The following is a 72,089-nucleotide window of genomic DNA, read 5'->3' as shown; positions in this document are numbered from 1 at the left end:
TTCTTGGTTCGTTGCTTATTTGTATAAGTGTTATATAAAAAGGTAGCAATGAATGAACATTGCATGGAGCATGACACTTAGGTTGTTTATAAGTGTTATGAATGCCTTGTATGTGTTTGTTTTGCGTTGTGAATGGTTTTGGTTGTTTCTGTTATAAGCGTTATATCAAAAATTAGAATTAAAATTAATAAGAAAGAGTTGCATGTGGACTTACGGTGAACTCATGTTTTAAAAGGGTTTTAAAATTGGATTGAGATAGACCTAAGTTCAAGGTTCTAATGGGATTAGCAACCTAGTTTAATCTTTTTTGGGTTTAATAGGATTAAATTGATTGGCATAAAAGATTAAAATTGTATTAAATCTATCTATAAGGGACCTTTTGTCTAAAGCGGGTCTGTCTAGGCTGGGATACTTAAGTTAACGGATACGGAACACCCTTACCTGGGAACCTACCTGGAAAGGTGAATTTGATAGATTTTTTGGAAACATACAATAGTTGGTTAAAGACTCCTTTAAAGAGTTTGATGGATGATGATCAATAGTTGTTTAACTATCCAAGGTAAAAGTTACTCTTAGGCAAACCTAAAAGTCACTTAGTTAAAATTCTTAGCCGTGTTTTTTCTAAGTAAACTAAACCTTAGGTTATAAAATGCTCAATGAGAGGAAGAGATGTATTTGATATGTCAATGATTCCACTCACATTTCTCCTTGAATGTTCATGCTGTGAGATTTATGCTTGACCTCGTGGTGCCCTGGGAGCATCCCCCTTCGAATGGTGTTTGCATGAGTCAATATCAAGGTGGACAGAGAGAGTGTTTATAGTAAGTGAGTGAAGGGTGTGTGTCAACATGTCCTATGGTCTCTATCATTGGTTCGCACCGTGAGATCATTTTGTACTCCCTCGTGGCGCCTTGGGAGCGTCCCCTTTCGGATAGGTTTTGTGCAGTTGGTCAAGATCAAAGTGAACTCCAGTAGTGGATAGAGTCGCTTTAGTTTTTGCCCCAATTGGATTTTTTCCCTTCAGATTGACTGCTTGAGGCGAAACTCTAGGGCCTAAAATGGTGGGTCACATTTACGAGAAATTGTTAAGTAAGTTAATGATTTCTTGACCAAATCAATGATGGCTAGTTGTTATAGGAGCAAGGTTATGTCACATCAACCTCAATAGAATCGAGCAATTGGTGAAAAAGTAGATTTCTAAAGAGTTTAGAAGAAAACTCCTTGTCGGTGTGTGAATCATGCCTCAAAGGCAAGATGGCCAAATGACCTTTTACTGGAAAAGGTTACAGAGCCAAGAAAGCCTGAGTTTGTACATTCAGACCTCTGTGGTCCGATGAGTGTTAGGGCTCAAGATGCGCATGAATTTTTCATCTCTTTCATAGATGAATATTCGAGGTACAAGTATCTCTACCTAATGCAATGAAAGTCTGAAGCCCTTGAAAAGTTCAAGGAGTATAAGGCTGAAGTTGAAAACTTGTTAGGTAAGAAGATAAAAACACTACGATCTGATCGTGGTGGAGAGTATGTAGACCTCCAATTCCAAAACTATATGATAGAACATGGGATTGCGTCTCAACTCTCAGTCCCAGGTGCACCTCAGTAGAATGGTAAAAAAGGAGAAATAGAACCTTGTTGGACATGGTTCAGTCTATGATGAGTTATGCTCATCTTCCAGACTCATTTTAAGGTTTTGCAATGGAGACTACTTGCTACATTCTGAACAACGTTCTCTCAAAAAGTGTTTCTAAAACAACTTTTGAGCTGTGAAGAGGCTGTAAAGGTAGTTTACGCCACTTCCAGATTTGGGGGTGTCTGGCACACGTGCTTGTGGCTAACCCGAAGAAGTTGGATAAGCATTCGAAAGTTTGCCCCTTTGTAGGCTACACCAAGGAAACGAGGAGTGGATACTTCTATGATCCGAGTGAGAACAAAGTGTTTGTTTCTACAAATGCTAACTTCTTGGAAGAAGACCACATCCGGGATCATAAACCACGAAGTAATTAGACTACCGAGGGATCAACAAGAGTTGTTGAATAGATTGACAAATCAACAAGAGTTGTTGAGGTTGATGCATCTAGTCAACCAGCTCAAGAGTTGAGACTACCTTGACATAGTGGGAGGGTTATGAACCCACCGGATTGCTACATGGGTTTAATTGAAGCCTAGAACATCATTTCTAATGATGGGGTCGAGGATCCATTATCTTTTAAGAAAGCAATGGAAGATGTTGACAAGGATGAATGGATTAAAGCCATGACCCAGGAGATGGAGTCTATGTAATTTAATCAAGTTTGGGAGCTGATAACGGACAGAAATGAACGTTATTACAATGCCAAGTTAAAAATAATGCAGGATTGCAATAGTAAAAATATACAATATTGCGTCCAAAAGTACTAAGTTCACAACATTGCGATCACATGCGTCCATCGCATTAAAACAAGTAACTTATGTATTTTATGCAGGAAAATGCATTGACGCAAGGCGAAAATGCGATCCAAAAAAATTATCGACCAAACGCATAAGAGATTGCGACCGCAAGGCTATGCAATCGTTTGCGCTCGGGGAAATATGCTCAAGATTGCGACCGCAAGGCTATACGATCGTTTGCGTTCGAAAATTTGCTCGAGAAGATGGCCACATAAAGTCGGCGCATCAAGGTGGGCGCATCTGGATGAAAGCTTAATAAATCATGATGGGACAGAAAGCTGATGACGGTCGATTCCGAATTAAGTTGACAAGCCGTTAACGACCTACTGTAGCAAATACACTCAACATTTCGGTGACAATTATTCGGCGCATCAAACAGAGAATTAATGCCATCTCATTAGTGCAATCATAAAAGAGAAGAAGCTTTTCACCCTGAAGCTCTATAAATACCGAAGGCCATCAGTTTATTCAGTTAGTTAGTTCGCCCAGTCTTAGAATTCTTGTTCTTAGTTTTCATATACTTAGAAGGTAGAAGCGAGAAAAGGGAAAAAACGTCGGAAGATCGTCCTGGTCAGCTTGAGAGAGAACCCAGGAGGCGTAGAAAAACAGAGAGAGGGCTGACTCTTGCGAGAGCAAGAATATCTTTTGAGTAGAGTAGAGAAGAACAGTGTAAAAGCCTTGGGAAGCAAGAAATTGCTACTAGGCTCTTTATTTTTATTCCGTATTGTCATTCTGTACTTCGATTTTATATATATAGAATGGAACTTGCTTTTCTACATCTGATCACTCTCTGTAAAATACGCATGAGTAGCTAAAATTTTCAATTGAGTTGAGAAGTACTTAGCTAACATGACCTAGGATCTTCATTGCATGCGATCATCTTGTCTTATGTTGCGCCCATCACCCTTTAGAGCTACTCGAGAGAGAGTCTAAAAAATAACCTAAGACTTGAGAGAGCTAGTTAGAATCTAGACTCATAAGAGCAAGATTAAACCTGCATAGGCAAGAGATAGGGACTTAGAGATAAGCTATGCTTGCCAACATGCATCGCATGCACCCTAGAGATAGGTTATGGTAATATGGGGTCACCTTGTATGTGTGTGTGTCATTCGTCATCGCATAGACAAGAATAGAGGCTTAGATATAAGTCCTATAGACATCATCGCATATATCGCATGCATTCTAAACTAGAAGTCGTAGCATTTGCATTGAGAGGTGATTTGCTATTATATGTGTATAGCATGATCGCATATCATGAACGCAATCCTAGGAAGTGTTAGCTAAACCCCTTCTTAACCCGTTCCCCCGCATATTCATCCCATCTCCTGTATTATTAACTCTTTTCTCAAATATGCCGTTTACGTTTTATACTGTAAACAATAAACCAACCAACTCTTTGATTTACTTGTTACCATAAAGTGATCTAAAAATTACCATTGCATAGTGTTTTCCTTAGTCCTTGAGTTCGACCCTGGGTTTACCGGGCAACTCAGTAGGATTTATACTTGGATCTTACTGAGAAAACTTGCATGCTCAATGAATTTTCGACCAACGCAATCCTACCATTATTTCATCGCATAAAATAACGCATTAAGTTTTTGGCGCCATTGTCGGGGACTTCGACAATACATTGTGCTAACGGTAATTTTCTGATTTTCTTTGCAGCTTTCAATCTCTGGCGAATTACGACCCAGAGATTGAAAGAACATTCTAACGAAGATTGAGAGATAGCCACCAACAACAACAAGAAGAGAAAGATAACATGGCGGAACAACCGGGAAATGGGGCACCAAATGAAAATAATGTCATGGCGATTCCCATCCTATTGGCGAACGACCGCAATAGGCCCATTCGGGACTATGCGTCGCCCAACCTCTACGATTTCTCCCCAGGAATCATGAGGCCCGCTCTTGATGGATCGAGATTCGAAATGAAGCCGATGATGCTGCAGAGGATCCAAACTGTTGGACAGTTTGGTGGAAGGCGTGGCGAGGACCCGCACGCCACCTCCGGAGTTTCATAGAGATCTGCTACACTTTGTGTTCCCTAATATCTCCACTGAGGAGGTTCGACTAACTTTGTTTCCATTTTCGTTGTGTGACCAGGCACAAAAATGGACTTATTCTCTCGAACCGAGGGAGATTACCTCATGGGAGCAAGTAGTAGAGAAGTTTATGAAGAAATACTTCCCTCCAATGGAGAATATCAGAAGAAGGAAGTTGATAACCAATTTTGAACAGGATATTGATGAATCACTCAACGATGTGTGGGTGAGGTTTAAGAGGCGGTAAGAGATTTCCTACATAACGGCTTACAGGTGGAGATTTTTTTATCATGGATTAAACCCTGCATCGTAGACCGCTGCCAATGCGGCAGTAGCTGGAGGTCTGCTGGATAAACTTATGATGAGGCCAAGAATATTCTTGATCGAATTTCTAAAAATCACGAGGACTGGAGAGAAAGCGATCAAAGATTGAGAATCAAAGACAGTGATGCGAATAATGGGGCCATCACATCCCTTCAAAGTCAAATGACTGCGATGATGAACTTGATACAGGGAATCGCAATCAATAGCCCATCAACGCATAGTGGGCAAGTGAACGCAATCAACCAGACGACCGCAAGTTGTGTTACTTGTGGTGAAGGACATCAAATGGAGGAATGCCTGCGAAACCCACAATCAGTCTATTTTATGAAGAATAATCCATTTTCTAACACGTACAACCCTGGGTGGAGAAACCACCCAAACTTCACGTGGAAAAATCAACAGCAAAATTTTCAATCAGTGGCATAAAAAGAAGGGCCACCCGGATTTTTCTCGCGAACCAACAGTCTTTCGAATAATTAAGCCAGCAGTTGACAAGTGCCCAATCTTCCACTTTGGAGAGTTTGTTGAAGCAATATATTGAAAAGAACGAAACAGTGCTTCAAAACCAAGCGATGTCTATCCGCAACCTGGAAATTCAGATAGGCCAGATTGCGGGTGAACTCAAGAACAAACCGCAAGGGGCCCTGTCAAGTTCAACAGAGCTCTCACGCAACCCAGGAGGTACGGGTAAAGAGCAATGTCAAGTGGTGACGTTGCGGAGCGGAAAAACTGCGGCAGGGGAAAAGAATAAGCCTAGCCAAACTGCTCCAATTGCGCTGAACCAAAGATTGTGTTAACTCGAGAAGAAATAGAAGAAAAAGAGGCGATAGAACCAAAGATTGTGTCCACCTCGGAGCCAAAAGAATAGGGGACCGTAAGAATACAGCTGCCACCATTCCCACGGAGACTCAAAAAGACGAAAAATGATGAGGTACAATATCAATGCTTCATGACTATGTTAAAAAAGTTGCATATTTATATTCCATTCACTGAAGCAATTGAGGAGATGCCCGCATATGCGAAGTTCCTAAAGAATATGGTGACAAAGAAGAGAGGCGCTGGTAAGTTTGCCACAGTGGCTTTGACACAGAGTTCAAAATCTATAATCCCACCAAAAATACGTGACCCTGGGAGTTTCATTATACCTTGCTCCATTGGAGGATTATACATTGAGCAAGTGTAACGCAATCTCGGGGCCAACATTAACTTGATTCCCCTGTCAATTTTCAAGCAGCTGAATGTGGGGCAACTTGCGCCCACGACGGTGACTTTCCAATTAGTGGATAGATCTCTTGTGCATTGATGACATGTAGAAGTGCATGTCATCTTAGGCCTTTTACTTAGAATTATGAAGGTTGTTAAGCAGAATATGCGGCAATTATGCTAGGAATTCATGAGAAATTGAGCTTGCGTCGTTTAGCATGATGAATCTCGATTAACCCGTTATTATGCGTTCAATGTTCTATATTTGTAACTAATACAGGAAGTGGACGCAAACGCGGAAATCGGACCACCACATAGACGACCGCATGCGAAGAAACACTCTATCGCAAAGGCGAACGCGTTCGATCAATGCATGGATGTTGCAGTAATCAGCCACAGGTATCCATCATATGAGTTGCGCTCGTCACGCGATTGCGGTCATCGTGTAGAGTTGTAGTATTAAATGAATGTGGACACCGAATGATTGCGGCTACACGATAACGCATGGTTAAGGGATCAACGCAAGGTTGGTGGAATGAATGCATCAACGCATCTACATCGAGAAAATCAAAAGATGATGTTGACATTTCACCTACCACGCTGTTGATAGCAAAGGTTCAGAAAAGGACTAATGCTCCGAATGTCAGACTCAGAGCAGTCCATTAATGCTGTTGATGATCCAAGCTCTATAAATAGAAGCCGATGAGCAGAAATTCAAGCCATCCAAGGTTTTCACCCAAGGTTCGAATCCAAGGTTTATGCTTGAGGTTCGCCTAGGTCGGATCCTTGTGATCCAGAAAAATACGTGGGAAGACGCTTGAGAGTTCTTCACCTCCTTTATCCATTTCGAGTGACGATCGGAGCCTTCAACTGGAGCTAGATCTCGAGAGAGTCAGCTCCACCGCCCATCCATGGCACCACCGGCATCCTTAACGCATATCTGCTGGAAAGCAAGTCTTTCTTTCGGCCGGTCATTTCATTTTTCCTTCTTTTTCTTATATTGTATTGTATGACATTTTGTGATTAAGGAATTAATACATTTTGTGCTCAATAAATTTCTACATTTCCTTCGACTCCATCTCCATCTTCTTTACTTAGCATCCTTAACTTTCATTGCAACACTTAGTGAGATTGCTAGTGTATCACATACTTAGTCATGTGGATTAGAGATATGAAACATGTAGCAAACCACCGGAAGGTATGCGTTGCGTGAGTATGTGAGAAAACCCTATTTGTTTAGTGTGAAGCTATAGCAACGCCTGCCGATAGGCTAACACAATGCTTGTCTATGAGTAAAGTCAGCAACAACTAACTGCCCGGGAGGGAAAGTGGTTGGACGCATGAAGCAATGTAAGCATTGTTCACTAGAGATAGGAATAATCTTATGTCAGCATAGTTTATGCAATTGTCTTGTATTATGTATGCTTCATTCGTCCATTAGGGATACTCGGGAGGCTAGTCTAAGGACAGAATCTAGGCGTGGAAAAGTCAGGTTAGAATCTAGGCTCGGGAGAGTCAGATTAGAATGCATAAAACAAGAGATAGGAGCTTAGGAATAAGTACTGTTTGCTATTAACGCATCGCATGCATCCTAGAGATAGGATACGATTGTGTGCGGTCACCTTGTCTTTATGTGCATCTTGCATCATCGCATAGGAAAAGAGTAAAGACTTAGGAATAAGCTCTATGGATATTTTTGCATTCAACACATGCGTCCTAGACTTAGAAGCACCGCATTTGCATTGGGAAATGATTTGCTATGCATGAGTGTAGCATGATCACATAGCTTGCGTTGACTAAGATTGCCCTTGTGATCACTGTTAAGAGTTGCAATGAAGGCATCTCGCATTTTATCTATTTTTCCATCCATTTGTTTCATGTCAAGAGTTGTTGTGACTTTACCTCTCATGCATATTCTCATTGCGTTGTCTGTTACTTAGGAGTAGGAGTAGGGTTAACTTAGCAACCTCCCTTCCATTCTTTTATTCAAACCACTGCATGCACATTATCGCATTCATTTTGTTACAAGTCTCTGAGTTCAACCTCGAATCACTCGAGAAACTTGCGTTTGCGTTATACTTGGCGTAAACGCAAGAAAACTTGTGACAGGATGCATGGTCATCGCATACATTTGTTAACACATAATCATTCCAACGCATGACCATCGACACATTTCAATCAATGCATAACTTTAGAAAACATGCCTCGCATATTGTGTCCAAGGGATCTTAGTTGTCGAGTAATTGACGTCTAATTTCCTATCACCATGCATCTAGAAGGGAAAGTGAAGGATGTTCTGGTTACAATCAACAAATTTATATTACCAGCAGACTTCATCATCTTGGACTACGAAGCAGACAAATATGTGCCCATCATCCTGGGGCGATCATTTTTATAGACCGGTCGTGCCCAGATTGATGTGCACAAAGGAGAGATCACCTTGAGCATGAATGGACAGAAGCTTAGGTTTGACATTATCCGAGCCATGAAATATCTTGATGAAGAAGACCTTAATGTATCCGATGATGACCAAAGTTTGAATGACGAAGAGAAGCCTGACGATGAAAATGAGGATGTGATCGCATCCACTGTCGTTGAAGGAAATCAGAAACACGATTTTTGTGAGCAGCGGAAGCAAGATCATTCCAAATTACAATCATGAATCAACAAATCATTTATAGTCGACTTCAATACAAACGGTTATACAATTTACAAAGAAATTACAGCATGATACAATAAAAGTACAGAGGGAAAAATTGTACTAACAAAGGTAGAAGCGTCTCCATGCTCCGATGCGCGACCGCTCGAACAACAACGACCACGAACACTCGATCTACATGACCGCAACACCGCACGAACACTTCGTGCTCGTTTTCAACGATCTCCTCAGTCACGATCTTCTCCGCAACAGAAAATGGCCTCCACAGCACTACTAACAAGGCGACCTTGGTATTCTCAATGTGAGAATCCAGAAGGTAGGCTCTGTTCGGACTTGATGTGAGGCAGACGAACGGAGGAAAGACAGATCGTGTACACAACTGGGCAAGTGGGAGAAGTCGAGACCTATCGTATAGGTCGATGCCAAATCGTTTTATCGATCGTCTAACAAAAGCTATGCGATCGTTTAGCTCTATCGTTCAGCTTGATCGATTCTACACGATCGTTTACCTTGGGCTAGCGATTGTCTAACAAAGCTATGCCATCGTTTAGTAAACACTGCACGATCGTTTACTAGCACCTGCACGACTGTTTACCTAGCCCAGCCGTCGTTTAGTAAATCTGTATTTACTTGACGACTTCCGTGAGTTTCTTTTCGCCAGAGAGAAAACTCAAAACTTTTCAAACTTTGTAAAAACCTCTTTTTTCAAAATAGGAAACCGATTTCCTTTTAAACTCACGGTTACCATGATCAATAACCACCCACTACTTTGGTTATTTTAAAAGAAAAAGTATTAATTATCTAATAATTAATATTATTATAAATATAAATGATAACCAATTTATCATACTATATTTATAACCTATAGTTTTAATATTTCATCTCATGAAACATATAAACTATAGTTCTTTTCCTATTCCATGGTACTTAATGTAAATCTCATTTACATCAATCCTCCACTAAATGTATCTCATATATCATATCGATTATATCACATATAATCAAAATACCTCTAGTCAATTTGAACATTTCAAATCAACATCAAGAACTTGATCCTTCAACAAGATTCCAGCTACCAAGAGGGCCTCATGGACCTGTAGATCCGAAGCTCCAACGGTACGTGAATAACTGATTAAACTCTTTAGTCACGGGATCCACTATCCGTTAATTGCCAGGCACTCTACTAAAGACTGATAGCTGAACTCTTCTCACTACAGATATATTATGTGTCCATCTTAACAAATCAGTAGTATGACAACCCTTCATAGATCGCTCGTAAGTACAGCTGAGCCAATAACCGTTATGTCCCTGTAGTTATATCAGTCTTCTTAAGTACCACTGATCCCTCTAATGAACATAAGTCATAGTCCTACTATGACTGATTCTTCTCTTCCAAAGAGAAGCTGTGGACACTATGTTCAAGCCTCGAAATCAGCCCTTAAGGGAGCAATCTCTCTACTTATCCTTGCTTCAGGAAAGGAGTGAATTCCATATTGTGGATTGAGTTTCCAACTCTCAGATTAGACAAGTCCCTAAAAAGGTAGGCATGTTGAGTTGTCAATCTGGCCACTCTCACCCATACTAATCAAAGGACCGCCCTTAAAGGCAGGAGTTCATAAAACACTCAGGATTGAGGTCATGTCACCTATGGTCGTTTAGGTGAGATGCAAGTCTCTAGTATCAATGGCATTATATACAGAGTCTAGTCATCTCATGGTCCAAGTCTTATACAAACTCTTTGTATAGGACACCCTCACTTCATATCTCCACATGAATCGTCTGGATCAACCATCTGTCGTAGTTTACAACACTTGCAAACCTCTACAATGCGGGCCGTATCCCACCTTAATCCTTATATTATAGATCGATTTATTGTCACCAGGATCAAGTATCCCACCTTAATCCGTATACTATAGACCGATTTAGGTTATCACTTAAGGCATGATCCACTTGTATATCACATATACACGCTTAAGTTCATATAAGATAACCAAGGAGCTTTGCTTATTAGATATGAGTAAATGCCATAATTAAATAACACTTACTTTATTCATTAAACAATGTGTATCTTTATAAAACAACGAGACTTTGGGAGAATTAGGACACCAATCCCAACCATCTTCAACCTGTTCTAATGACTCGGGAGACTAATGTACAATACAATATAAAAATGTACAATATAAAATAAACTAGGGCATACCCCAGTATCATCTCCCACTTGCCCTAGACAAGATGCCGCATGTCCTGCAGACCTAGACTCTCCAGGTGACCCTCGAATACTTTAGCCGTGAGGGCCTTTGTAAATGGATCAGCAACGTTGATCCCTGATGCGATCTGCTCGACTATCACATCACCGTGATGCACAATCTCCCTGATCAGATGATATTTTCGTTCTATGTGCTTACCTCGACGATGACTCTAAGGCTCCTTCGAATTTGCCACAGCCCTGCTATTATCATAATAAAGAGTAATAAGCAAATCCATATTTGGAACAACTTCCAAATCTGTAAGGAACTTCCTTAGCCAAACAGCCTCTTTAGCTGCTTTACAAGCCGCTACGTATTCGACTTCCATAGTGGATTCCTCGATGCATCCTTGCTTGATGCTTCGCCAAACTACAACCCCTTCATTCAGAGTAAACAATGACCTCGATGTCGATTTACGAGAATCTCGATCGGTCTGAAAGTTAGAGTCTATGTATCCTGTAAGGATCAGATTCTTATCTCCATACACGAGCATGTAGTCCCTCGTTCTCTGAAGATACTTGAGGATCGTCTTGACCACCGTCCAATGATCAAATCCTGGATTGGACTGATATCGACTGACAATCCCTACTGCATATCAAATGTCGGGTCTTGTACTCAACATAGCATACATCAAGCTTCCTACAGTAGAAGCATAGGGAATCCGTCTCATCTCCTCAACCTCTTGAGGTGTCTTAGGACATTGATCCTTAAACAGAACGATTCCATGCTTGAAAGGTAACAAACCCCTCTTGGAATCCTGCTTCCTGTACTTGTTCAACATTTGATCAATGTACGATGCCTGAGACAGGGCTAACCGTTTGTTCTTGGGATCCCGAATGATCTGGATCCCTAGAACATATTGTGCCTCACCCAGATCTTTCATTTGGAACTGGGCAACTAACCAACTCTTAATGTCAGTCAGATGTCCTACATCATTCCCAATGAGTAAGATATCATCCACATATAGTACCAGGAAAGCTACTGCATTGTTGATGATCTTCTGGTAAATACAAGGCTCATCAATGTTCTGGTCAAAGCCAAACGACTTGACAGCAGTGTCAAATCTGATGTTCCAAGATCAAGATGCTTGTTTAAGCCCATAAATGAACCTATTAAGCTTACAAACTTTTTGCTCTTGATCTGGAACTACGAACCCCTCTGGTTGAGTCATATAGATGGTCTCCTCAAGATTACCAGAAAGGCAATCTTGACGTCCATTTTCCATTTTTCATATTTCATAATCATAAAATGTGGCTATGGACAGGAGAATCTTAATAGACTTTAGCATGACAACAGGTGAGAAAGTTTCTTCATAGTCAACTTGTAACACCCCGCACATTTTTTTAGTAATAATGTAATTTCAATAACTTTATTATTTGGAATTTCAGTCATTGTTATTAGTTGGAGGGCATTTTTGGAATTTTGGACTTCAAGTGTAAGTGCGGGAATTTAATTGTTGGCGTGAAATTATTATATTTGAAATTCAAATTGAAAATTAAGGGCATGAATTAATTTTCTTTTGAAACGGAAAGGAATTTAATAGTATAAAGCAGAAAGGAATTAAATGTAATTATATTTACTTCCTTTTTTATTTTATTATCATTATTATTGTTTTTTTTTTTTTATAAAAAGTCAAACCCCACCCCCCTTTTCGTCCTCCCGTTCGTGAGTCTGTCCGACGCCGCCCAAAGCCACCGCGTCAGTTTCTTCTTTATGACCTCTGTCCACCATTGCTTAAGCGTCGTTCGCTTTGGCTGTCACTGGATCTATCGATTTGGTTTGTGAAGGTATTGAGGTGTTGTTCAGTGAAGTTGGAGTTTGTTTTAGCGAGTTTTTGGGGTTGATTCAAGAATTTCATTCAAGATGAAGAAGAGTTTGGTTTGCTAATTATTTGGACTTAAAATTGGAGGTTTGGAAGGTGAATTCGAATTAGACCACACCTTAGGTAAGGTTATCTGGAAATATTTTGTAATATTTGGGTGTTTGGAATTTGGCCTTAACTATTAATTTTAAAGCTTGGTTTATGTTTAGGCTTGATTAAGGATTCAAGAATTTTATAAAGATTCAATTGCTTTTTGGTTCGACCTAATATCAAGGTAAGTAATCTTACTACTGGAACTGCCCACGGGCCAGACATTAGATGTATGCTAGCATGTTAAATGAAGGTTTTGGTAGAATGATAGCATGAAAGAGTGATAGTATAACATGATTAAAGTATGTTCTGTTACGAGATCCGAATTATTTATTTATGCACATAGGCCCTTGAATGCTAGCATGAGATGGTATGTGATTCCATATGGTTGTATTTAATCTGTTGATGTTGAGGATTGTAAGACTGGTTACAAGGATAATTTTGACTGTTCTAAGATTTAATAGAGCGTTTAGATAAGATATATGAACATGTGATAATATGACTGAAGCATGTTAATGTATGAGCATGATTTAGAATTTTATGAAATATATTAAAAGGATGATTGGGCATGACCCTAAATTATGAGTTAAGCGGCACTACTACGGAAATGTCTTAAAGTTAGATGAAAGTTAGAGCATTTTGTTGATGTGCTTATTGATGTGATTTATTATGAAAGTGTGTAAGTTATATGATGTATTACGAAATTTCAAATGTTTAATTGTTACATGAATTAGTGCATGAAAGTGATGTACTAGAGTGGATCCATTAATACTAGATTAATTGCGTATGTTGAGGTTAACTAGCCCAACCTTGATCAAGAGATTTTTTAGAAGATTCGTGATTACGTGAATGTTATATGTAATATGAAGTTAGATGCAATCTCTTTTCCTTTCCAGACTATGTGACTGCATGAAAATGATGCACGTCCAAAGGCACTAGTACATGAAAGAGATGTACTAGGGTTGGTATGTACGAAAGTGATACATACCTAGAGGGTACTGGGGTGTACGAAAGAGGTACACACTTAGTGGGTTATGTGTATACGAAAGAGGTGTATGCCTAACCATGTGTACGAAAGAGGTACGCATCCCTACATTTATAGAGAAGATCTGGGGTGTACGAAAGAGGTACATACTCAGTGGGTTATGTGTATACGAAAGAGGTGTATACATAACTAGATGTGCGAAAGAGGTACATACTCAGCAGGTTAGGTGTATACGAAAGAGGTGTATACTTAACTAGGTATACGAAAGAAGTACACATTCAGTGGGTTATGTGTATACGAAAGAGGTGTGTACATAACTAGATGTACGAAGAAGGTACATACTCAGTAGGTTAGGTGTATACGAAAGAGGTGTATACTTAACCATGTGTACGAAAGAGGTACACATTAAGTGGGTTATGTGTATACGAAAGAGGTGTATGCATAACAATGCGTATGTAAGAGATTGTGTTTCCTTCAGGATTCACCAGAGGTTGTAGGTCTTACAGGACTTACTAGAGATAGTGGGCATACTTAACTACAGTAGAATAGAACTCAGTTTTTCATGTATGTATGTGCCCCATGAGGACTAGAGTAATTTATATGTTTCACCAAAGGTGGGTATCTAGAGGACATAGATGCCCAGCCTTACCCCAGTAGTTGGGTTACTTACTGAGTATTTTATACTCATTCTTTCTCATGTTGTTGTTTCAGGTAAGGGTAGAGATGCATCAGCGATGGACAAGCGAAATTCATGATCGAGTCACTAGGACTAGTTTTTACACTTCCGCATAATGAGATTTAAAGTTCTTTTCATATTTCTCTTAATGTTAGTTTTGATATTCGAAACTTGTTAAAAAGAATTGTTTTTCATATTTAATTATTAACCTTTGTGATTTATGGGTACCCTAATCTTGTTTTCAACGTTTGCATTTAATAAAGGACTTATGAAATTCCTTATCTATTTAGCATTTATTTCAACATAAAGGAGTGTCGTTTTAAGTGCCATGCATGCATGTATTTTAGTAACGGCCTAACTTAAGTCTTAGGGGGTCGGGTCGTTACAGTTGGTATCAGAGCCCATGTTTTGGGTTCTGTAGACTAACTTACTATGTAAGTCTAGATTGTCCCTGTGGCCCATGAACGGATTCCTCGTCACCGCCAGGTACGTCTTATCAATTACAAGTTTTATGATAGTTGTGCATTAAAATATTTGTTTAGCTTAAATTCATCAATTATGTTCTAATGCTAGGTCAGTGACTCGTTAGAAGTTATTATAAGAGAATTATCAGGTACGACACTACCAAAGGAGAAAAATAAAATAAAGTAAATTATGAGGTCACTTGGCGCTAGTTAATCTCATGGAAATTATGTTAGAAACGAACAAATATATATCTCAGTTCAGCAATGTTAAAGGTTGATGAAACTATGTAGAGTTATGACAATTTAGGAATGGAGGTATTTAAATGTTTAAGCCAAAGAATAAAATTGTCGAGACAAGAATTGATCAAGGACTAGGGTTATGTTTTGTGTTGAATAGTGCAACCGGTAGTAGTATAAATACATAGGCCAGTGCTCAAGTATAAGGTTAAAAGTTGTTTTATGAATAAGGAGGAAAAGAAGAAGAGTCTATAGATTTATTAAAGGTTTTGAGATATTAAAAACCCAACATTTCGAGAAGAATTTTAGAAAGGATTCATAAGTCATAATCATTTAGGTAATACTACGACTTGATGAACTAGGTAAAGTATGTGTAATGATATAAAGAATTCTTTTGGAATATCTAGCTAGGTAGATGTCACTAAAGGAAGCTAAAATAGTTGGACATGACCTTCGACTTAAAAGGGTTAAAGCAAGGTGTTATTTGTTTAGGTTGAAGGATTATTTTAGTATACCTAGACTAAACTAGAGCCTTATTGTGTTAATGAGATCCAAGTTAGACAGATTTGAAGAAACAAAAGTCTTTTGGAGTTTAAACGTATGCAAATTGGCAAAGGAGAATTCTACGAGATGGAAATTCTTAGTGAGAAAGATAAAACTTATAGAGGAGTTAAGTAAAATATAACTTAGTAAAGAGATTATGTTCCAATTGGACAATGAAAAAAAAAAAAAAGAGGTGACTTAAATTTAGTGGTTTTATCAGAGATAAGTGTGAATGAGAGAAAAGTATCCAAGAAAGTTTACTCTTTTGGAAAGAGAAAGAAATTTAATGTGTTCGAAACTCCTAGTTAAGTATGGTTTGAAGGCTTGATAAGAGGGGTTACAAGGTACTTGTTTTGGTGTAAAAGAAAAATATCTAATGATCATGTGGGACTTTGGGACAATATGTATTAGATGGAAAGATAGTTTACATAGATGATTGGTATGGAACTTTGTTTTAACACAAGAATCTGTTACCGAAACAAAAGGTTGAGAAGGGATAAGTTAAAATGGAGTTGCTAGTAACAGTAGATGTTCGAGAACTATTGATATGGTATGTTGAGGCTTCATTAGTTAAGATGTAAAACATTGAGGGCATTAGTAAGATTTAAGGGATTTTACTTTGTGTGCAAGTGTTGGAAACATGAACTAGCAAGACCATCAATTTGATTGAGAAAAGAAAATAATCCAACTCGAGGTAGACAATAATGGTATATGCACAAAAGTAAGTAAGTTGGATCTTCCAATATAACCATTGGTATAAGGGATAGGCTTGGCAATAAAGTTGAGTTGATAGAAAGAAGTTACTAAAAGTGGGTTTAGAGCATTACAAGATAGTATGTATTCTCTTACATGGACAATGAGTTAACTAGCTTTAGGGAGTATGAGTCTGGAAGATGAGCATAACTTATCATAGACCGAACCATGTCCAACAAGGTCCTGATTCTCCTTTCTGATACACCATTCTGCTGAGGTGTACCTGGGGCCAAGAGTTGGGACGCAATCCCATGTTCTATCATATAGTTCTGGAATTGGAGGCCCATATACTCTCTACCACGATTAGATCGTAGTGTTTTTATCTTTTTATCTAACAAGTTTTCAACTTCAGCCTTATACTCCTTGAACTTGTCAAGAGCTTCAAACTTACGTTGCATTAGGAAGAGATACCCAAACCTTGAATAATCATCTATGAAAGAAATGAAATATTCATACCCACCTTAAGCTCTAACATTCATCGGACCACAGAGGTCTGAATATACAAGCTTCAAAGCTTCCTTGGCTCTGTAACCTTTTCCAGTAAAAGGTCATTTGGTCACTTTCCTTTGAGGCATGATTCACATACCGGCAAGGAGTTTGCTTCTAAACTTTTTAGAAGTCCACTTTTCACCAACTTCTTAATCCTATGGAGGTTGATGTGACCTAACCTTAGATGCCAAAGATGGGTGTTTTCCTTTGGAGAAACCTTTGGTCTTTTAACTGTTGTTATCGTACTGAACATTTTAGTGTTAAACAAGGCTTTTATGACTAACGACCTTAGTACATATAAGTTATTTTCCATTGAACCAGAACCAATCTCCATTTCGTTCTTGAAAATAAACACTTTATTCTCAGAAAAAGAGACGGTATAACCTTGTTCAATGAGACAAGAAACCAAGATTAAGTTCCTCTTAATATGAGGAACTACAAAAACATTATCCAGTAACAGATAACGTTTCTTGTCAACAAATAACTTCAGCCTGCCTACAGGAACAGCTGAAACAACCTCTCCATTACCGACTTGAAGTGTTATCTCTCCCTATGGCAACGTTTTTCAGGAACTAAATCCTTGGTAAGAGGAACTGACATGATTGGTAGCACCTAAATCGAGGATCCAGGCAGAATCATCATTCTCTACCAGACATGTCTCTAAGACCAATAAATCATATTTATGTCTTGTCTCCTCATTTGGAGAGTAGTGGAATAGAGGTCGTTTGCCACGAAATTCATTTCACACGATTCTTTCCACTGTAATAAATCGATCATTTTTAAAAACTTTAAACGGAAATTCTAATAAGTTGCTAAAAAGAAAACACATTGACCTACGTTAAGTTTTAAGCAAATACCCGTTGTAAAACAAAACAACATCCAATAAGGTTTTAGCAAAACTAACATGAACCTCGTGTGACATCTAGTTTCACAATGATGCTTGGTTTAGAACAAAAGTCGCTGAAGGGAGGTAAGTTATCCCTTCTCTGAATTGAGAAGATCTCAACCAGTCATTAAAACCAGAACAACTCTTGTTCCTATAACGACTAGCCATCATTGATTTTGCCAAGAGATCATTAACTTACTTAACAATCTCCCGTAAGTGTGACCCGCCATTTTAAGCCTTAGAGGTCCATCCCAAAAGGCCAATCTGAAGAGAAAAAATCTGATTAGGACAAAACCTAAAGCGACCCTATCCATTTCTAGAGTTCACCTTGATATTGACCAACTGCACAAAACCCATCCGAAGGGGGCCGTACCGAAAGCGACACGAGAGCATACAGAATGATCTCACGGTGTGAACCAATGACAGAGACCATAGGACGTGTTGGCACACACCCTTCACCCACTTACTATAAATACTCTCTCCGTCCACCTTGATATTGACTCATGCAAACACCATCCGAAGAGGGATGCATCCTGGGGCATCTCGAGGCCAAGCATGAATCTCACAGTATGAACATACAGGGAGAAACGTGAGTGAAATCATAGACATATCTGATACGTCTCCTCCTCCCACTAGGTATTTTATAACCTAGGGTTGAGTTTACTTAGAAAAAACACGACTAAGGATTTTAACTAAGTGACTTTTAGGTTTTCCCAAGAGTAACTTTTACTTTGGATAGTTGAACAACTTTTGATCATCATCCATTAAACTCTTTAACGGAGTCTCCAAAACGTCGCATGCCTGTTGACAATCTATCTAATTCACCTTTCCAAGTAGGTTCCCAGGTAAGGGTGTTACGTTTTCGTCAACTTAAGAACCCTAGCCTAGCTAGAACCTGCCTTAGACAAAAGGTCCCTTATAGATAGGTTTACAACAAATTTAATCTTTTATTCTAACCAATTTAATCCTATTAAACTGATTTTAAAAGATTAATCTAGGTGACTAAACTCTTTAGAACTACTTGAACTTAGGTCTATCTCAATCCAATTTTTAAAACCTTTTAAAAAACTTGAGTTCACCCTAAGCCCGCATGCAACTATGAATTATTGATTTTAGGTCTAATTTCCTTTATCACACTTTAAACGGAAACAACCACCACAATGCGAAGCTAACACATGCAAGGCATTCATAACGTTTATAAACGGCCTAAGTGTCATGCTCAATGCATTGTCCATTCATTGCTACTTCTTTTATATAACACTTATACAAAAACCGCAATGAACTAAGCAAAACATACTTTTTAGACTATAACATTTATAATAAAAGGATGATGCATGATAATGCTCAATGCATGCAAAATATAACTCTTATATTTCACGATGCATGTGTATGCTTTCAAGTAATTTCTTCATGCTTGATTATAACATTTATAATACATGATGCATGAGTAATTGCACAATTGATGACATGTAGAAATGCATGTCATCTTAGGCCTTTTATTTAAAATTACGAGGGTTGTTAAGCATGATGAATCTCGGCTAACCCATTTTTATGTGTTATTATGCGCTCAATGGTCAACTTTTGTAGCTAACGCGGAAAGTGGACGCAAACGTGAAAGCCGGACTACCGCATCGACGACGGCATGCGGAGAAACTCTCCATCGCAAAGGCGAACATGTTCGATCAACGCATGGGTGTTGCGGTAATCAGCCGCATGCGTCCATCGAATGGGAGTTACGCTCGTCAAGCGATTGCGATCATCGTGTAGAAGTTTCGGTATTAAGAGAATGCGGTCACTAAACGATTGTGGCTACACAATAGCGCATAATAGAGGGATCAACGCAAGGTTGGTGGAATGAATGCATCAACGTACATCTCGAGAAATCAAAAGTTGATGTTGACATTTCACCTACCATGCTGTTAGCAGAAGAGATTCAGAAAGGACTAACGCGCCGCGAATGTCAGAATCAGAGTAGTTCATTAATGCTGTCGGCAATCCAAGCTCTATATAAAGAAGCCGATGAGCAGAATTTAAACTTATCTAGGGTTTTGCCCTACGATCCAGACTAATGCGTGAGAAGAAAGCTTAAGAGTTCTTCATCTCCTTCCTCCATTCCGAGTGTCGACCTAAGCCTTCAACCGGAGCTAGATCTCGGGGGAGTCAGCTCCACCGCCCATCCATGGCACCACCAGTAGCCTTGACGCACATCCGCTGGAAGCAAGTTATTGCTTCCAGTCGGTTATTTCATTTTCCCTTCTTTTCTTATATTGTGTTGTATTACATTTTGTGATTAAGGAATTAATACATTATGTGTTCAATGCATTTCTGTGTTTCCTTCGATTCCATCTCCATCTTTCTTTACTTAGCATCCTTAACTTTCATTGCGTCATTTAGTGAGATTGCTAAAGTATCGCATACTTAGTCATGTGGATTAGAGATATGAAGCATGTAGCAACCCACCGAGAGGTGTGCGTTGTGTAAGTGTGTGAGAAAACTTTATTTGCTTGGTATGAAACTGTAGCAACGCCTGTCTATAGGCTAACGCAATGCTTGTCTATGAGTAAAGTCAGCAACAACCAACTGCCCGAGAAGGTAGGTGGTTGGTCGCATTAAGCAATGTAAGCTATTATTCACCAGAGATAGGAATAATCTTGCATCAGCCAAGTTTGTGTGGTTATCTTGTCTTATGTATGTGCCCATCACACCTTTAGAGCTACTCAAGAGAGAGCCTAAAGAAAGAACCTAAGACTCGAAAGAGCTAGGTTAGAATCGATGCTCGAGAGGGCTAGATTAGGTTTGCATAAGCAAGAATGGGGACTTAGGAATAAGCTTCGTTTGTTATTACACAGCGTATGCACCCTACGGAGAGGATAATGGTTGCGTGAAGGAAGTAGGATATGGTGGTTGTATGCGGTCATCTCAACACTTATGAATACACACCATATATGTCCTAGATTTAGGCTTTTAGTGTGTGTAGCATGATCACATGACTTGCGTTGACTAAGGTTGCCCTTGCGGTCACTCTTAAAGGTTGCAATGAAGACATCTCCACATTTTATCTAGTTTCCATTCATTTGTTTCATGTCAAGAGTTTTCGTGTCTTTACCTCTCATTCATATTCTTATTGTGTTGTTTATTAGTTAGAAGTAGGAGTAGTGTTAGCTTAGCAACCCCTCCATCATTCTTTTGTTCAATCGCCGCATGCAAATTACCGCATTCATCTAGCTACAAGTCCCTGAGTTCGACCTCGGATCACCTGAGAAACATTCATTTGCGTTATACTTGGCGTGAGCGCAAGAAAACTTATGACAGGAATACATGGTCAGCGCATACATTTGTTAACCCATAGTCATTCCAACGCATGATCACGACACATGATAACCAACGCATACACTAAGAACATGCATCACACATTACGTCCCACTAATTTTAGTCATCAAGTCTTTGACGGCTAATTTCCCGTCATCAACAACCTAAGGTGGGTTTTTAACTATATGACAAATACTTTGACATATAAGAACCATACATCACATGTATAAGAAATGAAAGTTGATGAAACGGGTAAAATTGCCTTAAAACACAAAAGGGAAAGCTAACTATTACAAAAACAAGGAGTCTCCGGTTCAAACAGGCGAACCGGGTCTTGAACCACTCGGCAAAGCATCACTTCTTCAACTATTCATCGTGTACTAAGCACCCCACATTCATCTACATGATAAAACAAACCCTTTGCTCGATCGCTTACTAGCGCTCCCAGAGTTAAATGATCGTTTAGCATTACTATACGATCATCTAGAAAAATCAAAACGATCGTTTAGCCATTACAACACTATCGTTACCTTTACTAAGCGATGAAGCCTGAAGTACACGATCGCTTAGCGCGCTCCGCACGACGCCTGCCTTCCGCGATCGTCTAAGTGACTACGATGCCGCGAAGCACCATCGCCTAAGTGATCGCTTAGCTAGCGTCTCCGTATCACATACGTGCGATCACATAGGTAGTAACGAAGCGATAAAGCTTACTAACTACGCGATCGTCTAGCACGTGCCTTCAACTAAACGACAAGCATCGTATGTTCCCACTACGATCGCGCAACTAATGCTACACAATATGATAAACGATTTACCCCATTGCTTAACATTAGCTAAACGATCGTTTAGAAAGTAGTACACGATCGTCTAGAAAAAATATCTAAATGATCGCTTAATTAAATCCCAACGATCGTTTACCTGAGGCTACACGACCCGATCAACGGTTGATCTTCTTCTTCATTGAGAACCGCATTGCCATGCGCCAAAGCTTCATCACGAATGACTCGACGAACTCGAACTTTTCGAATTATAGACTCGATTGCAAAGTTAATTTCGCTAAAAAATGCAAGGGCCCTTACAATTAACATTTTGTAATAATGAAAGCTTTAATAAAAAGGCAATTTAAACTCAAAATATTCATCAATTCATCCACAAATGCAAAAATGGTTAACTACAAATGCAAAAACCTACCGCAACTGTAAAAAAACGTTCGATTCAGATCTATAATTTAGAATATCAGAGAACTTGTCTCTGATACCAATTGAAGGAAATCGGAAACACGATTTTCGTGAGCAGCAGAAGCAAGATCATTCCAAATTACAATCATGAATCAACAAATCATTTACAGTCGACTTCAGTACAAGCGGTTATATAATTCAAAGAAATTACAACATGATACAATAAAAGTACAGAGGGAAAAACTGTACTAACAAAGGTAGAATCGTCTCCATGCTCCGATGCACAACTGCTCGAACAACAACGACCATGAACACTCGATTTACACGACGCAACACCGCACGAACACTTTGTGCTCGTCTTCAACGATCTCCTCGGTCACGATCTCCTCCGCAACAGCAAATGGCCTCCGCAGCACCACGAACGGCCTTTGAAAAACCTCGACGGTGTCGAGTTGAGTCTGACACCACCAACAAGGCGACCTTGGTATTCTCAGTGTGAGAATCCAGAGGGTGGGCTCTGTTCGGACTTGGTGTGAGGCAAACAAATGGAGGAAAGACAGATCGTGTATATAACTGGGCAAGTGGGAGAAGTCAAAGACCTATCGTATAGGTCGATGTCTAATCATTTTATCGATCGTCTAGCAAAAGCTATGCAATCATTTAGCTCTATCGTTTTGCTCGATCGATTCTACACGATCGTTTACCTTGGCCAGCGATCATCTAGCAAAGCTATGCGATCGTTTAGTAAACACTGCACGATCGTTTAGTTGGCAATCTGGCCACTCTCACCCATACTAATCAAATAACCACCCTCAAAGGCACGAGTATACAAAACACTCAGGATTAAGGTCGCGTCACTTATGGTCGTTTAGGTGAGATGCAAGTCTCTAGTATCAACGACGTTATATACAGAGTCTAGTCATCTCGTGGTCTAGGTCTTATACAAACTTTTTGTATAGGACACCCCCGCTCCACGTCTCCACATGAATGGTCTGGATTAACCATTTATAGTAGTTTACAACACTTGCAAACCTCAACAAAGCGGGACGTATCCATAGTGTCACTAGGATCAGGTATCCCACCTTAATCCTTATACTACAGACCGATTTAGATTATCACTTAAGGCATGATCCACTTGTATATCACATATACATGCTTAATTCACATAAGATAACCAAGGAGCTTCGTTTATTGGATATGAGTAAATGCCAGAATTAAATAACACTTACTTTATTCATTGAACAATGTGTATCTTTATAAAACAACGAGACTCCGGGAGAATTGGGACACCAATCCCAATAGTAGCATGCAATGCGATCATAGAAAAACAATAAAAAAAAAGATGAGGTGATCGCATCCCAAGAAGTTAAGCCGACAATGAATGAAGAAAGAAAAACAACAAAACCATCCTTACAAAAACCACCAACAATAGAGTTGAAGACCCTTTCTAATCACCTGAAGTATGCGTTTCTGGGGCAGAATGAGAAGCTACTGGTAATCATTTCCTCTGTACTTAATGAAGACCAAGAAAATGTGTTGCTGAGCATTTTGAGAAAGTATGTAAAAGCAATTGGCTGGTCGCTCGCAGACATTAGAGGAATCAGCCCCGCATACTGTATGCATAGGATTCGTCTCGAAGAGAATCACAAAGGATCGATCGAACATCAGTGCAGACTCAACCCTGTGATGAAGGAGGTTGTAAAGAAGGAGATAATCAAGTGGTTAGACGCGGGCATCATCTGTTCAATAGTAGACAGCATATGGGTCAACCCTCTGCATTGCGTGCCAAAGAAATGAGGGATGGCGGTAGTCCCTAACGCAAATAACGAGCTGATACCGTAAAGGACCATCACCAGATGGCGGATTTGAATGGACTACTGCAAACTAAATGTGGAAACAAAGAAGGATCATTTCCCTTCACCTTTTATTGACCAAATGTTGGATTGTCTAGCTGGAAATGACTTTTACTGCTTCTTGGATGGGTATGCCGGTTATAACCAGATCATGATCGCTCCTGAAGATCAAGAAAAAACCACATTCACCTGCCCTTATGAAACATTTGCATTTCGACGTATGTCGTTCGACCTCTGCAATACGCCGAGCACTTTCCAAAGGTGTATGATGGCCATCTTTTGAAATGTGAGGAGACGAACCTTGTGCTTAATTGGGAGAAATGCCATTTCATGGTGATGGAAGGCATTAAGCTTGGGCACAAGGTCTCTAGGGACGGGTTGGAGGTGGACAAGGCAAAAATTGAAGCGATTGAAAAGCTCCCACCTCCAACAAGTGTAAAGGCTGTCAGGAGCTTCTTGGGACATGCTGGATTTTATAGACGTTTTGTCAAAGACTTTTCAAAGATTGCACGACCACTGAGTGCGTTGATGGAGGCAGATAGAAAGTTTGACTTCGATGACCAATGCCTCAACGCATTCATGATTTTGAAGAGCGTATTAACGACCGCACCTGTGTTGATCACACTAGACTGGACACTGCTCTTTGAATTAATGTGCGACGCAAGCGATTATGCGATGGGAGCTGTGTTGGCACAGAAGAGAAAACAATGTTACATCCCATCACATATGCGAGTAAAATCTTGAATCCTTCTCAAACAAATTACACCACCACAGAAAAAGAATTGCTTGCGGTGATATTTGCGTTGGAGAAATTCAGAGCCTATTTGCTGGGAACTAAAGTACTCATCCACAATGACCACTCGATGATAAATCATTTGATGACAAAGAAAGAAGTGAAGTCGAGGTTGATTAGATGGGTTCTTCTCCTCCAGGAATTCGATATGGAAATCATTGATCGCAAGCGGATGGAGAACCAAGTTGCGGATCATTTATCCAGATTAGAAAATCCAGAAGTTGACCGCAATCAGTCAGAAGTGAGCGCAACGTTCCCAGACGAGCAGCTATTTAAGATTGAAGAATTGCCATGGTACACAGACGTGGTAAATTATCTGGTTTGTAAGAAAATTCCCGAAGGTTATACCAACCACCAAAAGAAACGGCTCAGACATGAATGCAAATCATATTTTTGGGATAAGCCAAATCTTTATAAGAGGGGATCAGACCAGATTCTGCGACTGTGTGTACCGGATGCTGCTCACCAATGCATATTATCACAATGTCATGACTCGCCATATGGAGGGCACTTTGGGGGTCAACGCACAATAGCGAAAATATTATAAAGTGAGTATTATTGGCAAACACTAATCAAGGAAGCAAGAGACTACGCGATGAAGTGTGGCCAGTGCCAACGCACAGGTAATATTTCATGGAAACATGCGATGCCCATGAACATCATTTTAGAACTGGAATTGTTCGACATCTAGGGCATTGATTTCATGGGACCATTCCCACCATCGAATAAATATATTTTGTTAGTCGTCGACTATGTTTCCAAGTGGGTAGAAGCGGTAGCATGCGCCACAAGCGATGCGACGGTAGTCTCCAAATTCTTGAAGAAAAATATTTTCACCCGTTTTGGCACTCCACGTGCCATAATAAGTGATGAAGGCTCCCACTTTGTCAATCACACTGTCAAAGAATTGCTACATAAAGATAATATCCTCTATAAAGTGGCCACCGCATACCATTCACAGACAAATGGTCAAGCTGAAGTGTCTAACCGGGAGATCAAGTTGATACTAGAGAAATGGTGGTGAGGCCTTCCCGAAAAGATTGGGCAACAAACCTAGACGATGCGCTGTAGGCATACAGGACTGCCTATAAGACACCTATAGGCATGTCCCCGTATGCGTTGGTATTTGGAAAAGGATCTCATTTACCACTCGAGCTGGAGCATAAAGCACTGTGGGCGGTAAAAAAGCTAAACTTTGACTTGAAGGTCGTAGGGGAAGCAAGGAAACTTCAATTGGTCGAGCTGGAGGAATGGAGAACTCACGCATACGAGAACGCAAAGATCTACAAAGAGCGTGCAAAGTGGTGGCACGACAAACAATTATGCGGAAAGGATCTCCAAGTCGGGCAAAAGGTCTTACTATTTAATTCACGGTTACGACTCTTCCCTGGGAAATTAAAGTCACATTGGTTCGGACCCTTCATAATCAGAGAGGTATTCCTGCATGGCCCGATCGAGTTATCTAATGAAGATGAGACCAACATATTCAAAGTTAGTGGGCAACAAGTGAAAATACATCGCGGAAAAGACTGGCATCGCAAGGTCGCCTCCATGAACCTGAGAAACTCTGACTAAAAAAGAAGTGAGTGGTCCCTGCACAATCATATGATTCAAATTCATCAGGGACGCAAGTTTTGTGAAGTATCCATTGAAATCCTCAATTCATGAACTTATCTCTATCTCCTTTTAGTATTGTCATTTCGCGATCTGTTGCAAAAAAAAAATGGCGTTTTGTTAACTTTGTTTATTATTATTTGACCCTCTCAATGTTTTCTTTGCAATGATTGAGGTGAACGATTGCGGAGGCGCTACACGAAGACGCAACCACTTTATTTCGTCACCGCAATCAAAGAAAGCAGTTTGCCACAAAGCAAAATGCGTCCATAAATAATGCGGGCGACAGTGCAAATTTGGGGGTTGTATCTTTCCTTGACTTCGTTATTTCCAAATTTTGCACTATCGCATCACATTTTAACTCTAAAAATTTTATCATCGCATCCTCTTTAGTCGACGCAATCATTTAACATTGATTAATTTAGTAAGTCACCGCATTATTTTTTCTTGCCAATTATGATTTCAATGATGAAAGCATGCCTCTATTTTCTCATATATACTAGAGTTAACTTAATTTTAGGACAGCCAACTCATGAAATATTTCTAGAAGTAAGTGGTCTGCTAGCTTTCTTTCAAACTGACTTTTTACGAAATTTTCTAAGAGCATCGCATGACTTCTTTCAATCTTTCAGCAATGGGTACATTGTTGCGTTCTAAATATGGGGGTGTGGTATTCATTTTTCAACCTTGCTATTTTCAGCCTTACAAAAAAATTTTAAAAAAAATCATAGTGTTGCGATCGGATCCTACTCATAGTTAGATGTCCGCATGACACACGTGGGGGCAAGCCAAAACGAAGGTAGGAATTGTGATCAACGCATAAATAAATGATCACAACTCCACTACCAAATAGGCATGAGTTTAGACTGAGAAAGAGCACCTTGCTCGTAGTTGGATGTCCGTATGACACACGTGGGGGCACGAAGGTTAGGCACTTGGATCAGTGCAAGGTCATTAAAAAATATATGTCTAAAATACTCTAGGATAAAAATCATTTGAAAATACCCCAAGTGAAAAAGTTTTTTTTTTAAGAAATAAATCATGTGATGCCCTGAAATCTGGTTAAGTCTTTTTTAAGGTTAAACTTGCGGTCCCTAAATTTTAGAAATAAAAGAGACCTGGATAAAAATTAAAGAGATTTTGGTGCATAGGATTTGAATAAGGCATCCTTGAGAAATCTAGGGAAGAGAAAGTGGTCGACTTTCTAAAGGAAATCTTTAGCTTATGCTTAAGGACAAGCATTGCTTAAATTTGGGGGTGTGATAATGGACAAAAATGCACGTTATTACAACGCTAAGTTATAAAACAATGTAGGATTGCGATGGTAAAAATATACAATATTGCATCCAAAAGCACTAAGTTCACAACATTGCGATTGCATGCATCCATTGTATTAAACCAGCTAACTTATGTATTTTATGTAGGAAAATGCGTTGACGCAAGGTGAAAATGCGATCCGAAGAAATTAACGTCTGAATGCATAAGAGATTGCGACCACAAGGCTATGCGATCATTTGCGCTCGCGGAAATATGCTCAAGAATGCGATCGCAAGGCTATGCAATCATTTACGTTCAAAAATCTGCTCGAGAAGATGGCCACATAAAGCCGGCGCATCAAGGTAAGCGCATCTGGATGAAAGCTTAATAAATCACGATGGGACAGAAAATGTATGACGGTCGATTCTGAATTAAGTTGACAAGCCATTAACGACCTACTATAGCAAGTACACTCAACTTTTCGATGACAATTATTCGACGCTTCAGACAGAGAATGAATGTCATCTCATCAGTGCAATCATAAGAGAGAAGAAGCTTTTCACCCTGAAGCTCTATAAATATCGAAGGCCATCTTCAGTGAAGGAGTTTGTTTAGTTAGTTAGTTCGCCCAGTCTTAGAATTCTTGTTCTTAGTTTTCATATACTTAGAAGGAAGAAGCGAGAGAAGGGAAAAGACGCCGGAAGATCATCCTGGTCAGCTTGAGAGAAAACCCAGAAGGCGTAGAAAAATAGAGAGAGGGCCGACTCTTGCGAGAGCAAGAATATCTTTTGAGCAGAGTAGAGAAGAACAGTGTAAAAGCCTTGGGAAGCAAGAAATTGCTACTAGGCTCTTTATTTTTATTCCGTATTGTCATTCTGTACTTCGATTTTATATATATAGAATGGAACTTGTTTTTCTACATCTGTTCACTCTCTATAAAATATGCATGAGTAGCTAAAATTGTCGAATGAGTTGAGAAGTACTTAGCTAACATGACCTAGGATCTTCATTGCATGCGATCATCTTGTCTTATGTTGCGCCCATCACCCTTTAGAGCTACTCGAGAAAGAGCCTAAAGAAAAAACCTAAAACTTGAGAGAGCTAGGTTAGAATCTAGACTTAAGAGAGCAAGATTAGACCTGCATAAGCAAGAGATGAGGACTTAGAGATAAGCTCTGTTTGCCATGCATTGCATGCACCCTAGAGATAGGTTATGGTAATATGCGGTCGCCTTGTATATTTGTGTGTTATTCGTCATCACATAGACAAGAATAGAGGCTTAGATGTAAGTCCTATATACATCATCGCATATATCGCATGCATTCTAAAACTAGAAGTCGTAGCATTTGCATTGAGAGATGATTTGCTATTATATGTGTGTACCATGATTGCATAACATGAACGCAATCCTAGGTAGTGTTAGCTAAACTTCTTCTCAACCCGTTCCCCCGCATATTTATCACATCTCCTGTATTATTAACTCTTTTCTCAAATTCGTCATTTACATTTTATACTGTAAACAACAAGCCAACCAACTCTTTGATTTACTTGTTACCGCAAAGTGATCTAAAAATTACCATTGCATAGTGTTTTCCTTAGTCCCTGAGTTTGACCCTAGACTTATCGGGCAACTCAGTAGGATTTATACTTGGATCTTATTGAGAAAACTTGCATGCTAAACACATTTTCCACCAACGCAATCCTACCATTATTTCATCGCATAAAATAATGCATCAGGAGCTTGTGGATCTGTCTTATGGGATAAAACCTATAAGGTGTAAGTGGATCTATAAGCGAAAGCGAGATGTAGATGGAAAGGTGCAAACCTTTAAGGCTAGACTTGTGACAAAGGGTTATACCCAAGTCGAGGGAGTGGATTATGAGGAAATTTTATCACCTGTTGTCATGCTTAAGTCTATTAGGATACCCCTGTCCATAGCCACATTTTATGATTATGAGATATGGCAAATGGACGTCAAGACTGCCTTTTTAATGGTGATCTTGAGGAGATCATTTACATGGCTCAACTAGAGAGGTTCATAGTTCTAGATCAATAGCAAAGAGTTTGCAAGCATAATAGGTCCATTTATGGGCTGAAACAAGCTTCTAGATCATGGAACATTAGGTTTGACAGTGCGGTCAAATCGTTTGGCTTTGATCAGAATATTGATAAGCCTTGTGTCTACAAGAAGATCATCAACAGCTCAGTAGCTTTCCTAGTACTGTATGTGGATGATATCCTATTCATTGGGAATGATGTAGGGTTTCTCACTGACATTAACAAATGGCTAGCTGCCCAGTTCCAAATGAAAGATTTAGGTGAGGCACAATATATTCTAGAGATCCAGATCATTCGGGATCGTAAGAACAAGAGGTTAGCCTTATCTCAGGCATCGTACATCGATCAAATTTTGATCAGGTATAGAATGTAGGATTCCAAGAAGGGTTTATTACCCTTCAGGCATGGAATCGTTTTGTCTGAGGATCAATGTCCTAAAACACCTCATGAGGTTGAGGAGATGAGACGGATGCCCTATGCTTTAGCTGTTGGAAGCTTAATGTATGCAATGTTGTATACCAGACCCGATATTTTCTATGTAGTAGGGATTGTTAGTCGGTATCAGTACAATCCAGGATTTGATTACTGGACGGCGGTCAAGACGATCCTCAAGTATCTTTAGAGAATGAGGAACTACATGCTCGTGTATGGAGATAAGGATCTGATCCTTATAGGATACACAGACTCTGACTTTCAGACCTTAGAGATTCTCGTAAGTCGACATTGGGGTCAGTTTTCACTCTGAATGGAGGGGTTGTAGTGTGGTGAAGCATCAAGCAAGGATGCATTGCGAATTCCACTATGGAAGCCGAATACGTAGCCGCTTGTGAAGCAGTTAAGAAGGTTGTTTGGCTGAGGAAATTACTTACAGATTTGGAAGTTGTTTCAAATATGGATTTGTTGATCACTCTTTATTGTGATAACAATGAAGCTATGGCAAATTCGAAGGATATAGAGCAGAAATACCACTTGATCAGGGAGATTGTGCATCGCGGTGATGTGATGGTCACAAAGATCACGACAGAGCACAACATTGCTAATCCATTTACAAAAACTCTCACAGCTATAGTGTTCGAGGGTCACTTGGAGAGTCTGGGTCTGCGGGACATGCGGCATCTTGTCTAGGGCAAGTGGGAGATGATACTGGGGTATGCCCTAGTTTATTGTATATTATACATGTATTTATCTTGTATTGTATATTAGTCTCCCGAGGCATTAGGACAAGTGGGAGATTTTTGGGATTGGTGTCCTAATTCTCTCGGAGTCTAGTAGTTTGTAATTGTACATATTGTTATGAATAAAATAAGAGTTATTTTATTTGGCATTTGTTCATATCCAATAAAAAAAAAACACCATGGTTATTGTATGAAAACTTAAGCATGTATATGAGATATACAAGTGGATCATGCCTTAAGTGATAACTTAAATAGGTCTGTAATATAAGGATTAAGGAGGGATTCCTGATTCTGGTGACACTACAGATACGACCCACTTTGTAGAGGTTTGCAAGTGTTGTGAACTACTATAGATGGTAGATCCTGACCATTCATGTAGAGACATGTGAGCGAGGATGTCCTATAAAAAGAGTTTGTATAAGACCGGACCATGAGATGACTAGTTTCTGTATATAACGCCGTTGATACTGGAGACTTACATCTCACCTAAACAACCATAGGTGACATGACCTCAATCCTGAGTGTTTTGGGAACTCCAGCTTTTGAGGGCGATCCTTTGATTAGTATGGGTGAGACTAGCCAGATTGCCAACTCAAACATGCCTACCTTTTTAGGGACTTGTCTGATTTGGGAGCTAGGAACTCAGTTGCACAAGATGGAATTCATTCATTCCCCAAAGCAGGGGTAAGTAGATAGATTGCTCTCTTAAAGGTTGATTCTGGGGCTTGAACATAGTGGCCATAGCTTCTCTTTGGAAAAGAGGACTCAATCATAGTAGAACTATGACTTATGTTCATTGGAGGGATCAGTGGTACTTAAGGAGTTAGATGTAACTACAGGGGCATAACGATTATTGGCTTAGCTGTACTTACGAGCGATCCGTGAAAGGTTATCACGCTGTTGATTGGTTGATATGGACATATAATATATCTGTAGTAAGGAGAGTTCAGTTGTCGGTCTTTAGTGGAGTGTCTGGCAGTTAACGTATGGTGGATCCCGTGATTAAAGAGTTTAGTTAGTTACTCACGTACTGTTGGAGCTTCGAGCTACAGGTCCATAAGGTCTCCTTGGTAGCTCAATGGATTCAAGTTGAGAATTAGTTCTTGGTGTTGATTTGAAATGTCCAAATTGACCAGAAGTAATTTAATTATATATGATATGACCAATGTGATATATGAGATACATCAAGTGGATGATTAATATAAATGAGATTTACATTAAGTATCATGAAATAGAAAAAGAGTTATAGTTTATATGTTTCATGAGATGAAATATTAAAACTATAGGTTATAAATATACTATAGTAAGTTGGTTATCATATATATTTATAATACTATTAATTATTAGATAATTATCTCATTTTCTCTAATAACCAATTGAGTGAGAGGTTATTGGTGGTTTCATAGTAACCGTAAGATAAAAGGAAATTTTTTTTCCTAATTTTAGGAGATTTGTGAGAGTTGCTATTCTCGAAAACATCTCACGGAAATGCTATCAAGTGCAGATTCACTAAATGATAGCTGAAGAGAGACTAAACGATCGTGGATGGCGTTGATGAATGTTTACGGATTTAATTACCTCTGTTTCAAGCTTTCTTTAAATTACAAAGTGTTAATTTGTAAGGGTCCTTGTGTTTTTGGGCATAATTAACTTGCAATTGAATCTGTAATTCAAAGTATTTGAGTTAGTCGAGTCATTCGTGATGAAGTTTCGAAGCATGGAGATGCAGTTCTCAACGAAGAAGAAGACCAAGAGTTAGTCGTGTCATGTAGCCTCAGGTAAACGACCGTGTAGATTTTTCTATACGATCGTGTAGTATTTACTAAGCGATCATTTAGCTAGTGTTAAACGATGGGGTAAATCGTTTGCTCTATCGCGCAGCGTTGATTACTCGATCACGTAGACACTGGAGGTAAACGATCAAGTGGGAGCATTTTATGCTCATCGTTTATAAAATGCGCGCTAAATGATCGTGTAGTTAGCATGCTCATTGCATAGTCATTGGCTATACGATCATGCGGTATACGATACGAAGGCACCCACTCCGCGATCATTTAAATGATAGTGCTTCACCACATATTAATTAAATTGTACCTATTGCAATTGTCAAAAGAATAAAAAAATAAAAAAATAAAAAATAAACATTTAGCAGCCCAATTCCTTTTTGAATCCTTTTTGAAAAGTGGGTCCCAATCGTGTTCTTTTCATTTCCTTGCTTTCTCTATACGCATGAACGTCTAAAAGAACAGGAAAAACAGAGCCGGTGACCTCGATTGGAAGCTGTAGAACTTTGGCCACCAACAAAATTTGATTCCCATTTGAGTAGGTAACATCCTAAGCATTCAATCCAATTTTTCCTGTTATGCCAAAACTAACTTTGGCGTCCCTTGCTGTTCTTTCTTTGTACCTTCACCATTTGTTTTGTTATTCCACCACCTTCCTCATAGTCATCATCGATTACCCAATTTCAGATCAATAGCAGGTTATTATCTGTATGTATAGATTCACCTCACAGCCTTGAAATTATATTTCCTTGCGTTTGACTTTTTCACAAGTTACCGTTTGTAGAATTTCAATTCGCGATTGAGTCTTGATCTGAAAGTTAGGGTTTGGAGAATATAATGTTGTGGTTTTCGGTTGAGTTATTGCCTTTGTTTATTAATTCACTGTCCTTTTTATTATCATGTTTATATCTTAAATCGAGGATACATTTAAGTTTCGTACTCTGGTTGGTGCTTTGTAGGGTCAACAATTATTTTTCCTTATTATTATTGATTTTTTTTGGTAAGGGATGGAGATATTATTGACAAACACTAAAGAATTTACTAGGACATACATAAATCAAGGCCGTTAAAGGAGTCCATTACTAACTACAAGAACACACTCCAATTCAAAAGAATTACTCCAAACTGATAATTACAAAAAGGATGCATTAAACCTCACTACTGCATTTCCGTCCCTCTAAAAGTTCTACTATTCCATTCAAACCACACTCCCCACATGAACAAGCCTGCTGGCTGCTACAAGACTCTTCCTTTTTCTCGAAAGGAAAGTTCACCATTATCTCCTCCATCATAGAGAAGAGTCCCTGTTACACACCGTAGCAACCCCAAACTTCCTAATAATCTGACTCCACAGGGAATGAGCAAATTGCAAACTCACAAAAGATGATTGAGATTCTCCTCTAGTTGACTACAAAGGACACACCATTGCAGGTGCAAAACTAAGGAAGAAAATCGTTAGATGTGACCTGTGTGTTCACTCTACCATGTAAGACTTACCAAACAAAGAACTTTACTATCTTAGGAAGAAAAAACTGAGGTCCCAAGGCGGAGAAAGGAAACAAAGAATGAGGAAAAATGATCGACATGAGGATCCTTCTGACTGATTAGGAACCCAATCTCGGACATCCCTTCTACTAAAAAAAAAATTCTGATCAGAGGTGGTGGATAGAAGTTCCACCACCTGACCATCTCCAAGACTCATGATTACTCGGAGGACGAGGAAACAAATGTCACCAAATGTAACCTCTTATACTCTGATTAGTTGACAACTTGGCAAGACCATGTAATGTAAAATGTTTTTCTATTTTCTTGTTTTGCTGAAAATATTCAATGTTAGCATCCTGTAAATCATTTGTTATATGTGACAAGATAATTGGATAGCATACAAAGTTTGTGTGCATGCCCGCACAGATAGTGTTAAATGCCAACATGCATTGCCTGATTAACTTGCAAATGTGGATTATGAACTCCTGTTTGCTGATGCAAGTTAATTAACGAAGGTGCAAGACATAATTTAGATTATTGACTATCAATTGTTAGTAGTAGGCTGTATACAATTTATATTGCATTCATGACTCATGTATCAATAACATGATTTGGTGCAGTTTTCAGCTATCATTGAGCTGCATAGGAGTCTCATTGTCCAAGTTCCATCTTGCCAGCATTTATTTAGTCTTAGCAATGGTTCTTGTTGGTTCTTTGCAACTGTCCTATCATCTGGGACTGCGGAGAAACTATTTGCATGAAGAAAATCTTAAGGTACAGAAATCTTCTCCCCTGCCTCCAGACAATATGTATTTATGAGTCTCAGGTAGATATATGTGTTTCAATGTCTCCTTTTGTTCTTATCCAAAACTTAATTGTTCTTTACAGTTTACCTCTCAGAGCTATAGCACACGGCTATTGAATGTAGCCAGTCCATCTCTTTTTGTAAGTTCTTAACACTTTGGGTGTTAATTTTAAAATCTGAACATAAAAGCCTATTGTCCTTGGAGATCATCAAGAATGTCTCCCTTATACAAAATGGGTTTGAATGCTTTCAATGTGTATTTGGGCGTGTATATTTTGTGTGTTGCTTGCATATGGGAATTCTTGCTTTTAAGAGTAAATATTTGAGAATATTTCTTATTGCAGTTTCAGAAGAACACTTGGAGCACTCATTTATTTAGCATGAAATACCCACCTAATTACATTGTGCCTTCTAGATACAATGTACTCAGGTGCCAGTCGTCATTGATGACAAATCAACCACTGGATCCCCCTGGAATGAAGGCTGCTATAGTGGCATTGACAAAGTAAGATTTGTCTGTGTTCATGTATCAATATTCAATGCCTAAAACTTTTTTCCCAGCTTATTATCTTTATCCCTGTTTCCGCACTCATCCACTATTAACACCAAAGCTACTGCGTTCTTCATAAAAAAAATCACGTCATTTGGGAAAATTTTCAGTAGAACTTTAGATGGATACATCATTGCTTACACGGGTGATGTTGGATAAATGTATTACAATTTACATCTAATCATTTGAGACAAGTTGAACTAAGGACAATATTAGAGCTTTGAGAAAACATCAAAATTAGGGATTTTGGATCCGCGGCATTTTCTCAAAATACTTAATTGAGTCACTACCATCTGAGAAAATATTCTTTACATTGTCCTAGAAAAGACAACTATCCATCATATCATCCTTCCTATGAAGAATGCCTACACTATCTCCAGAAAACCATTATTCCTTCAGACTGAAAATGACTGGTAAATTTTATTCTCATTTCTGGTTTTTTGGTTGTATTTCTCATATCTTTACTCTCACACTAAAAAAAAGTATTCAAGGAGGCCTCTACATTGTGGTAGCAGTTTTGTGTTAGATTTATGAGAGAAAAATAGCAAAAGTATTCCAGTATCTAGTGGTTTTTAGGGGCACACAAATTTTCGAATCTACATTTAAGAGTTTTTAGGATGCAATCCCATTATGACGGCTCAATTGGAGCTTTATCTTGGACCTTGTGCTATGAACCATATTTTTCTTCTAGAGGTAAATTTTAATGCACAGGTAACCAGTTAACCACACTAATGATGTTGCAGAATAAGTAATTAGCAAGTAACCTTATCTGTGTTGAAACATTGCTAGCATAGTTGACAGCGGGGACGCTAACGTGGTGATTTGATTAAAATTTGTGTGCTTATATCATGAAAACTCAAGTAGAAAGTGGCCATTAATTTAGGGAGAAAAATTGTAGTTCAACCTAATATTTTTCTACTGATGAAATTTATTGAAAAATAAAGGAAGAGAAAGAGAAAAGAAGGAGACAAGATTTACGTGGAAAACCAGGGAGAAAAAACCACGATAGAAGAATTCTTATTAATTGTGTACCTACACCCACCACAGACACTACGTTTAAATGGATTACGGGAAACCGTAATACAGTAGGAAAATATAAAAAGACTAATATGCTTTTAGGGCAAATACAGTATTTTCAACAAAATTAAGCATGAAGATGCCAGTTTTTTCATGGTGTTACCATAATTGTAATGGTAGATTCAGTGTAACTGTTCTAGTGGTGTTTATTGACGAATTGCCATTTTTTTTACTAATGTAAGTTATTTATTTGAATTTAGTTAGAGATATTTATGGGCATATAATCTTAAAGCTAAATATACGATTTTGTCCCTAAATGTATGTGCCATTTTCAATAAGCTACTTCTATTAGATGAAATAATATTAAATTTACCTTCACCCATCAGCTTAAACTTTTGGGTCAATTGGTGATTTAAGAACTTCAATCTTCTAAAAGAGTTTGAATGCTCCTTTACATATTAAGTTTTATCACTTGGTTCTTTCTTGTACTGTAGTACACGCTAAAAAATGACTGAAGCAAATTGTTATGGGTTGTCTTATGTGAAATGTCTAACCTTTTTCCTTTTGTATATGAGAGAGTTCAATCAATAAAATTAAAGCATAGGACAGTTCCATTTCAACTTAGTTACTAAAATATATTTTAATGTTAAATTATGACTTCATTTATAAGTTTTAAGATTTAGTGATACGGTAAAGACACAACTGAAAAACTTTATCATATGGAGTATTAAACAAAAATTTTTGGAAGGCCGGGGACAAAATTGAATAGTGACACAAATATATAAAGCCATAAAGATATATATTTAGTTTAATCTTAAGTGAGATGTCCTCTGGCATTTGTCTTATGGACTCTTGAAATTAATATGCATTCTTCATCTTTGAGTAATTAATTATATTCCATTGTGGCAAAATATCCATGTGCCTCGTAGATCATTTAAATTGATAGTATTTGAGCTCTACTGGTTTTTCACATTTGATCATATAACGCAGGTTTTGTAATGTATTAGGTGGTTGTCCTCCTTCAGTGGTTAAGTTAGTTCCTGCAGTTTGTATTATGGTGTTTGCTGTATGGGGTCTTGGACCATTTTTACGTTATACGAGAAGCCTATTCCATGTATGTTGACTTAACTTCTGTTCCTTATGTCGCATAGGTGTTGTTGGTTCATTCTTTTCTCTTTACTTGTTCTATTGTTTTCATATTGTTTGATAATTTTCCTGCAGAATGATATTAACTGGAAGAAAAGTCGGACGTATAATATCATGACATTGTATCTTCAACCATTATTGCTGTGGACTGGAGCAACACTTATTTGCAGGTCCTTGAGATATAGTTTTTTATATGTTGAGACTTGGACAGATCATTTCAGTCGCACTTTCGAAGATATCTTTCTCACTCATTTTGTTTGACATCCCTGATCTTGCTTTTGCAGAGCTTTAGATCCAGTAGTTTTACCTACAGAGTCCAGCCAAGTTGTGAAGCAACGAGTGTTGAATTTTGTTAGGTCGTTGTCCACCGTGCTGGCCTTTGCATATTGCTTATCTAGGTGAGTATACGTGATCTTGTTGTTTGAAATGCTCAATGAGTTTACCTCTGTAATGAAGAAATCTACCATTGCTATGAACAGGATAATTTAGCTAGCAAGGATATGTTACCATTACACAAGGTTTTTTGCTTATGAATGTTAAAATATTTTAAAATTCAATTTTATTAACCCTTGCCTTCCTTGGTCCCCCTTTTTCTTTTCGCGGCTGCCTGTATAGCATGATTCAACAAGCACAGAAATTCTTCTCAGAGAGTACTGAATCCAGTGACGCGAGAAATGTATGTACAGTGTGAGTCTGTGACATCATATTTTTAGTCTCTGCTTAATAGATATCATGTTATTAGGTTTCTGATGGGTTAAACATTTCATGTGAAGATCATTTTATTGTGACAACCCAGCTGTGTGTTGTATGGTATATGACATTATACTTGAAGGCATCACTTGCTCATCGTTTCCATGTTCTTATATGATGCAATTCGGCACAAGCTATAGAAGCTATAGCTTATACATGGCTATATTGTTTACTCTTACTTTGAAGACAATTTGAGTGGCATCAAATACATTATCTTAGTATCAAAAAGAAATTGTTCAAACTGCTTTGCATTTCTGAAATTACTAGCTTCAAGTAACACACAATATATGGAGCTATTGGTTTTCAGTTAAATTTTGCTTTGATATCATATTATATGGGTTTCTGTATCCTTTGAGATGTGATTCTCACTGAATCTTTTGTTCCATGCTTTATCTAAAACCATGGAAGTGCAATATAAGTTCTATGCCTATGTGCAGATGGGCTTTCAATTTGCTTGGAAAGCTGTATACTCTGCAGTATGGGTTGCGGCTCTCTCATTGTTCATGGAGCTCTTGGGCTTTTCTACCCAAAAATGGCTTACAGCTGGAGGTCTTGGGACTGTTTTGCTGACCTTAGCTGGCCGTGAGGTACTTTTTTATTACTATGGTTTGTGTTCTCTGTTTCTTTGAAGTTTATTTTAACTAACTTTAGATTTTCTCACTGAACCTAGATTTTCACCAACTTTCTCTCAAGTGTGATGATTCATGCAACTCGTCCTTTTGTTGTTAATGAGTGGATCCAAACAAAAATCGAGGGCTATGAAGTTTCTGGCACTGTTGAGGTTTGTATGTTCTTGTTGAACATGTACCATAAAATGCTGGTATCAAACAAGTAATTCGCCAAAATCTAGCCATTCAATGTACATCAAAGTCTTAATTTAGAAGTTCCGAAGTTTTAATGTATTGTTAGAAACATTAACATGTCGTATATAAACGAACACATTAGACAACCTTACTTGAACAGGATCTATTCTATAGGTGTACAACTGTGTCCTTGAGTTCTATAAATGAACACATTGAACATTTACTTGCATTTCAATCAACTGCAGCATGTAGGGTGGTGGTCGCCAACAATCATTAGAGGTGAAGATCGTGAAGCAGTTCACATACCAAACCATAAGTTTACCATGAATGTCGTCAGAAATCTCAGTCAAAAAACTCATTGGCGGATTAAAACCCATCTTGCCATTAGCCATTTGGACGTCAATAAAATCAACGTGAGAATATTTTATTTTGATTTTTTTTTGTACGAGTGTATGTATTTATGCTATATAGGCTCATATTTTATGATGATTGTATGCTCCAAAGAACATTGTCGCAGACATGCGGAAAGTCTTGGCAAAGAACCCTCAAGTTGAACAACAGAAATTGCATAGAAGAGTATTTTTGGAAAATGTGGATCCTGAAAATCAGGCACTTCTGGTCAGTATTAGACATTTTGGCTTAAATGTCTTACGTTTCTTTCTGGAGCTTTCAATTTTGTCCTCAAAGTTTGAATAATTTAAATAAACTCCTCGACTTAAATGTCGAAAGCACACTTAAAATAGAAGTGATTTTTGTAATGGAGACGCATGCCCTGAAATGTTGCAAATTTGGAATATTCATTTGATGAATTTTGCCTACTTGAATAAGAGCCAGCAGATTGTTTGTTTGTTTGATTTTTTTTTTTTTTTTTAATTTTTTTTTTTTTTTTGTCGAGTTTGGTTGCTGCATCTTTAAGCGTGCTACAATACTTGGAAGGACAATTTTAAAATTAGAGTTCTCTTGGATTGGCACCATTTTAGATCTCTACTTATCCTGAATTTATTAGATTGGGGGATTAATCATTTGACATGATCTTCATAACATTATAGTTTTAGGATAGGCGATTGTTGTCAAGACAAACTGGTAGATTATGCACCGTTTCTAGAAAACATCATAAATCCTTGTTTGTTTATATCAAATTGTAGGGGCCTCTGTTCCATGTTTCCTAATTGATTTATGTCCTATTTTTGCTAGATTTTGATATCTTGTTTTGTCAAGACTTCGCATTTTGAAGAATACCTTTGTGTAAAGGTAAATTGATCTTTTCTGCTTTATTATCATTCTTTTAAATAAAATTTTCTATACTTTTCATTCTTTCAATTTTCTACTAAAGAAGTTTCAGAAATTCCATTGGTCCCTTTTGTCAGTCTGGATATCGTCTGAATACATTTGAATTCTGAGCCTCTTTTTTTCCAATTAACTTGTGATCTGAGGAATCAGGAAGCTATAATTTTGGATCTTCTTAGAGTCATTAGACATCACCGGGCTCGACTTGCAACACCAATCCGCACAATGCAGAAGATGCATAGTGATTCAGACATGGAAAGCGTTCCATTTTCTGATTCAATATTTGGCCACCGTGGTGTGACTTCGAATCGCCGCATGTTGATGATCGAGCCCCCTTACAAAGTTTATGGAGAAGATAGAAAGCAAAGCCATAGCAGGACATCACGCACAACTGGAGAACAAAATGGTAAGCCCATTTCACGGTCATCGGGTGACAGCAAGGCAGTTAAAGAGACGTCATCTGATAAAAAGACGGAAGTTAAGACTGGAGGAGATGTTGATACAAAAAAGCAGCCCAAAGTTTCAATGTCGACCTCTGAAGATAAATCAAGCAATGAATTGAAACATAAATCGTCATCAAGGTCTGCTGCAAGTATCTCTGACATGCCAACTTCTGATGCCAAAACAACTAAATCAGATGCTGATAATTCGATGGAAGATTCCATTCCCAAGCAATCCGAAAATAGCTCAGGAAGTAACAGGCAGAACTTGAAGCCTTCCCTTCCTGCTGTTTCCTTTCCAGAAGATGTTAAGAAATCAGGAGAAACTACTTCAGCAGCTTCACAGCCAAGGATAGAAGGCGAGCAGACTACAGTTTCAAATCAATCAATAACAAAGCCTGGCGTAGAAGAGAATATAATCCTTGGTGTTGCTTTGGATGGCTCTAAGAGAACACTTCCTATTGAGGACGACTTACCTACTGCATCAGGAGCAAAAGATTTGGCTGCATGCAGGAATGGGAACAGTGCGAATGGAGCAACAACGCCAGATAAGAATACGAAACGTCAATCTCCTTCTCCTACCACATCTTCTAGTGAGTAGTAAGACTATGGTTTCATGCAGGGGATCCAGATTATTTGGTAAACAACTTTTTTGACAGAGAAGTTTGCATTGAGGTCCTATGAAGCTGCGTTTTCTCAGCGCTTGCAACAAATTATTCTCACCTGACTACAGTTTGCAATGGGGCAGGAATGTACATTTGTGCCATTTTGACTCTTGTTTCAGTGAATTCTGAAACAGCAAGCTGTTTACTTTGAGGATCAGCGGCCGTTAATGACAACACATCCTTTCAATTGGTAACATTTTCTTGATATAGAGCTTACGTTTTGTACATAAAACCTGTATCTTGAACTATAAATTATGTATACTAACAAAGAATATGCTAGATTGAATCAATGCATTTTGTAGAAGGATCTCAATTGTCTTCAAGAGAATACTGGGAATTTCGCATATAATGAACAAAATGCTCAGTTTGTAGTTCTGTTACAAGATTTTGAGGAAAATGAAAGCCGTTCGGCTCAGACATTTCTTTTTCCGAGTCTTCAGATCACCATTTTGTGGGTTTCTTTTAATCATTATTGGATGTTAAATGCTTTTTATTTATTATTTATTTTTAAATATCTGCTTGAAGTTGTGGCTAGGTTGAGATGTTTTAATGTATGGGTTATTAGTGCATTTTTAGGCTTGATGTTAAATGTTGGGTTGGTTGAATTTTGTGTAATTTGTTAGATGATTGGTGAGTAATTTCGAATTTCGATTGAGAAGTTGTTAATTTGATCTTCAATTCAAATTTGGGTAATCGGAGCGGGTAGTACTTTTAAAGCTAATAATTAAGTGCATAGCAACATTTTTAAAGAATTACCAATGTAACAAAATCTATTAGTGATAGACTCCAAGAGCTGGATCTAAATTTTGTTATATATGCAAAAGAAATTTGCATTGCTCTTTATCTGCTAATACTTCGGACTTGATTGCTATGCTTGTAACTGCACTTATTCCAAATGTATTAGCAATATACCCAATAAAGCATGTGTGTTTCATTTTCTAAGTGTATCAGCAATGTATTAGATGTACGACTAAATGTCTTAGACATCAACTAGTAAATGCTTGAAATCGACATAAGTATATCTAAACATCAACCACCACACATTTTTTTAACCATATAGAACATTTTGGATTTTTTATTAGGGCTAGTTGCACAAATAACAATCAGTTTTAAAATAATAAAAAAATGTAGAACAAGGATAAACATATTAGGGATATGACAAAAAATTAGCACCAGATATCATCGATAGCAACTATCAGTGATAACAATATAGATAAATGATTAAAAATCCCACCGCAACTCACCATTTCATGCTTCTTCTTCTTATTTTCTCAAATTAAAAACTATCACTAATAGCAGCTAACAATGGTAGCAAATGATAGCAGCTATCACTGCTAGCCACTGATAGTTACTATTAGTTGCTATATTGATAGTTGCTACCAGTGAAAGCATTCAATTTGATAAATATTAATACAACCTTAAAATAGTAACACTTGAAATATTACCTTTCAATTTGCTATCAGTTTTCAATGGCTATCATTGATACACTTTGATCAATTGGAATCAAACTTGAACTATTAACACCTAAGGCCATAAATGGATATCAATGATAGACTTTTATAAATAGTTATCAACTTTTGAAAGGGAACTATCATCTTTCAAATACTAACATTTAAAGCTACAAGTGATAAAAGTCTATCAATAAGAGACTATAAGTGACTATCTCTTATATTTATCTAAGATATATCACTAATATCACTAATATCATTCATTTTATTGATATATACCTAAGTCATATCACTTATAACTATGACTATCATTGATAGCTTCAATCAGTGGCTATCACTGAAAACTTTTAGCAGTGACTATCAATGCTAGACTTTCAGCAAATGGAATTGACTTTTATATTATTAATATCATCGATATATGGATATTACCTAAGTTCTATCACTGATATAACTTATATCACTTATATCATAGTTATCGGTGATAGCTTCTATCATTGATAACATATTATCAGAGATAACTTTTGTCATTCCTTTTTACCATCAAATAACATGTTATCAGTATCGTTGATAGCTTCTATCATTGATAACATGTTATTAGTGATAACTTCTATGTAAGAGTATAATAACATGCAGCAGAAGTAACAAGGATCAATAAGCATTCAAATTCACTAATTTTGGTAGAAACTAAAGCATGCTCATCTAAATAAGAGGATTTTGGATCATACCTTTGTAGAACTCTTCAAGATCTCAATCAATCAGCAGCAGTCTTCTCCAAAGATCACCGTGAACCACCTCAAGATCTTCCCCACTATCCTCTTGGAGCTTTAGACCGAGTTGTGGGACTCAAGAATAGCTTGAAGTAATGTAAAATGTAAGGAGAAGCTCACAACAGCACTCACTCGAAGAACACTTCTTCAACTGAAATTTTCTCTCAAATTTCTGTAGAATGCCTACTTAAAAAACACTCAATTCTTCTTTATTTATTGTAGGTGAACATGCAAAGAAGAAATGTGCATGGTTTGCAGCTCAAGCTGGGAGTTAATGAATAAGAGGAAGTGGGTTTTGTGTGAGTATGAAGAAGATGATAATGGAAAACCATGAAAATCCATTTTGTGCACGTTCTCCAATTTTCCAATTTATCTTAAAATCAAAATTTTGATTTTAAAACCATTTTGATTTTAAAACTGAAAAATTAATTTTCTAAGATTAATTTCATAAATTAATTTAAAATATATTAGTTAATTTAATATCAAATATTAAATTAATTTTTGCATAAAACCATATTTATATATTTAAACGATATTTAAATATATATTCTTCTATTCCGTTTAATTTTAATTTGGACGTTTCAAATTAATTTCTCAAGCTACTCTAAAGCTTAACCATTTATGAGGTAATAGGGTACCTCACAGACCTACAGATCATGGGCTCCAACATTTCAAGATTAATCAGCTCAAGCTACTTTATTTAATCCAACTAGAGAGACCATGGAATATGCTATCGCACTTCCCGCTCCCACTAACTATGAACATTCTCTCCATCCATTTTGGTATTGACCTACCCAAACACCATCCTTTAGGGGGATACTCCCAGGGTGTCACGAGGCCGAGGATAGATCTCACGATGTGGACTATGAGGGAGAAATGCGAGAGGTGTAAATGAAGCATCAAATGCCCCAAGTACCCCCCACTAAATATTCTACCTAGAGGTTTATTAACCTAGACAATCCGGCTACTGATTATAATCCAAGTCATTTATTAAGTTTACTTAAAAACAACTTTTGTCTTTGAAATAAAACAAGTCCAAGTAGTCAAATTAAACTCTTTAATGGAATGTCCTTAACTTGCATGCATGCATGAAATCTATCAAATCCACTTTTCCAGGTAGATTTCCAGGTAGGGGTGTTTCGTTGTCGTCACCTTAAATACCCCAGCCTAGACAGAACCCGCCTTAGACAAAAGGTCCCTTAAAGATAGATTTGTTACACTTTAATCTTTTACTAATTATTTTAGTTCTGGTTTCATTTTATAACCATTTATAAAATAAACTACTAAAACACACATGCCACATAACAAAATATTTATAACGTTTATAAATATTACGCTAAATAAATTATGCATATATAAATATAACCCTTATATTATATAATGCATGAGCATGCATTTACGTAAATCAAATCATGTTTCACTAAATCATAACACTTATAATAAAGAGAATATGCATGACCAATGCATAACCTAAGGTGGGATTTATTTATATGTGCATACCATATGACATAAAAAAAAGAATATATATATATATATATATATATACATATCACATGTATAAAACCATGGATTAATGGACCGGGATGAACCAATACAAAACTGGAATGAGAAAACTGTCTATTATTCTGCCGAGAAAACTGGATGACATGCGAACCGGGTCTTGAACCGTCGGGTGAAGCTCCCATCATTTAGTAAATGCCTCCAGGTAAACGATCGTGTAGCGCACACTAGACGATAGCGAAAAACTAAACGATCGTATAGACAACAATGAGGCCGCGAAGCCTGATCGTCTAGACGATCGCATAGTACGCGAAAGCTAAACGATTTACCATGCTATTACTCCATGATCGTATAGTTAATAACTAAGCGATGAGGCTTGCTGAGCTATACGATCGTCTAGTGCGCGCTCGCGTTAAATGACAGCCGAGCATCCGATACTCAGCGATCGTCTACATCATCGTCTACATGACACGATCAATGCTTGATTTTCTTCTTCTTCGAAGAACATCAACCCTTGCTCCGAACTTTATCTCGAACGACTCAAGAATCAAACTAACTTTGAATTTACAGACTTGATAGCAATTAATTGTGCCCAAAAAATTAGGGGTCTTAACAATTAACTTAAGAATTCAACAAACCGAGGTTACATCCCAGAATACTCCATTAATCCACACATCCACAAACGAATTAATAATTAAAATGGAGAGAAGACATGTTACACCCACCAAGAATGTAAATGACATTCTTTTGCAGTAATAAATTGGAGTATCAGAAACCGAAAGCTTTGATACCAATTGAAGGAACTCTTATTCAAGAGTACCTATGAGCGGAAGAGGGTCTTTCCAATTCATTGTGACAAAATTTTCACATATAAATTCAAACATACTAAAATGCATTCATAATGCTAAATATAAACATGCTCAAAAGAAAAATGAATAAGAGATTGAAAGATCATATAAGTTGAAGACTTATTATTCATAGCAAATCTCGCTTTTTGCTGAGAAGTTAAGTTATTGCTCAGCAAAAATCAATCATCTACCTCGAACAGTCTCCACACGAACAGAAGAAAACATGGTTGACACCACCACTCAGAGCCCTCAGTATTCTTGGAATGAGAATCCAAAGGGTGGGCTTTGTTCGAATTTGGTAAAGGAAAGGAGGAAGGGAGATCATATACAACGATCAAGCAATGAGAGAGAGGCTCGTCTACCGTATAGACAAAATGCTAGATCGTTTAGGTGAAATATACGATCGTGTAGGAAAAGGTAAGCGGTCGTCTAAACGATCATGTAGGAAAAACTAAGCGATCGTCTATACGATCGTTTAGTAAATATCAGGCACTAAACGATCGCTTAGAAAAGGTAAACGATCGTTTATTAAATAGCGGGCACTAAACGATTGCTTAGAAAAAGGTAAACGATCGTTTAGTAAATAGCGTGCGCGGGTGTAATCGTTAAACGATCGCTTAGCACTATCATATAGGTAAGCGATCGTTCAAGCACTATCATATAGGCTCAAGTTTTCTATGCGATGAAACTCTTTAACACAATGTCCACGTGCATCCCATGATTAACACACCGTGAGCTATTTAAGCATCTCAAAATGATTTTTCAAATTACTCATCCGTTATAAAACAGAAGAGACGTCGTCCTATTACCCCTTTAACCGTCCAATTAATAGACAATGAATATGATCACATCATATTCATAACTTATGAATTAATATCATATATTAATTATAGTATTTTTCCTCCACTAGATATAAATCATATTTATATCCAATTTCTTCCAAATTAATGTATCTCATACATAAAGTTAATTATATCATATATAATTAACTAGTTCAATTATATCATATACAATTGAACTCCCTCTTGTCAATTTGAACATTTCAAACTGATCAAAAATTGACTCTCAACTTGTATCCAAGCTACCAAGGGGACCTTATGGGCCTATGGCTCGAAGCTTCAACAGTACGTGAATAGCTGACCAAACTCTTTAGCCACGATATTCACCATCCGTTAACCGCCAGAAATTCCACTAAAGATTAACAGTTGAACTCTTCTTACCATAGATATATTTCTATGTCCATTGGATATAACCAATCATCGGTACGATGATCCTTCATAGATGTTCATAATTACAGCAGGCCAATTTACCGTTTTTCCCTTGTAGTTACATCTTATTCCTTAAGTACCACTGATCCCTCTAATGAACAATACAAAATAGTTCTACTATGTGTGAACACCTCTCGGACCATGAGAAGGTGTGTGGCGCCACATCGTTCAAACCCCAGGATCAGCCCTTAAGAGAGCAATCTCTTTACTTACCCCTGCTTCGGGGAAGGAGTGAACTCCATCTTGTGAAGTTGAGATCCCAGCTCTTAATCAGACGAATCCCCAAAGTGGTAAGTTTGAGTCGGCACTTTGGTCACTCGCACTCATGCAAATCAAAGGACCGCCCTCAATGGCAGGAGTTCCCCATTGGGGTTGATGTCCTAAAGTTTTGTGTCCTGTAGTTTGTAAACAGTATGTACGAACACTTGTGTTGTTAATATATGATATTTACTTCACATCTTGTTTTTTGCTCAATTAATTATTTTATTTACTTTACCACAAACCAATAAACATAAAATCCCTGGTTATCTGTATGTGACTCAAGCATGTATGTGGTGACATACAAATGGATCATGTCTTGAGTGATAACCAAAATGGTCTGTAGTAAATGGATAAAGGAGGGAAACCTTATCCTTGTAATGCTACGGACGCGGCCTGCTTTGTGGAATGGTCACAAGTGTTGTGAATTGTCACAGATGGCCTGATCTGATCATTCGTGTTGGGGACATACGAGCGGGGGCATCCTATACAAAGAGTTTGTATAAAACCTGACCATGAAATGTTAACGTCTTGTTATATAACATCGTTCATGATAGAGACTTCACTTCACTAGGATGACCATAGGTAACATGACCTCAATCCTGAGTGAGTTGGAAACTCCTGCCATTGAGGGCGATCCTTTGATTTGTATTAGTGCAAGTGACCAGGTCGCCGATTCAAACCTACCAATTTGGGGATTCGTCTGATTTGGGAGCTGGGAACTCAGCTACACAAGATGGACTTCACTCCTTCCCCAAAGCAGAGGTAAGTAGATAGATGGCTCCCTTAAGGGCTGATTCCGGGGCTTGAACGATGTGGCACCACACACCTTCTCTTGGCCCAAGAGGTATTTACACATAGTTAGACTATGTTGTGTTGTTCATTAGAGGAATCAGTGGTACTTAAGAAGTGAGATGTAACTATAGGGGCAAAACGATAAACTGGTCCAGCTGTACTTACGAGCATCTGTGAAGGGTCATCGTACTCATGATTGGTTATATCCGGTGGACACAAAAATATATTTGTAGAAAGAAGAGTTTAGCTGTTGGTCTTTAGTGGAATCACTAACAGTTAACAGATGGTGGATATCGTGGCTAAAGAGTTTAGTCAGCTATTCACGTACCGTTGGAGTTTCGAGTCACAGGTCCATTAGGTCACCTAGGTGGCTTAGATAAAGTCGAGAACCAGTATTTGGGTTAATTTGAAATGTTCAAATTGACAAAAGGAAGTTCAATTATATATGATATAATTGGACTGGTTAATTATATATGATATAATTGACTAAATGTAGAAGATACATTAATTTGGAGGAAATTAGATATAAATATGATTAATATCAAGTAAAGAAAAAAACACTATAGTAGATATGTGATATCAAACTATAGGACATAAATATAATATGATTATATTTATTAATTAATTAATTATATGATAAATAACGAATTTATCCATGTTCGAAAATGGGAAGTGGGCTGCGATGGTTATGGTAACCGGCGGATTAAAAATGAAAATCGTTTTCATTTTTCACAATCTTGTATTCATAGTTTCGCCCGCGCCTAAAAGAATTCGTGAAAGCGATCGCGAGAGCCTATACGATAGAAGCTCGTCCGTCTAAACGATCGTATACATTTTTCCTAAACGATCGTTCAACCTTTCATGCACGATCGTGTAGCTCTTCTATACGATAAGCATTTTTGCTATACAATAGCACAGTTTCATCCCCCACTTGCTTATCGTCTACACGACGTGTTGTCCTCCGTCCTCTACCAAACTCACCAAAGCTCACTCTTTGGGTTTTCACGCCGAAGATACCCGAGTTTCACTTGTGGTGGTGTCTTTCTCACTACAGTGTTCGTGTACGTTCTAATCGTGTTGTTGCAGTCGACATACTCATCGGGTGCTGGTAGATTTGTTGGAGGTTTTCCGCTGCTTAGGGTTCAGACGTTCGAAGAAAGTCTTCATCTAGTATGAACCTTTTTCTTGTTAATTATTTTATTCTGAGCATGCCAATAATTAGGTTTATGTGCATAACTATTTGTGTGGAATATATGTTTTTTATGTTTCGGTCACTTTGAAATCAGAGCAATCTAAACCTGCTCATGGAACTCTCGATATGAGATTCTTCAATTGGTATCAGAGCCAGGTTTCTGATACTTCGATTTCATCTGTTGCAACAAAATAACATATACATTCATGGTGGGTGCATTTCTACGTTGTTTTAAATGTTAAATCTGTTGTGGATGTGCCAGATTAATGGATGTTTTCGGGATGAATTGCCTCGATTTGTTTAATTCCTTTTACATTTGCGGCTGTTTGTAAAGGCCCCTGCGTTTTTTAGCATAATAATCGTTATCGAGTCTGTATTCAAATTTTGTTTGAAGTCTTGAGTTGTTCGTCGAAGTTTTGGGAAAAGGTTGCGACTCTTCGAGGAAGGAGACAATCTAGGGTTAATCGCATCGTGCAGAAGAAGCTCTACGCGATCGCTTTCCATCGCATCGTAAAGATGAAGGAGTACGCGATCGTGGTTGAACGCATCGGTTAAACGATGGGGTATGCGATCAAGAGTTGGTCGTATCAGATTGATGATCGGGCACGCAATCGCTGAATATCCTTTAAAGCACGCTAGACGATCGTTTAGGTCAGCAAGCTTCATCGCTTAGTAGTTGACTAAACGATCGCTTAGTAACTCAAGGTAAATCGTTTACCTATCGTCGCGCTACACGATCACATGGACGATCAGGCTTCGCAACCTCCTCGTCGTCTACGCGATCGTATGCTAATGCTCCTATCGTTTAGTGTGCGTTAAAGGATCGTCTGCCTGCTGGAGTTTGCTACACGATGAAGACCTCCTAGCAGTTCAAGACCCGGTTCGCCTGTGAACTGGTTTTCTCGATGAAAAAATGTATTAGATAGGGTTTTTCATTCCGATTTTTGGTTTAAAGGCTCATCCCGGTCCATTAATCTCTTTGTTTATTACATGCGATGTATGTTTTATATGTCATATGGTATGCACATATAGTAAATCCCACCCTAGGTTATGCATATCATGCATCATCTCTTTATTGTAATTTTTATAATTTAGAGAAGCATGATTTAATTATTTAAGAGCATGCTCATGCATCATATAATATAAGAGTTATATTTATGCATGCATAAAAAGCATTGACATGCATCATCTTTATATTATAATTGTTATAGTATAGAGGTGAATGATAGCATGTTTGCTTGGTTATTACATGTAATATAAAAGTTATATAATAATGACCGGACATTGCATGAAGCATGACACATAGGTTACTTTATAAATGTTATAAACACCTCGTTGTGCGCAATATTTTTTTTAGTTGTTTCTTTTTAAGAGTTAAAGAGAAATTAGAACTAAAAGAAATAAGAAAGACATGCATGCTCACTTAGGTTTAATTTATGGTTTTAAAATGTTTAAAACTTGGATCAAATAGACCTAAGATCACGGTTCTAATATGATTAGCAACCCAAAGGCTTTAATCTTTTAATCAGTTTAATAGGATTAAATTGGCTAATAAAAGGTTAAAGTGTAGCAAATCTATCTATAAGGGACCTTTTGTCTAAGGCGGGTTCTGTCTAGGATAGGGTATTTAAGTTGACAGAAACATACCCCTACCTGGGAACTTACCTAGAAAGGTGAATTAGATAGATTTGATGCATGCATGCAAGTTAAGGACAATCCATTAAAGTGTTTAAATGTGACTACTTGAACTTGTTCATATTTCATAGACAAGTTGTTTATGAGCAGACTTTAAAAAGACCATTAGACTAAAATCAATAGTTGGATTGTCTAGGTTAATGAATCCCTAGGTAGAATATTCAATGGGAGGTACTTGGGGCATAATATTCTTCACTTAAACCTTTCACTTTTCTCCTAAATAGTCCACACCGTGAGATCTATCCTCAGCCTCGCAGCACCTTTGGCGTGTCCCCCCAACGGATGGTGTTTGGGTAGGTCAATATCAAGGTGGATGGAGAGAATGTTCATAGTAAGTGGGAGTAGGAAGTGTGATAGCATATCCCTCGGTTTCCCTCGTTAGGTTGAATAAAGTTATTGCACATCGTCTCGAGGCACCCTGGGAGTGTCCCCCTAAAGGATGGCAGTTTTGTGTGTTTCTTTATTTGATCTTCTATAAGAAGATAAGGTAACTTAGTCTCTTGTCCTAATCTGTCTTTTCCCTACGGTAAGCGCATTAGGGCGGGACTCTGGCATCGAAAACGAGGGGTTACACATACACGAAATAGTTAAAGGTTAACGATTCTAGACCGAAAAATGGCGGCTGTTAGGTTCAGTTCCAAGAGTTGGTTCTGCCTAATGGTTGAGAATGTCTCATCCCAGTGAAGGGGCAACTGATCACCCAACCGAGGGCGTTTGTCCTGACTCACTGGGGCATCATTGCAAAATAGAAGTCTAGAACTTAGGGTACTTGAAATTGTTTTGCAAAATAAATTGGTTTAAACGTGGTCTAGCAAAATCTAATAAAAATTTATTCATTTTTTCAGCAAATTTTTCAAATAGCTAATGCCACCTTATCGTTGTTAAGCGCCGAAAAATTAATTGGCGACAATTTTTCAACATGGAAACACATGATCACGACAATCCTAATCATCGAGGATCTCATGTTCGCTCTCACGGAGGCTTGTCCTCCTAATCCAGCTTCAAATGTCGCTCAAAATGTTTGGGAGGCATACGAGCGATGGACAAGAGCGAATGAGAAGGCCCGAGCCTATATCTTGGCAAGACTTTCTGACGTCTTGGCCAAGAAACATGAGCCTATGGTCTCAGCCTGTGAGATCATGGAGTCCCTATGGAGGATGTTTGGACAACCATCTGAACAGCTTATGCATGAGTCTCTTAAATACATATTCAACTCCAAAATGCAAGAAGGCACCTCTATTCGTGAACATGTGCTAAACATGATGGTCCAATTCAATGTGGCAGAGTTGAATGGGTCTACCATCGATGAAGGTAGCCAAGTTAGCATAATCCTGCATTCTTTGCCCGAGAGCTTCCTGCACTTTGTTAGCAATGTGATTCTTAACAAATTGAAGTATAACCTCACAACTCTCCTCAACGAGTTGCAGGCATACCAATCCTTACTGAAAAGTAAAGAGAGGCAGAAGTGTGAGGCAAATGTTGCTTCATCCTTAAGGACGTTCCATAGAGGTTTGATCTTCGGAACGAAGTCTACACCTTTCTCTTCTAACTCTGCAAAGGGGAAGAAGAAGAAGGGTGGTAAAGGAAAAGGGAAGGCACCTGCTAACCCACCGCCTACCACCCCGAGGAGGCGTCCACTTGTTGCTAAGGGAAAGTGTTTCCATTGCAACCAAGATGGACACTGGAAGAGGAACTGTCCTCGGTATCTGAAGAAGAAGAAAGAAGCCAAGGCTAAGGCCAAGGTGGATAAAGGTAAATGTGATTTACTTGTGCTCAAAACTTGTTTAGTAGAGAATGAAGATTTTGCCTGGATAATTGATTCAAGCGCCACTAATCATGTTTGTTCTTCTTTTTAGGGGATTAGATCTTGGCGACAGTTGGAGGCTAGTGAGCTGACGATACGAGTAGGCACTGGGCACGTCGTCTCAGTTGTGGCAGTGGGAGGACTCCAGTTAGCTTTACAAAATAGGTTTCTAATTTTAAATGATGTATATATTGTTCCTTAATTAAAAAAGAACCTTATTTCTGTAAAGTGTTTATTGCAATGTAAATACACTATTTCTTTTAATTTGAATAGAGTGTTTATTCATAAAGATGGTGTCTTTATTTGCACAGCAAATCTGGAATCAAATTTATATATGCTAAGGCCTTTAGCCATTAATTCCCTCCATAATACTAAAATGTTCAGAACTGCCGTAACTCAATCAAAAACGTCGACAAGTTTCTCCAAAAGACAATGTCCAACTTCGGCATCTATGTTTAGGGCATATCAATCTCAATAGGATTGAGAGATTGGTGAAGAATGGACTTCTAAGTGAGTTAGAAGAAAATTCTTTACCTGTGTGTGAATCTTGCCTTGAAGGTAAGATGACTAAACGACCTTTTACTGGAAAAGGTTCTAGAGCCAAGAAGCCTCTTGAGTTAGTACATTCTGACCTTTGTGGTCCTATGAATGTACGAGCCCGAGGTGGCTATGAGTATTTTATCAGTTTCGCTGATGATTACTCCAGGTACAGGTATGTTTATCTTATGCAACAGAAGTCTGAATCTTTTGAAAAGTTCAAAGAGTTCAAGGCTGAAGTTGAAAACGTATTAGATAGACGGATTAAAACACTTCGATCAGATCAAGGTGGAGAGTTTTTGGACTCAGCATTCCAGGACTATTTGATAGAACATGGAATCATTTCCCAACTCTAAGCGTCGGATACACCTCAGCAGAATGGTGTAGCAGAGAGGAGAAATAAGACCTTGTTAGACATGGTTCTCTCAATGATGAGTTACGCTTCCTTACCGGACTCGTTTTGGGGTTTCACAGTGGAGACTACGATGTACATACTCAACTGTGCTCCCTCCAAGAGTGTTGCAAGAACACCTCTGAAGTTGTGGAATGGTTGTAAAGCTAGTTTACGTCATTTCCGCATTTGGGGTTGCCCTACACATGTGCTTGAGGCTAATCCCAAGAAGTTAGAACCACAATCGAGGTTATGCCACTTTGTAGACTACCCCAAAGGTACACGAGGGGGTTATTTTTATGATCCAACGGAAAATAGGGTGTTTGTTTCAACAAACGCTACTTTCCTAAAGGAGGATCATATAAGGGAGCATAGTTTACAAAGCAAAGTCGTGTTGTGTGAGCTTTCCAATGAAACTACTGAAACTTCAACAAGAGTTGTTGAAGAGCCTGCTACATCAACAAGAGTCGTTGATGGGAGTTCATCTAGTAGGTCGGTTCCACCTCAAGAGTTAAGGGAACCTTGACATAGTGGGAGGGTTGCAAACCCACCCGTTCGCTATCTGGGTTTCACGGAAATCCTTGCTATGGTAGCAGATGGCGACATTGAGGATCCGTTGTCTTATAAGAAGACAATGGAGGATGTTGACTGGGATGAATGGATCAAGGCCATGGATCTCAAGATGGAGTCAATGTACTTCAACTCAGTATGGGATCTTGTAGATCAGCCTGAGGGGTTTGCCCTATAGGTTGTAAATGGATCTACAAGCGCAAACGAGGTGCTGATGGGAAGGTACAGACCTTCAAGGCTCGACTTATGGCAAAGGGTTATACCCATGTAGAGGGAGTCGACTATGAGGAGACTTTCTCGCCTGTTGCCATGTTAAAGTCGATCTGCATCCTCTTGTCCATTGCAGCTTATTATAATTATGAGATCTGGCAAATGGATGTCAAGACGGCCTTTCTGAATGGCAATCTTGAGGAGACGATTTATATGGTACAACCCGAGGGATTCATAGCCCAAGGTTAAGAGCAAAAGGTTTGCAAACTAAATCTGTCCATTTATGGACTAAAACAGGCGTCTCGATCTTGGAACATACGGTTTGATTTTGTGATCAAGTCGTATGGCTTTGGCCAAAACGTTGATGAACCTTATGTCTACAAGAAGATCATCAACGCTTTAGTAGTCTTCTTAGTGTTATATATAGACGATATCCTACTCATTGGGAATGATGTAGGTCTACTGACTGCAGTTAAGAACTGGCTAGTGACCCAATTCCAAATGAAAGATTTGGGAGAGGCTCAGTTTTTTCTAGGTATACAGATTTTTTGGGATCGTAAGAACAAAGTGCTAGCACTGTCTCAAGCATCATACATTGACAAGATGTTGCTCAAGTACTCGATGCAGGACTCCAAGAGGGGCCACTGACGTTTAGGCATGGAGTTACTTTATCTAAGGAATTGTGTCCTAAGACGCCTCAAGAGGTTGAGGAGATGAGACGAGTCCCATATGCGTCTGCCATTGGCAGTTTGATGTACGTGATGCTCTGTACTCGTCCAGACATCTACTACGCTGTGGGCATAGTCAGTAGATATCAGTCTAACCTAGGCCAGGGTCATTTGACCACAGTGAAGAACATCCTCAAGTATCTTCGGAGAATGAAGGACTACATACTCGTGTATGGTTCGAGGGATTTGATCCTTACAGGATACAAAGATTCTGACTTTTAGACTAATAAGGACTCTCGTAAATCCATATCAGGGTCAGTCTTTACTCTTAACGGAGGTGCTGTAGTGTGGCGAAGCACTAAGCAGGGGTGCATCGCCGACTCCACTATGGAGGCGAAGTACGTAGCTGCTTGCAAAGCTGCTAAGAAGGTCGTCTGATTCAGGAAGTTCTTGACAGACCTGGAAGTTGTTCCAGATATGTTCAAGCCCATTACCCTCTATTGTAATAAAAGTGGGGCAGTGACAAACTCCAAGGAGCCAAGGAGTCACCGACGCGGTAAACACATAGAGCAGAAGTATCATCTGATCCATGAGATAGTGCATCGAGGGGACGTGATCGTCACGCATATCGCTTCGAAGCACAATGTTGCTGACCTGTTACGACGGCTTTCACGGCTACAGTGTTTGAGGGTCACCTATAAAGCATGGGTCTACAGGATTGCCCGTGACTGAATTAGGGCAAGTGGGAGATTTTATTGTACTGGGCTTTTATGCCCTAGTTTATTGAAGTTTTATATACACCCCACTTCGCTTTAGGATAAGTGGAAGATTATTGGGGTTAATGCCCTAAAGTCTCGTGTCCTGTAGTTTGTAAATAGTATGTACAAACACTTGTGTTATTAATATATGATATTTACTTCACATCTTATTTTTTGCTCAGTTAATTATTTTATTTGCTTTACCACAAACCAATAAACATAAAATCCCTGGTTATCTGTATGTAACTCAAGCATGTATGCAGTGACATAAAAGTGGATCATGTCTTAAGTGATAACCAAAATGGTCTGTAGTAAATGGATAAAGGAGGGAAACCTTATCCTGGTAATGCTACAGACGCGGCCCGCTTTGTGGAATGGTCACAAGTGTTGTGACTCTTCACAGATGGTCTGATCCTGATCATTCGTGTTGGGAATATGCGAGCGGGGGCGTCCTATACAAAGAGTTTGTATAAGACCTGACTACGAAGTGTTAACGTCTCGTTATATAACACTGTTCATGACAGAGACTTTACTTCACTAGGATGACCATAGGTAACATGACCTCAATCTTGAGTGAGTTGGGAACTCTGCCATTAAAGGCAATCCTTTGATTTGTGTGGGTATGAATGGTCAGGTCGCCGATTCAAACCTACCATTTTGGGGATTCGTCTGATTTGGGAGCTGGGAACTCAGCTACACAAGATGGAATTCATTCCTTCCCCGAGGTAGGGGTAAGTAGATAGATGGCTCCCTTAAGGGCTGATTCCGGGGCTTGAACAATGTGGCACACACACCTTCTCTTAGCCTAAGAGGTGTTCACACATAGTTGGACTATGTTGTATTGTTCATTAGAGGAATCAGTGGTACTTAAGGAGTGAGATGTAACTACAGGGGCAAAACGGTAAATTGGCCCAACTGTACTTACGAGCATCTGTGAAGGGTCATCGTACTCATGATTGGTTATATCCGGTGGACACAAAAATATATCTATGGTAAGAAGAGTTCAACTGTTGGTCCTTAATGGAATCACTAACAGTTAACGGATGGTGGATCTCAGGGCTAAAGAGTTTAGTCAGTTATTCATGTACCGTTAGAGCTTCGAGTCACGGGTCCATTAGGTCATCTGGGTGGCTTGGATAAAGTCGAGAACCAGTGTTTGGGTTAATTTGAAATATTCAAATTGACAAGAGGAAGTTCAATTATATATGATATAATTGGACTGGTTAATTATATATGATATAATCGGCTAAATGTATGAGATACATTAATTTGGAGGAAATTAGATATAAATATGATTTATATCAAGTAAAGAAAAAAACACTATAGTAGATATGTGATATCAAACTATAGGATATAAATATAATATGATTTTATTTATTAATTAATTAATTGATTGATTATATGATAATTAACAAATTTATCCACGTTCGGATGTGGGAAGTGGGCTGCGATAGTTATGGTAACCGGCGGATTAAAAATGAAAATTGTTTTCATTTTTCACAATCGTGCATTCATAGTTTCGCCCGCGCCCAAAAGAATTTGTGAAAGCGATCACGAGAGCCTATACGATAGAAGCTCGTCCGTCTAAACGATCGTCTGCATCACATTTTCTCTAAACGATCGTATACGTATTTCCTAAACGATCATTCAGCCTTTCATACACGATCGTGTAGCTCTTTTATACGATAAGCATTTCTACTATACGATAGCACGGTTTCATCTCCCACTTGCTTATCGTCTACACGACGTGTTGTCCTTCATCCTCTACTAAATTCACCAAAGCCCACTCTTTTGTTTTTCACGCCGAGGATACCCGGGATTCACTTGTAGTGGTGTCATCCCCGCTACAGTGTTCGTGTACGTTATGATCGTGTTGTTGCAGTCGACATACTCGTCGGGTACTGGTAGATCTGTTGGAAGTTTTCCGCTGCTTAGGGGTTTAGATACGTTCGAAGAGAGTCTTCATCTGATATGAACCCTTTCCTTGTTAATTATTGTATTCTGAGCATGCCGATAATTAGGTTTATATGCATAACTGTTTGTGTAGAATGTATGTTTTTTGTGTTTCGGTCACTGTGAAATCGGAGCGATCTATATCCGCTCATGGAACTCTCGGTATGAGATCCTTCATTCCCAACTCACTCAGGATTGAGCTCATGTTACCTATGGTCATCCTAGTGAAGTAAAGTCTCAATCATGAACGGAGTTATATGAAGAGACGTCAACACTTCGAGTTCAGCTCTTATACAAACTCTTTGTATAGGACGCCCCCGCTCACATGTCCCCTACACGAATGATCAGGATCAGACCATCTGTGACAAGTCACAACACTTGTAACAATTTCACAAAGCGGGCCGCGTCCGTAGTGCTACCAGGATAAGGTTTCCCTCCTATATCCATATACTACAGACCATTTTGGTTGTCACTTAAGACATGATCCACTTGTATGTCACTACATACATGCTTAAGTTACATAAAGACAACCAGGGGTATTAAGTTTATTGGTTTGTAGTAAAATAAAAAACATCTAAAGGTGCAAAGTCTAGAAGTGAAGTAAATATCATAATATTATACATCACAAGTGTTCTTACAAAGTTGTTTACAAACTATAGGACACGAGACTTTAGGGCACAAACCCCAACAATCTCCCACTTGTTCGAAAGTGAAGTGGGGAGTACAAAAAAAAAATAAGTACAAAACAATAAACTAGAGCATAAAAACCCAGTTCAATAAAATCTCCCACTTGCCCTAGTCCAGCCGCGGGCGGTCCCGTAGATCCATGCTCTGAAGGTGACCCTCAAATACTATAGCTGTAAGAACCTTCGTAAACGGATCAACAACGTTTTGCTCTAAGGCGATCTTTGTGACAATCACATCTCCTCGATGCACTATCTCGCAAATCAGATGATACTTCCGCTCTATGTGTTTGTCGTGCCTGTGACTCCTAGGCTCCTTGGAGTTCACCACAGCACCACTATTGTCACAATAGAGGGTGATGGGCCTAGACATATCTAGAACAACTTCCAGCTTTGTCAAGAACTTTCTGAGCCAGACGACCTCTTTAGCAGCTTCACAAGCCGTTACATACTCCTCCATCGTGGAGTCGGCGATGTACACCTACTTAGTACTCCGCCACACTACAACTCCTCCGTTAAGAGTAAATACTGACCCTGAAGTAGACTTCCAAGAGTCCTTATCAATCTGAAAGTCGGAATCTGTGTATCCAGTAAGGATCAAATTCCTGGACCCATACACAAGCATGTAGTCCCTCGTTCTCCGAAGATACTTGAGGATATTCTTTACTGCAGTCCAGTAACCCTAGCCTGGGTTAGACTGATACCTACTGACTATTCCCACAACATAGCATATGTTTGGCCTAGTGCAGAGCATCGCATACATTAAACTGCCAATGACATATGCATATGGGACCCATCTCATTTCCTCAACCTCTTGAGGCGTCTTAGGACATATGTCCTTAGACAAAGTGACTCCATGCCTGAATGGTAGTATGCCTCTTTTGGAGTCCTACATCGAGTACTTGAGCAAGATTTTGCCAATATACGATGCCTGAGACAACGCTAGCACTTTTTCTTACGATCCCGAAAGATCTGTATACCCAGAACAAACTGAGCTTTTCCCAAATCTTTCATTTGGAATTGGGTCACTAGCCAATTCTTAACTACAGTCAGTAGACCTACATCATTCTCAATGAGTAGTATATCATTTACATACAACACTAAGAAAGCTACTGAACTGTTGACTATCTTCTTGTAAACACAAGGTTCATCAACGTTTTAGTTAAAGCCATACGAGTTGATCGCAGCATCAAACCAAATATTCCAAGATCGAGATGTATGCTTTAGCCCATTAATGGACTGATTTAGTTTGCAAACCTTTTTCTCTTGACTTTGGGCAATGAATCCTTCAAGTTGCACCATGTAAATGGTCTCTCAAGATTGCCATTTAGAAAAGCCATCTTGACGTCCATTTGCCAGATCTCATAATTATAATAAGTGACAAGGGACAGGAGGATGCGAATTGACTTTAACATGATAACAAGTGAGAAAGTCTCCTCATAGTTGACTGCCCCCACCTGGGTATAACCCTTTGCCACAAGCCAAGCCTCGAAGGTTTGCACCTTTCCATCAGCACCCCGTTTGCACTTGTAGATCCATTTACAACCTATAAGTCTTACCCCATCAGGCTAATCTACAATATCCCATACCGAGTTGAAGTGCATCGACTCTATCTCGAGATTCATGACTTTGACCCATTCATCCTGATCATCATCTTCCATTGCCTTTTGATAGGACAACGAATCCGCAACGTTGCCATCTGCACCATAGCTAGGATTTTCATAAAACCCAGATAACGATCAAATAGGTTCGTAACCCTCCCATTGCGTCGAGGTTCCCTCAACTCTTGAGGTGGAACCGACCTACCAGATGAACTATCATCAACAACTCAAATAAAGCAGGTCCTTCTACAACTCTTGTTGAAGTTTCAGTAGTTTCTTTAGAAAACTCACTTTACGCGACTTTACTACGTGGACTGTGCTCCCTGATATGATCCTCCTCAAGGAAAGTAGCGTTCATGGAAACAAACACCTTGTTTTCGGACGAATTATAAAAGTAACCCCTTCGTATACCTTTGGGGTAGCCTACAAAAAGGCACAACCTCGATCGTGATTCTAACTTCTTGGGATTTGCCTCAAGCACATGTGCTGGGCAACCCCATATGCAGAAGTGATGTAAACCAACTTTACGCTCGTTCCACAACTCTAGAGGTGTTCTTGCAACACACTTAGAAGGAACACAGTTGATAATGTATACCGCAGTCTCCACTACGAAACCCCAAAACGAGTCCGGTAAGGAAGTGAAACACATCATTGAACGAATCATGTACAACAAGGTTCTGTTTCTTCTCTCTGCTACACCATTTTATTGAGGTGTACCTAGTGCTGAGAGTTGGAAAACGATTCCATGTTCTAATAAATAGTCCTGGAACTTAGGATCCAAAAACTCTCCACCTCAATCTGATCAAAGTGTTTTAATTCGTCTATCCAAAGCATTCTCAACTTCAGCCTTAAATAATTTGAACTTTTCAAAAGATTCAGAATTTCGTTGCATCAGATAGACATGCCCAAATCTCAAGTAATCATCAGTAAAATTGATAAAGTGCTCATAGCCTCCTCGAGCTCGCACATTCATAGGACCGCAAATATCAGAATGTACTAATTCTAGAGGCTCTTTGGCTCGATAACCTTTTCCAGTAAAAGGTCTTTTAGTCATCTTACCCTCAAGGCAAGATTTGCACACCGATAAAGAATTTTCTTTTAACTCGCTTAGAAGGCCCATTCTTCACCAATCTCTCAATCCTATTGAGATTGATGTGCCTTAATCGAAGGTGCCAAAGTTGACATTTTCTTTTGGAGAAACTTGTTGGCGTTTAGATTGAGTTACGAAAAATTTAAACATTTCTATGTTATGGAGGGAACTTAAGGCTAACAGTCTTAGCATATACAAGTTATTTTCCAGTTTAGCTGTACAAATTTCAACACCATCCTTATGAATAAACACTTTATTCAATTTAAAAGAAAGAGTGCAATTGCATTGTAACAGACACTTTACAAAAATAAGGTTCCTTTTTAGTTTAGGAACTACAAAGACATATTTTAATACAAGAAACCTATTCTGTAAAGTTAACTGGATGCCTCCCACTGCCACAGCTGAGACGACGTGTCTGGTGCCTACTCGCAACGTCATCTCACCAGTCTTCAGCTGTCACAAGGATCTAACCCCTTGAAAAGAAGAACAAATATGATTAGTGGCACCCGAATCAATTATCCAAGCGGAATCATCATTCTCCACTAAACAAGTTTCTAACACAAGTAAATCACATTTACCTTTGTCTGCCTTGGCTGTCTTCTTTTCCTTCAGATAACGAGGACAATTCCTCTTCCAGTGTCCGTCCTGGTTACAATGGAAACATTTTCCTTTTTCAACCGGCGATGGACGCTTCTTCTGGGCAACAGGTGGAGGATTAGCAGACGCATTCTATTTCCCTTTACCACCCTTCTTCTTCTTCCCCTTTCCAGAGTTAGAAGTTGAAGGTGCAGACTTTGTTCCTGAGGTGGAACCTCGATGGAACATTTTAGAAGGCACAACATTTGCCTCACCTCCCTTTTTCTCCTTACTTTTCAACAATGATTGGTAAGTCTGCAACTCATTAAGGAGAGTGGTAAGGGTATAGTCCAATTTGTTAAGAATCGTATTGCTAACAAAGTGGAGGAAACTCTCCGGTAATGAATGCAGGATAATGCTAACCTAACTACACTCATCGATTTTAGACTCATTCATCTCCGTCACATTAAAATGGACCATCATATTCAGCATGTGTTCACGAACAAAGGTGTCTTCCTCCGGAGCTGAAGATGTTTTCAGAGCCTCATGCTTGAGCTGTCCAGACGCATGTCCGAACATTCCCCACAAGGTCTCCATGGTTCTTGGCGAACACATCACTAAGACTGGCCAAGATTAGAGGGATCAGTGATACTTAAGGAGTTAGATTTAACTACACGGGCATAACGATTATTGGCCTAATTGTACTTACGAGCGATCTGTGAAGAGTTGTCGCACTACTGATTGGTTAAGATGGACACATAATATATCTGTGGTAAGAAGAGTTCAGTTGTCGGTCTTTAGTAGAGTGCCTGGCAGTTAACGGATGGTGGATCCCGTGACTAAAGAGTTTAGTCAGTTATTCACGTACCATTGGAGTTTTGAGCTACAGGTCCATAAGGTCCCCTTGGTAGCTCAATGGATTCAGTTAAGGATCAGTTCTTGGTGTTAATTTGAAATGTTCAAATTGACAAGAGGTAATTTGATTATATATGATATGATCAGTATGATATATGAGATACATCTAGTGGAGGATTAAAGTAAATGAGATTTACATTAAGTGCCATGGAATAGAAAAAGAACTATGGTTTATATGTTTCATGAGATGAAATATTAAAACTATAGGTTATTAATATGATAAGTTGGTTATCATTTATATTTATAATAATATTAATTATTGGATAGATAAATCTTTTTCTCTAATAACCAATTGAGTCGAAGGTTATTGGTGATTCATGGTAACCGTGAGATAAAAAAAAATTGTTTTCCTAATTTTAGTAAGTTTTTGTCAAAAATTGATTTTGAGATTTTCTCTTGAAAAAAGAATCTCATGGAAGTTGTCAAGTAAATACAATTTACTAAGCGACAACTTAACTAAGGTAAATGATCGTGTAGTGTTTTGTAAGTGACAGACACGAGCTAAGCGATGAGCTAAACGATCGCTTAGCTTTTGCTAGACGATCACTTAGCTTTTGCTAAACGATTAGGCATCGACCTATATGATAGGTTTCAACCATCTCTCACTTGCTCAATCGTTTACACGATTGTTGTATCCTCCATCTTCTGCCTCATACCAAGTCCACACAGAGCCCACCCCTCTGGATTCTCACACCGAGGATACCAAGGTAGCCTTCTTGGTGGTGTCATACTCAACTCGACACCATCGAGGTTCTGCGAAGGTCGTTTGTGCTGTTGAGGTGTTCGTGATTGAGGCAATTGCTGAGAACGAGTGTGTGGTGTTCGTGCTATGTAGCGGTCGTGTTGTTCAAGTGTTCGAGGTTGTTGTGTTCGAGCGTTCGTGAGCAAGGAGCATGGAGACGAGTCTACAAACGTGCATAGAGATTTCTCCTTGATTTCTTGTTGTATCATGCTGTAATTTCTGTAATGAATGCATAACCATTTGTTTCTGTTTACGACTGTAATTTGTAATGTTCATACATGATTGTAATTTGGAATGATCTTTTCTGCTGCTCATGGAAATCTCCGTGTTCAATTTCCTTCAATTTGATAAATGAAATAGTCAATTTTAACAGTAAACGGTTGTTATAAAAAAAAAAGTGACTATTTTCGTGATCCAATCTATATGCAAATTCATTGCATAGGACACCCCACTCACATGTTTCAACATGAATGATCTGTGGACCACATCGTTTGTAGCACTTTACAACTTCTTGTAACAACTACAGAGTGGATCGCAACCAATAGTGTTACCAGGATGAGATACCCAATTTCATCTATATACTTATTAGACCATTTAAGCTATATACTGTTAACTTGATCCTGTTTATGTCACTACACAAAGTTACAGTATTCAGACTATAGTCATATACATGTTTATTGGATTTTCATAATAAGATGCAAAATCAACAATTTATTATTTATTGATAAATAGAATGTTTAACACGAACTGCGAGTTCTAGGATATTCCCAACATTCTAGACATTCCACATACACTTTAGTTCGAGATTCAACTTTATTAATTAAATTTACTAAGTTGGCTATCAGTGATAGGCTTCTATAAGTGGATATTAATTGTGAAAAAAATCATCAAATATTAACCTATCAATGATAGAAAATATTAGTAGCTATTCCTGATAGACTTTCACTAGTGACTATCAACTTTGAAAGATTAACACTCAAAACTATCAGTGGGTTAATATTTGATGATTTTTTTTCACAATTAATATCCACTTATAGAAGCTATTCCTGATAGACTTTCACTAGTGACTATCAACTTTGAAAGATTAACACTCAAAGCTATCAGTGACTATTATTGAGAAACTTTTTTCATGATTATCAATAATAGACTTTTATCACTAATAGACTTCTACAACTTATATCTACCTAAATTCGATATCACTAATACATGAATATGACTGATATCTATCTAAGTTCTATCAGCAATATCACTAATAATAGTTATTATCAATACACAAATATACAAATATTTCAATTTGTGTCTTTTATTTTGGGTCAACATCATCTCTTAAAGTCTTATAAAAAATATTAGTCTGTTTGATATCGTTCACATTTCTCATTTTTTGAGAAATAAACTTGTTTAATAATTATTCTCGTTTCTTATTTCAAACTTTTAAGAAATGTTTCTAAAAATAGTGCAAACTTGTGGACTAAAAAAGTAGTTTCTTTCAAATCCGTTTTCATTTGCTATTTGTATGTAATGTTTCATTACAATAATCAAATTTGATGATTGACATGTTGGTGCTAAGTTACTTATGAATTTGATACTCTCAAGTCTTGAGTACAAATCTCAACCTCAAAATTCTTATGAGAAAAAAAGGAAGAAGCAAAATTTGAAATGTTATTTAAATTTGTGGTAGCATATCAATGTTAGGGTTTAACACTTTATGAGATTATTTTGGACTTTTCAATTTTTTATTTTTCGACTAGACCAATTTTTACCATCTCTGCAAAATTTAATAAACGGTTGTCATAAATACAAAAAATATATATATATATGTATGTATGTATATAAGCAAGTGTTATTTAAGATGGAGGATGTGACGATGAGCGATGAAAAGCTTTAAAAGCATAATGAAGGAGGAAGAAGTTAGTTGGGGAGCTCACCTAAATCCTCCAACTTTTGGTACACAGCTCAGCTGCCTATCAGTTTAATAATTATCAGAAAATGAGACCAAAACTCATAATTTAATTTATTTTTTTTTATAATTAAATACGTCTTCAAATTATATATTATGTATTTGGTAGATTCCATATATTTCTTAAATTTTATTTTTAATGGACTATTGTAAATATTATAATTTTTTGCAAAGAAAATAAAGAAAGCCAAAAATTGTTTAAATGATGATTTAAAAATAATAATAAGAAGAAGAAATTTAATTACATTTGAGTTTAGAAATTAATTTCATATAATTAGAAGTGATTTTATATTGGTTTCAAAAGCGAATTTAGAAATTACTAAAAATGCAAGGAGAGTTATTAAGTAGGGTAATTATAATAGTTAATATCTTAGAGAATTGTAAATATAAAAAAAAATTATTAGTAGTAGATTGTATCGCTAATAGACTTCAAGAACTAGATCTAAAATTTATTATATTTGCAAATTCTTTTGTAGGTATATATAATCATATTTTGGATCTAATTGTTATATTTGCAATGACCCCTTTAAATAAACAAGATTTACTATTTATTGCAATTATATATAATTATGTATGCATGGTACTATTTCCATTAATTGATATTTTTACATTTTCAGAATTCGACATTGGCATGAAGGAGAAATCAATATTTTGGTTATATCATAAAAGATCCATTAAATACTCAAGTAATGTAAAGATAATATAAATGGTGAATATTTTAACTTGTTTTAAAATTTATTTTAAATTTTTATAATTTTTTATAATTTATACATAAGTATCATAAACATCAAAATTTTATGGATATTGTTTGACATTATTTACTTAAAAGGAAAAATACATAAACTAATTGTTTTTGGTAGTGTTGAAGTGCCTCTCATGTTTGCGTCTTCCCCATTTTTCTTCATATTAAGCTTCGCCAGATCCTGAATCTTCCTCTCATCTCCCCAACAATGGCAGGATTTTTGTCAACTCTTAGGCGTCTCTACCTCACCATTTACAACTGGACTCTCTTCTTCGGATGGTAGCTTCTTCCTCCTTCTCAATCTATTCTCTTTCGATCTATCATCTACTTCTCTCAACTCTTACTGGGTTTTTCAGGGTTCAGGTCTTCTATTTCTCTATCAAGCAATTGAAGGAATCTGGTCATCAACAAGTCTATAATGCCGTCGAACGCCCGCTTCAGTTTGCCCAAACTGCCGCTGTTTTAGAGGTATGCCCTCATCATTTCTGGGTTTTCCAAATATGAATGTCAGAATTGTTTTTCCAACTAGTTTATGAGTTGATTATCATGGAACACCTTAATTTGAAGTCTTTTAATTACTTCTCTCAATTTCTACTTCGCAGATTCTCCATGGCCTCGTTGGTGAGCAATTTTTTATTCGTTTTCACAAAATTTTGGACCTTTGGTGAAGAAGGTTTTTCTGCTCTATTTTTACCTTTAAGAGCCAAGTTGAATTGGGGTTTGGTTTTGGTTTAATTAGGTCTGGTGAGATCCCCTGTAACAGCAACATTACCACAAATAGGTTCAAGATTGTATGTGACTTGGGGCATCTTATGGAGTTTCCCTGAGGTTGCATCCCTTCCCCTCCCCCCAATTCCAATTAACCATAAAATTAGTGTTTATATTGTGATTTTAATTGATAATAAACTGTTTAGTGCTTGGTTATGGTAGGTGAGGAATCATATACTTGTTACCTCCTTGGTCATCAGCTGGTCTATCACAGAGGCAAGTACTTAAGACCCCATAGCTTGTCATCTTTCTTTGATTCCAAACATTATCTATTCACTTTTTCTTGTAGTACTTATTGGGTTCTTGCAACTTTGAGCATTAATCTGAGATACTGTTCACTATTTTTTCAAATAAATATTTGCATATCGTCTTTATGCGATTCAAATGGTGGATGATTTGTGATGTGTTTCCATTTTTAGGTATTTCGCTCATTGTTAGCTTGTTTTTTATTGTTAAGTGTGCCATTCATTGTGTATTTCGTGTCATAAGGCTTTATTAGATAGATGGTCATTTATTCAACTTAGAAGATTTGGAGTGAGTCCGACATGATTTGTAGAATAGTAAAAATTGCTTTTCTTAAAGTATTTATAGAAAGAGTCTAACTCTAAGGATACAAGTCTCGGAATATATCTCGAAATCAATCGAGCCATATAGTTTTCAAGAGGTACCATGGAGCAGAATAAAAAAAGTAGGGAATTTAACTTTTCTGGATAATTTCCATCTCTGGTTTGTCTTTTCCTCCAAAAGTTGAATGCCAAAATTAAAAGGAGAAGATGCTCTGCTCGCAGATTATCCGCTATGCATTTTACGGCATGAAGGAGGCGTTTGGTTTTGCACCTTCATGGCTTCTATGGCTAAGGTACTGACTCTCATATTAGGCAGCACAAGAGGTACAATTCATCGTGTTCTCCGCATCTGTGATATTAAAAATGTTTTCATTCATATCATGTAGGTATAGCACATTCCTATTGTTGTATGCAACTGGTATCAGTAGTGAAGTTGGTCTGATCTATCTGGCGCTTCCTTACATGAAGGTAAGAAATCCAATGTTATGTTATGCAACACAAGTTGACAACATAATTCACTAATATGAATTCAATCCCGAACAACTGAGCCCACCACGGGCATGCTGCCTTGAAGTATAGCGATAACGCACAGTTTCATCAAGAAGTTTGTCATCATCTCAATAGCAGAAAATGATTATTTTGAGTTGCTTTCAGGAATCTGGGAAGTACTCTTTTAGGATGCCAAACAAATGGAACTTCTCTTTCGATTACTTCTATGCAGCAATTCTTGTCCTTGCAATCTATGCACCAGGTTCGAGTGGTTCCGAGTTCTTGATTTGCTGTTGTTTTCTTGCTTCTGTTTGTTTTATTTACTTCCTATGATAACTATTAAAAATTTGTGTGCTGCAGGAAGTCCTCATATGTATAGATACATGCTTGTTCAGAGGTCAAAAGCTCTCTCAAAATCCAAAAAAGAGTAGAAAGAATGAAAGCTAATGTTATCCTATTCACTTCGTCTCAATTCAGTGTACCTTTTGAATATTTATCTCTGGTTTTTTTTCCCTCCTTTTTGGCATAATCTTTTTAAGGACTTTGGCCCACCAGTTTAGTTTGTAGTTGCAACGAACTATGATTTTAAAAAAAAAATTAAAATTAAAATTAAAATTAGATTTATAAACCACTCCCACTTATTTGTAGTCTTTCTGGGCGTTATTTGTCATTGCATCCAAAATATTATTTCCACCGATTTTTTTTTTATTATTTTGTTATCTATTTTTTAGAGTGTTTTAAAAAACCAAACTAAATTTTAAAAATTTAAAAATTAATTAGTAGTTTTTGTTTTTAAAATTTGACTAAAAGTTCAAGTGTATAGCTAAGAAAGATTTAAAATATAGTAAAGAAGTCGTGATAAAACAAGCCTACTTTCTTATTGTATGCTTTTAAAAAAGTTCAAAATTAAAAGGTTATCAAATCAGCCTATATTATTATATTTTTTTTTACTTATTAACATTTTAATGCAAAAACAAACTGATAGTGTCCTCCACCCTATATTTAACACCTTAGAAAACTGCATTAATAAGGTTGGTTTAAAGTCTTAGTCTTAGTTTATTCCCTAAACTTATTAAAAAAAAAAAAAAAAAAAAAATTTTGGTCCCACGATGTTTATAATGTATATATTACTTCTTGAACTTTGAATAAAGAATCATTTTGTCCTTATATTATATTTTACTAAAAAAAAATTGCTTATCTAATACTCGATTTAACTCGTGCAATTTGATTATTGTGTCTATGTTAACATGAGAGAACATATATGAACTAAAATTAACATTTTAAAAAATCATAAACTAAAATAATACATAGAACAAACTTGAAAGTTTAAGAACTAAAATTGAATATTCTTAAGAGTCCCTTTAATAACCATTTCGTTTTTTATTTTTGGTTTTTGAAAATTAAATCTATTTCCTTTCATTTTCTTATCACGATTTGTATCATCAATTTTAAGTAGAAGAGTTGCACTCTTAGCCCAATTCTAAATATAAAAATAAATTTTAAAAAACGATTTCTTTTAGGTTTCAAATTTTGACTTGGTTTTTGAAAACATAGATAAAAAGTAGATATTAAATCAAGAGATTTAGAGGTGAAATAAGTATTTATAGGTTTAATTTTCAAATCAAAAACAAAAAACGAAATGATTATCAAACGGGGCCTAAATATTTATGAATGATCATAAGATTTAAACTTTGGAACATCATAATGTTTTTTTTTTTTTTTTTTTGAAAAAAAAAATCAAATATGTGATGGAGATTTTAACTTTCAACCTATTGCCCGAGTTTTATAGTAATTTTACTTTTACTGGTTGAACTATACTTTAGTTATTATATAATGATTTATTTCCATATGCGAATACGTTTAGACTCATCAATAATGTTCTGTTAATTTATGGTGTCTTTATGCATTAATGATATTGATTTGCGAATATTTTTGACGTTTTGTTTAATAATCATGATTTATATAATTAATTTTCCATATTGACCTTTGATGATTAAAGTGATTTATTTAAATATTGAAAGATTTTAAGAAAAAATTATGGATGCAATGATGTGTAATGTTGAAGCTTTGATTGAGCTGACTTTGAATTGAACAATGTTGATGAAAATGATATTTATTTGAAGGCTTCAAAGTTAATTGCAATATGAATGGAAAGATGATATGAAATCAAGCAATATAATAAGAGATCTTCTCCCCCCCAAAAAAAAAAAGATTTAGTAAGATTTTGATTGTTCATCGTTTTAGCAGGCCATGAACAATTAATTTAACTGCAGTTTATAAGAAAATAGCCATGGTTAAACAAGTTTAGTCTTAGAGTATCTTCTGGTACTCCATTTACCTTTGGATGAACTATAAATTCTCATGAATTGCTTAAGATGTTTATGGGGATCTTCATGTGGCAATCCTACAAACTGTCTAGACGAATTCAACATTTGGAACATAATCTTTGATCGTTTTATCTCCATCTTCTGCTATGAAGATAGAATTTGTGGTTGTGATTGTGTAGCTGATATAGATGGTCGACGTTGATCACCATTCTGCTGCACTTCATTCCTGGGAGGAATATGAGAATCGTCTCCTGGATCCATGGAAAACTGCTATATGAAAGCTACTTCTTCTAGATTAACTTGTGCACTCAATTCTTTTTATTCCCGACGCTTTCGCCTTTGTTCTAGTCTTTACGACGAAAGGTCTTTTCTATCTTACGATTAGGCTCAAAGAAGCAAGATCTACTTCTCTTGCACTAACTATCCTTGCAAGACAGTAAACAAAAGTTAGATTTTTCTTTGAGATAGAGTCAAAGTTGTCGCATTGAGTAGCATTATCAAGACAAAATTAATTTTTCAGCTAATTCCTAGCAACGACGCCAAAAACTTGATCGATCGACTGCGTATGTATGGTGAAAATATAAAATAAAGGTGGTCCAGTGCAAGCGTATACTGTCAATAAGTAATAAACTTATGATTATTCCAAGTATCGTATCCCATGAGACTAGATAAAATTCAGTCTCTCATTTAACAATGCAAACAATGAAGACCGATGGTAACAAATGTAAAAAGAGATAATAATAGAATATTAAAGTAAATAGAAAATGGAATTAGGGGTTTTCATTCAAACTTCAATCATTAGGCCCTGTGCCTTAAGCTATGCAGCCGCATCACGTCGACATTGATCCATCATGGACAGAAAACTTCTCCTATTCGATCTTGTTCTCAAGTTCCTTTAGAACCCTAAATAGCTAAACCTGTATCTCTATGGCTAGCTGAATCTTAGACCATTTTCATGCAATTTCTATATCCTATGGTATAACTTATCTCTAAGGCTACATGACACTCCTATCTCTAAACTTTTAGCCTCACATTCCTTTGTGAAATCGGCTTATATCTTAATCTTCTCAGTACTAAGACTTTACTAACACGTTAAATTAGGTGGTCAATTCAACATAACAAGATTGCAATAAATTCAACAAAGGAAATG

At 37.8% G+C, this 72,089-nt stretch overlaps 2 protein-coding genes across 6 annotated transcripts; both read left to right on the top strand.

Moving 5' to 3' along the window:
- Window positions 1-33,275: 33,275 nt before the first annotated feature.
- On the top strand, window positions 33,276-42,248 carry MSL2 (MSCS-like 2). 5 transcript variants are annotated; one of them, XM_039049294.2, is made up of 14 exons: window positions 33,276-33,415; window positions 34,979-35,132; window positions 35,247-35,303; window positions 35,508-35,668; window positions 37,721-37,844; window positions 37,952-38,046; window positions 38,161-38,274; window positions 38,492-38,552; window positions 39,064-39,213; window positions 39,297-39,407; window positions 39,675-39,842; window positions 39,934-40,047; window positions 40,624-40,680; window positions 40,870-42,248. In XM_039049294.2, exons 2-14 carry the CDS (start codon window positions 35,055-35,057, stop codon window positions 41,755-41,757), a joined length of 2,178 nt encoding a protein of 725 aa, XP_038905222.1. In that variant the 5' UTR covers window positions 33,276-33,415; window positions 34,979-35,054; the 3' UTR covers window positions 41,758-42,248. The 5 variants fall into 5 exon arrangements, with proteins under 5 accessions (XP_038905222.1, XP_038905226.1, XP_038905225.1 ...); XM_039049298.2 differs by having other exon boundaries at window positions 33,282-33,411; XM_039049297.2 differs by having other exon boundaries at window positions 33,341-33,571.
- A 24,598-nt stretch (window positions 42,249-66,846) lies between these two features.
- Window positions 66,847-69,240, top strand: PAS2 (Protein-tyrosine phosphatase-like, PTPLA). The gene is made up of 9 exons (XM_039047522.2): window positions 66,847-67,068; window positions 67,146-67,257; window positions 67,392-67,410; window positions 67,529-67,617; window positions 67,720-67,773; window positions 68,346-68,416; window positions 68,510-68,591; window positions 68,778-68,874; window positions 68,973-69,240. The coding sequence occupies exons 1-9, from the start codon at window positions 66,998-67,000 to the stop codon at window positions 69,041-69,043; spliced, it is 666 nt and encodes a 221-aa protein (XP_038903450.1). The 5' UTR covers window positions 66,847-66,997; the 3' UTR covers window positions 69,044-69,240.
- Window positions 69,241-72,089: the final 2,849 nt, after the last annotated feature.

This window comes from Benincasa hispida, chromosome 11 (assembly GCF_027475165.1).
Source record: "Benincasa hispida cultivar pf3 chromosome 11, pf3_genome.v1.1, whole genome shotgun sequence".
Lineage (NCBI taxonomy): Eukaryota > Viridiplantae > Streptophyta > Magnoliopsida > Cucurbitales > Cucurbitaceae > Benincasa > Benincasa hispida.
This window is presented reverse-complemented; position numbering and strand designations above follow the sequence as displayed.

Excerpts from the sequence above, each read along its gene's own strand:
- PAS2 (XM_039047522.2), top strand. The coding sequence starts at position 66,998 with ATGGCAGGATTTTTGTCAACTCTTAGGCGTCTCTACCTCACCATTTAC. Across the intron at positions 67,618-67,719 it reads TCTTATGGAGTTTCCCTGAG|GTGAGGAATCATATACTTGT; the intron begins GTTGCATCCCTT and ends TGGTTATGGTAG. Across the intron at positions 68,417-68,509 it reads TCATGGCTTCTATGGCTAAG|GTATAGCACATTCCTATTGT; the intron begins GTACTGACTCTC and ends CATATCATGTAG.
- MSL2 (XM_039049294.2), top strand. The coding sequence starts at position 35,055 with ATGGTTCTTGTTGGTTCTTTGCAACTGTCCTATCATCTGGGACTGCGG. Across the intron at positions 35,133-35,246 it reads TGCATGAAGAAAATCTTAAG|TTTACCTCTCAGAGCTATAG; the intron begins GTACAGAAATCT and ends TGTTCTTTACAG. Across the intron at positions 38,553-39,063 it reads AATCCAGTGACGCGAGAAAT|ATGGGCTTTCAATTTGCTTG; the intron begins GTATGTACAGTG and ends GCCTATGTGCAG.